This window comes from Varanus komodoensis, unplaced genomic scaffold, assembly GCF_004798865.1.
Source record: "Varanus komodoensis strain SLA01 unplaced genomic scaffold, ASM479886v1 scaffold83, whole genome shotgun sequence".
NCBI classification, from domain to species: Eukaryota; Metazoa; Chordata; class Lepidosauria; order Squamata; family Varanidae; genus Varanus; species Varanus komodoensis.
The window spans coordinates 2,199,577-2,251,338 of record NW_025336520.1 but is presented as its reverse complement, the minus strand read 5'-3'; the positions used below and the strand labels follow the sequence as shown (position 1 = coordinate 2,251,338).

At 51.2% G+C, this 51,762-nt stretch overlaps 2 protein-coding genes across 3 annotated transcripts in view; both read left to right on the top strand.

The window, feature by feature from the left end:
- Positions 1-15,965: 15,965 nt before the first annotated feature.
- DIXDC1 (DIX domain containing 1) lies at positions 15,966-46,987 on the top strand. 2 transcript variants are annotated; one of them, XM_044456330.1, is made up of 20 exons: positions 15,966-16,076; positions 20,764-20,893; positions 21,724-21,849; positions 24,025-24,283; positions 24,916-25,023; positions 33,085-33,197; positions 36,218-36,342; positions 38,888-38,977; positions 39,060-39,113; positions 40,557-40,607; positions 41,094-41,198; positions 41,782-41,835; positions 42,149-42,241; positions 42,330-42,401; positions 43,049-43,135; positions 43,287-43,448; positions 44,578-44,644; positions 45,873-45,981; positions 46,154-46,262; positions 46,625-46,987. In XM_044456330.1, the coding sequence occupies exons 1-20, from the start codon at positions 16,026-16,028 to the stop codon at positions 46,703-46,705; spliced, it is 2,046 nt and encodes a 681-aa protein (XP_044312265.1). In that variant the 5' UTR covers positions 15,966-16,025; the 3' UTR covers positions 46,706-46,987. The 2 variants fall into 2 exon arrangements, with proteins under 2 accessions (XP_044312265.1, XP_044312266.1); XM_044456331.1 differs by lacking the exons at positions 15,966-16,076; positions 20,764-20,893; positions 21,724-21,849; positions 24,025-24,283; positions 24,916-25,023 and adding exons at positions 30,533-30,581; positions 32,088-32,126.
- A 4,526-nt stretch (positions 46,988-51,513) lies between these two features.
- Positions 51,514-51,762, top strand: part of DLAT (dihydrolipoamide S-acetyltransferase) — a 6,783-nt gene continuing 6,534 nt past the window's right edge. The window contains exon 1 of the mRNA XM_044456324.1: positions 51,514-51,559. Within this exon, the coding sequence (XP_044312259.1) occupies positions 51,514-51,559 (46 nt within the window). The remainder of the gene's footprint in view (positions 51,560-51,762) is intronic.

Below are 51,762 nucleotides of genomic sequence, written 5' to 3'. Positions count from 1 at the left end.
GGGGTGGGGTGGGGGGGGGAGTGGGGAGGTCTGCTGGCTGGCTGGCTGGCTGGCTGATTTGCTTGCCCTGTTCTGCACCACTGCCTATGAAGACAACTCCGCAAGGCCTCTGGAGTGCTTAAGAGTTGGAGCAGGTGCAAGTGGGAGGAGGCGCGGAGGAGGCTCTCCGGGTCTGGGTAAGTGTGGCCAGGTTGTCTCTGGCCAGAGGCCTTCACCGCTGGGCTGCGAGTCGAGCTGCTAAAAGTAGCTTCTGGTGTCAGCGTCTGTGGTTTGAAATCTGGCAGGATTTTGCCTTGGCCATGGAAGAACCAGCACCGGTATGCTCTGCTGTTTGTTTACCTGCCTTCTGCTCATCTTCCTGTGCTTACTGCAGGCTGGGGAGATCTCGTAAAATGGATGGCTGCTTCTTACTGCGGCGCTGTTACCGCTTCCCGATAGTAGAGTTTCAGTCCTCCTGATCAAGTTTCTTAAAGCCTGGCATGGGGACCCCTGTTAAAACAGAGCCATGCAATCTGTCACAGCCGACTGAAAATTCGGTAAGGATGCAGGGCGTGGGGGTCTTGACCAGTCCCTGTTACCCATCACTGGAATCGTTCTTGTCTCGTTTGGATCAGCCTCCTCTCTTGGTGAGAGAGCACAAAAAAGAGGAGTGAAAAATGGTTTTGGTTTTTCAGTAAATCCCATTTGTTCTTTATATAAAGCGCCTTCCATTTTCACATTGCCAAACTATATCGTAATGCAAGGTGGTGTTGGAGTATAACTTATCTGTCTCCTAGCAAACCAGAGAAAAAACACACAGCTTGTTGTATGGTTGTTCTCCTGGACAGTTAGTGGAAAGACAAGCCAGGATTCCTGGTTTGCTTGTGCTACTAAACACTCAGCTTACATAACTCCATTTTATCCTCACAACAGCATATGATTCTTAAAATACGTAATTAGCACACCATAGATTGAGGCCCTGTTTCTGTGTGCTTGCATCCGCAGTACCAGCTATACTTAAAGCTGAAGGTATTGAGGAATTTCATGAGGAATATTTAATCCACTGGTGGATAGTATTGTGGTATTGTTTATTTTATTTTTGATTGATTTTATTAGATTCCTAAACTGCCCCCTTAGCCACATGGCTCCCCGAGTGGGTTAAAGATAGAGAGTCAAAACTGCATATGAGTACAGTACAAAACTGTATTTGTATGACACTTTTCTACAGTTTGAAATATTAGTGTTTCAGCCGTGTGTCTTGGATTGGTAGAACTTTGTATGATTCATCCCAAGTGGTTAAACAGTACAAAAATGGTCACTTCCATCAAGCACATTCCAGTTCTGTTAACATCAGCAGGAGTTTTCCTGTTCACTCCTGTGGGACATTAGATCCCACACATTTAGACATAAAGATAAAAATTTGCATTTGAGGGAACTAATAGTAATGTTGTTTATTGGAAATTGAATATCAATTCTGAGGCAATTACTTTCTGGTTAATACATGATTTGGATAAGCTAAGAAGCTGATGTGTAGTTTAGTAAGGGGAAAAATACTGAAAGTCGAATAAAAGAGCATTGTGTTTTAATTAACTTGCAAAGATTTTGTCTGGGAAGCGAGATGACTGATGGGAAGTGCTCCGTTAGTGGGAAAGAACATGCGTTTTATTTGAAATTGGCCACGAGGGGGCACTGCTGGAATTTGTAATGTTGCCTTGACGGTCATAGGTGGCCAGTGCACACAAAATATCAACCCAAAATCCTTCTTTGATTTCCCAAGTGCATATTCCGTTGTGGGTATTTTAACTGGCGGTTCTTATGAGGATGATTTTCCAAGAATAGTTTTAGTTCACTGTTTGGAATCTTGTACGTGTCTGGACCTTGACTAGTCCCTGAGAACAGAGTTCTTTTCGTGGGTGGGTGTTGCACAGGTCCTCATGTTGAATTTTAAAAGACTGAAATTCACACACAAAGAAAAAAGCGGGAACAGCAGCGGCTGCTTGCATGTTTAAAGACTGCATTTGCGGTTGCCAGAGCCTCGGCCTTCTGCAACTTGACCAAAGATACAAGATTATATCTGGGAACATTCTGAGCATTAGCGAGGCCAGCTGGATTTAGCAACCTTAGGCTCAGAGGGAATCCTCAATGTGCCTCTTGAAACGGTTTCATTTTCTTTTTGAGTAGTCAGGAGTTGTGGTGTGTGCCACAGGCTGGCCTTCAGAAAGTTTTCCTTCCTCGTTGTGGTTCTGATCACTTGGTCTGTGGTTGCTTTTAGCCCAGGAAGGGAGTTCCCATTGGCTTCCATTCTAGGGCAAATAACCTTTGTACCATGGGAGTCTTTTTCTTGGGACAGTGGAAGAAGAACGTGCGCACTGCAGACCTGAGGAAAATCTAATCCCCATCAGTGACAATGAAAAACAAAAACAGAGCTTCAGATGATGTGTTTAATAGCATGCCTGGTTTGGCCCTTAGTGAGACTGGCGAAATTTATTTTGCTTATCTTGATTCCTACTCTGTGGCTGACGAACTGTGTGTGATTCTAGCTGGCTTGTTTCTCAAAGTGCTGCACCGTTTGTTTATTTGAAGAATTTCTGTTTGGCCCTTGAATAAACAGAGTTGCAGGATGTTTTGCAAACACAACAAATAAATAAGTAGAACCATAGCATTCGTAATAGAGCAATGCAACAAGGAAAACCTAAAGTAGCAGATAAATGCAGCAAGTGGTGGCTTTCAGGGGCTGGGAAAGCAAACGTTCTCCAGACAAGAAGCAATAGATGGAGACGCTACCGAGAGAGAGCCTTCCTGGGGACTAGTCGCCGGCCTTTCCTGGCATCTGAGGCCCAACATTGCCGCCTCGGTCCTTTTTTGCACGGTGAAGCGGCAAGAGCGCGGCACTGAGCCATGGCTTCCTCCAGTCCTGTCTAGGTCTTGATTGGTAAGGCTTTTCCAGGCAGCAGTGCCATACGGGGCCTCTTGCTAGGCTTGGGGATTAGTACTTTGGATGATTTTATTATCCCCTCCCGGCTCTACTTCTGTTGACAGCAAATTTTCATCCCAGACAGGCCAGAGTAGTCTCTCTCTCTCTCTCTCTCTCCCCCCCCCTCGCCCCCCACCCTGTGAGCTCATTTATTATGACTTCTGTAGCTGAATAAAAGGTTTCATTGTCTGCCGCAACTTAGGGGCAGAATATGCTGTCCAGAGCCGCTGGCAGGATCCACTGCTTTGCTCTGGAAAAATGTTTTCTTGCTTTGGTTCCGTGGGTTGGAAGCAATGTTGGGACCAGGAGTAACTTTCGGAAGCAACCTGTTGTTTGAATGCATTTGATCCTGATGGCTCTTAAGGACAAGGTTTGTTGGCCCAGGTACTGATACCTGATTGCTACAGATTCATTACATACGTGCTTCCCAGAGACAGACTCCACGTCCCGCATCGTGCATATGTCTGCGTTCGATGGAACACTCGTTAAAATTAGTGTGTTTGAAGCCATGGGATTTTCAGCCCACAGAATGGGGTTCTGTGCCTTGTCTCCTTCCATCCTTGGCAAAGTGGCCTTGCTCAGGGAAATGGAATAAACAGACCCCTTCCTAAAGTAGCTATAGGGTTACTCCATGGCTGGAGCCGTGTCTTACGGATGCCAGCAGGCATGATTTCAATCAAATATGTCTGAGCTATGGCAAATGTGTTGATTTGCTTTAAAGCTTCTCTGTATCAAACTCAAGCTTATTCCAATCCCTATGAAGACACTTCTCTGCTTCATAAGAAAGGACGTAGCTTTCCCATATTTGTTTAAAAGGACCAAGTTTCCTATGGGCCAAACCTCATTAATGTTCAATGAAAACTCACCAGTTCTAGTGCAAGAGAAGATGCAGAGCCTGTGGCAATATCTGGACAGCTGTTTTGATCCGACAAATAAATCTTTCAAGAGTGCTTTGGAACCTGCACACACACAGCAGAACATGTGGGTTTTTTTCACCAAGGGTCCCCAGAGCAGGTGCGAGTAGGTGACTCTTAGGAGCAGTTGCAAGACAAGGGCACAAACCACAAGGAAGTTATCCAGCTCAAGCCCCACCTGAATGAACAGGTGTGTCCTATCCATTTCAGTAACTGTGTGTCCAGAATAAGTCCCGGTTGATCATGATGGGCCCAAATGGTGCAGGGCAATAAGCCTTCAGACTGCCTCGTCTCTCTCTGTTTCTGTTTTCTGCTTACCCAGTGCACATGTGTGTTTCAGAGAGTTTTTGAGTGATAGATTTTATTTATTTTTTAAAAAATGGAAGATCAACCATTCTTTGTTCCTCCTTCCCAAGAACCTTCCAGAGGGTGGCCCGTGGTACAACCTGGAAGTCTCTCTGTACCTGTTGGAGCCTAATTTGTACCTCTATAGCTTCTTCCCAGTTTCCAGCGTAAGACTGTGACCAAATGCAGACTCCATGGCTTAAACTTCAGCACCTCTCCACTTCTGTTCTTGTTGCTTTGTTTACCGTACAGCATGTGATTGGTTGCCTGATGAAGAGTTTGGGAAAACTTGAAAACTTGCACTGGTCAAGTGAATGTATTATGGTGCTAAGAAATTTGGAAATTATCTTTTGGAATTTTTCTTTTGGCTGGTATGGCTACCTTTGCTTTCAGTGACATATTTCCTCACCTTAGTTTTTCCTTTTTTAAACCAGAAATAGGGCTGTGCATGAAGGAACAAAGCTCATCCACCAACAGATGTTGGATTGATAAGCAGCCTGCTTTTCTGCTTCTATTTCATAATTTAAACTGAGCATCGAAGGGATTAAATCTTGCGTGTGCCTCCCACTTCACATTGCTGTCAATATTGTTCCGTAGAATTCTCATAGTCTTCGTAGCTTGGAAAATTGTTTATACCTTTCCCTCACCCCGCAACATTTCTGATGTGGGGCACAGGCCCCTGTCTCAGCAAACCCTCTGCTTTGAAAGCATCAGGTTTTGTTTTGGACCATTTATCGGAAAATGGGACATTTCAAAATGGCAAACACCAAATTTGTAGAGAAGTGGAGAGCACTTAGGAAACATCTGTCACGTCTTTATACATGGAATGAAAACATTTGATTTGGCCTTGTTACTGTCCCCACCTCTTTTGGATGCTGCATTGTTGATGTACAGATATTGGTTTATCGGGCATTTCTGTTATGCAGCAGTAAACAAGTCCTTTGTCATACCATCTGGGTGGTTGTTTTTCAGAAGTGGGGGAGCTGCATCCTGGCATCCTAACTGCGCAGACTGGGAACGTTCTTTCCTGTCTCCTCAGTCTATGGGATACATGCTTCTTGCATGTGGAAAGGGTTGTTTGAATTCTCAGTCATGGGTGCACTGAAACAAATTTTCTTTCTGTCCTAATTGCTTTAAGAATAATGAAATTAGAACTTGATGGCTTTTTGTGAAGACCACACGGAATTGCTTGGTTTCAAAGCTGGATAGAATTCATCATTCTCTCTCATACCAAGTTTCTAGTCCCTCTGGTGTTGGAAAAATGCAGAGAAGTTGGTTGTCTGGGGCATGGAATTTTGCTACCTCAGCTTGTGCTCTCTAACTTGTTATAGCCTCACTTCCTATTACTCTCTGACCCGTGTATTCTTGTTTTTGAAATCCAAATTCATTGGGGAAAAAACTAGAATGTGATCATGAGAAGTTAAACCAGCTTTTAATCTGGATGTGTGTATGTCCGTGGGGTCACGAAGAGTTGGGCACAACTTTGCGACTGAACAACAACAGCAGCAACTGTGTGTGGGTGCCCAGCACAGATCTTTTTGCAAAATGACAGCGGTGTCTAATCCATCCATTGCTTTTGGTTCCAGTTCCTTGTGGTTCATAATACTTGTGCTGCAGTCCTGTGTGCGTTTATTTAAAAGTGACCCCCCCTGAACTCCATTTCCCCTGAGTAACTCCATTTTCAGTGTGTGATTCTGCTCGGGAATACTCAGCCACGTCCACATGCTGAAATTATTAATGAATGGGCGGGATCGTTCCAGCACTACTCTTGCGTAATGCAAACCTCAGCAGTGTTAAGTGTCTCCATCACGTTTGGTTCAGTGAAAGAGAAAGGGGATGGAGTCACTGGTGAGCAGAGCAGATGTTTGTCTGCACCATCACGTTTCCATGCAATTGGCCCCTCGAAGCACTGCAAGGATTTTGTCTGGCTTCAGCTCGTCTGCTGTTTCAGATCAGCTTTCCGCCAACTTTCCCAGTGTTACATCCCAGCTAGTTCGCAAGCGCTTCCAGATGGAGCGCCCCTCACCCCACCCTCTCCTATTTTCCCCCAAATTGATTTTCCATTAAGGAAAACTAAATGGTAGGAAAAGTTGGGAGGGCTAGGAGTAGAAAATGACATGGTCTGGGCCTCTGTGAAATTCTGTGCTTGAGGTAGCACAGAACCTTTGCTCGGAAGTACCCGTTCCTCCTGAAGGAAGCGAACCTCTGTGAACATCATGTGCCGTTGCGCTTATAGGATGCACAGCTATAATTTTGCAGAACCAGATCCAGTCAGCGGCAGAAGGCGCTTGTATGGGGAAGGTACGAAAAGGTGGTACAGTGTAGATGCTGTGTGTGTTTACTCAGGAGTAAATCCCACTCGGTTTGGCTGGGCTTACTTGCAGGGAAGCACGCAGAGCGATCTTTTCCGTAACATGAAAGGAAACTCGGTGAGGACCCGGGTGCAGGCGGCCTTTCTCCTCTCTCCCACACCTGCCCTATATGGAAACAACTGCTTGCAATGGCCAGGAAGGTTTTAATCTCTATTTTATGCTTCAATCTCTGTTTTTAGCTTCCTTTAGTTCTGCACAATGTAGCCTAAAACCAAAGAGACACCTGTCAATCAGGGAGCCTTGCTCTGCTGCATCTTACCCTGACGTTGGCTTCCGGCTTCTGCAAGGCTTTTAGTCCCACGGTTTCAAAGTTGGGAGTCTTTTATCCTGACTTCTTTCTCGACTGCATGCCAGGTTTGACTCCCCACCCGACCTGCTCTTTCCTCTGGCTCGCCGCTCTCAGCCTTCTCTGCATGGTACGGAAGGGCCAGCCCTTGGAAATAGGTTTCAGATGTTTTCCCTGTCCAGCGGGTAAGTGAGCATGTTTCTATAGGGACGGTGCGACATCTCCGTTGCAGCGCTCCCAGTGGCTCCTCCCGAGCATGCTCAGTGCAGCGCTCGACTTTGGCTCAAGTATCCTGCCTGCGGTAACGGGCTGCGCATATGGGACCCTGAGCAAGGTCTCCCATGTGCCGCAAGTCTTTGTCTTTCGGGGGTGGAGGAGGAGGGGGGCAGGAGGGGGTCGTGCCCCCGGCTGGAGGGTTTCTTTTGCATGCTCCGAGAACTCGGCCCTTCCGGCGGGCTTCTGAAAAATGCTTGCCTGTTTGGCCAGGCGAAATCTGTTGGATATCCTGCAAGAGGGCTTCACAGAGGTAAATAAAGCCGCTCCCCCACCCCCATCTGTTGCATCTTTCACAAAGGCCCAGTCCTGGGACTGAAACGGGAAACTTCGGCTTGGGCCGAAGAGAGCCTGGGGGGCGGGCTGGGCTGCAAGCTCTGGGCAGCCGTGCAGAGACCCTGCTGAGCATCGCGGGTCGGGAGAGGTTGCGCTAGCTGGCTTGGTGTGCGCCGAGGTGCAGAAGTGGACTTGCTGTCGGGTGAACGTGCAGCGTGCAAATCGCAGTCTGGAGGGGATGCCGGGGTCTCACCCCTTGGTGTTGATTAGTTTTTGAACTGCTGCTGCGGCTAATACTGGAAAGTTATCCAAACAGCCATCCTTGAGCAGCAGCTCCCGTGATAGTCGATTTTCTTCTTCCATCTCGCTCCAGCCCACTGAGGACGTTGAAATCAGCACACCTAGGAAAACACGTTCGAACCTTTCCACCTCTGCAGGCAGTATGTCAAGTGAGGTCCTTTAGTAGGGGAGGGGGATCCATGCCTGGCTGTGGGTTGACCGTGGAGGGGGCCAACTTCTCGCCCATCCTTGAAGCCATGAAACGAAATGCTTTCTTCTCCTTGCTTTGCAATGATGTCTTTGGTGTTGGAGCAGCCGAGTCAGTGCTGCCAGGGAAAGGGCTCTTGTCTGTGCGAGGCAAGGAGGAAAGAAACCATTGAGACTTCGTGGAAGTTACTTGCTTTTCCACGGCCTCACTCCATTCCTCCCAGAGCCTGGATCCTCGCTGGGTGCCACTTCTGCAAATTGCAGGCCGATATTCTCACTGAATGTTTATGGCATTTCTCTCAGTGAGAAACACCAGCCTCTTTTGAGCAGAGCCGGAAAAGGGGACTGGGGATTGCACAGGGTCAGCCACAGACTTAGAGGACTGGGGTGGGGACTTTTTCTCTGCTCAGTTTTCTCTCGGTGCCCCTTTCCCCCGCCAGGCTTTGTGGCCTGTTACTGTGTAAGGCTGCCCACCAGGTTTTCTTTCTCCCCACTTCTTGTGCGGGGGTGGGGGGCGGCTTGTGACCAGGATCGGTTTGTAGGGGCAAAGGTGGGCCTTGCAAGAAAACCTGCAGATGAGGAGGCCTTATGAGGGAAAATGACTTGCCTGAGGCTAGCCAGAGTTTCAAGCTGTCCGGTAGACCAGGCATCTGCAATGACATTAAATGTGCATTGGGCATTTTGCAAATAAATCCATCAGAGTGATTAGGCCTCGGAACTTCTAGTCTGCTTCCCTTACAGATGTCTGCTCTTTTCAGTGCCAGGTCAAAACCTTTTATTCTCCTGTCATTTTAATTGTCGAACAGATGGTTTGATTTTATATTGGTTTTTATTCGGATTATGATTGAATGGTTGCATTGGATCTGTGTTATGTATTATTATATTATTTTCCTTGCCAGTTGTGGTTATTATATTTGAAATTGCTATAAGTACCGTGGAGGTTATTGTTTCTACTGTGTTTTACGCTGTAAATGGTTGTGAGGCCATTTTTATAGAATGTAAAGTCTGTAAAAACTTTAAATCAAGCAAGCCTGTGTAGCCCAAGAGTGAGTGTGTGTTTGTGTGTGTGTGTTTTGCAGGGGAACCCAGCTATTACATAGTTTTCCTGCCTGGTATCAGAAGGCAGTTTTTGTTTTTCTTTGTGTGTGTATTTTTTTAATACACAACGCTGAAGCTTTCTAGGCACTGCACAACAATAAACACAACCCTGATACAAGACAGGATACAAAAACATTTTAATGGTACAAGTAAAGTGCAGAACATTTTTCCAACACCCAACATTTCAAAACAACACCAGAGCTAAAACTATGTAACAGCATTTAAAGTGGCATCAAATGCCTGGGGGAAGACGGCAGCCTTTATCTGGTGCAGCAGAGTTGTTGGCAGGAGGGTCTCAGTGAGGAAATCCTCCCACAGCTGTGGGGTCGCCACAAAGAAGCCCCCCCCCCCCGGCCTCCCTGCAGGAGCCTCAAATGTTGATTGTAGAACCAGCTTGGTCAATGCCGCTGGGCTGCTGACACTCCCCACATTTGACTAAGCACCTTTGACTTTGCCTGTTTTTCCAGTGACAAAGTATTGCTGCTGAATTGTCTGGAGCACTTCCCTTGCTTTCGGGAAAGGTATTTAGATCGCCTGAAGCGCATGAGGAGCAACTGTGGTTGGTTGTCCGGACTTGGCCCTGCAGGTCACTGTTAGATCCAGGCGCTCAGTCTCTGGGATCTCAGGTCTGTTGCACCGGTGTGTCCTTTCTGTCGCCGTTGCAGCCACTGGAAGGCGCTGGAGCACATGGTGACTTTTTATTAATCTGTTCCATTGCCACTTTGGGAGGGTGCGAGGATAACCTTCTTATTTTTACATCTGAAATGGGCCACGTTCCCAATTCCCCCTTATTAGCAGGAATCTCTCTAGCCTTCTGAACATATTTCACAATGCTGATTTTGATCTGTAGGCCCTAAATATCATCGTGATCGTCAGAAGCCTTCCTGCATTATATATTCCCACCTTGTCAAAAATCAGCCCCACGTTGTAGGCAGACCATTGTTTGCGTTCAGACAATTAGGACACCCAGCTTTTCCTTGTGGCTGTTCATCAGATGTGGAATTTCTTCCTTTGGTTAGCCCTGGCTAGACCGTGGGCATATTCTGGACTTCATGTAACACTCTCCTGCTGGATTTGGAACGACTGGGGCTAAATATTTTGCAACCTATTTTCCACTTGTGCAATATATTTTAAGATAAACTTTTAACTGGTATATTAAACTTACTGACTCTCTATATAATTATAAGTGTTGTAAGACAGTTTTGGAAGTGTGTGCTATACTACAAGGACAACTGGCAAGTTCTTTGACTGAATAGAGCTGGTCGGGCCTTGCGTTAGGACCAGACCAGACAAGACGATGGAGGTCCATGTGCGTTGTTTCCCGAGGTGGAAAACTGTGTGGAGAGAAGTTAATACGTTCTGAGGTGGCTTCCGTTTGGCAGGTTAAAGTTCAAAGGAACTTAGTGGGCATGATTGCACATTATGCTAATCCACTCTGGAATTAAGCCACGGTGGGTTGGTTGTTGGCCAAACAACCCATGGGGTGCCTGACAGACAGCTGGGCTACTTGTGGGTTGTTCGCCTGCTCCCTACCCTTCCTTCCCCCTTGATCTTCCTGTGGGCGTCCAGGGGACCCCATGGCAGGACCGACCACTTCTCTCTCCCCACCACGAGTGTCATCTGCAGACTGTTATGCTTTCACTCTCTTCGGGGGCTGGAGGAGAACACAAAGTCTGACTTAAAAGTGGACTTTCACGATCTCTGTTTTGACAGCCACCACGCACCCCCTCAGAGTGCCGGCCAGCCTTTGGAATGGCAGAGGGGTTTTAAAATTATATTTGCACACAAAATGCACACAACCCGTTTCTTCTCTTTCTTATTTAAATATAGCTGAACTCGCACTATTGCAAAGATTGCATTGGTGCACTTGTGGAAATTGGGCCACGTGGCTGGGAGATATCAGGGAGTTACCTGCAGTCAGAGTGCTGCAGGTACAAACCCGGACATGGACCAAAGATGGTGGTCCAGCTAGGCTTTTCCTGGCCTTTTCTTTCTCCTGATAGCCATCAAAAGACAAGCTGACACGAGAAAGCAGACACACGTGATTGACACCTTCTTTGCAGCAAGATTTTTTTTTCTTCTCTTTTTAATCATCCTCAGGGTGATGCGGTTTTCCCCAGACGCTGGTTGCCCAGGAATGGCTGACACAACAAGATGCATTACGCCCTCTTTTTCCGAGGAAAGGGCCCATGAACGGTTTTTGGCTGGGAGATACGGTTCTTCATGTCCTTGTCCAAACAAAAACCAAAACCTCATTGGGGCATTATAGGAGCAGTAAAGTGCCTGAAAACCAGGACCATATAACAATTCATCAGGAGCAGAAGGGGCTTAGTACTAATGGCATATTTTAGTCATGTGTCATTAACAGATTTCGCATGCTGCTTCCGCAAGCCTGTCAAGGGCCTAACAGCCGTTGATGGACCGGTTGCACGGAGCCTGTAACAGTTGGCGGTCTGGGCTGTCAAATGTAAAGATCTGAGGTTCTGTCTTGACGGATCGTGGCAGTGAGACTTCGGCACGAGGCAAATGCCGTGCATTTGGCCTTCTCTTTAGCACCGACTGTCTTTCGCAGCGTTTGCCACTGTCCAGTGCAGCATCCTGAAGGTCAGAACCATCCTGTCTCCTAAGAAGACGCATCAGCATTCATGGGAGAAAACGCTCAAAGGTGCCGCTGCGGCCACGGGAGAGCATGCGGCTCCCAAGCCATCCCCGTCGTGTGTCTGCATTCATCCGAGCCCAAATGCGCTTGCGGAATCTGGCAGGGAGGTTTGGCGGGGGCTCTGCGGTGCCGCCGTGGCGTGTCTCCCGTCAGCGCTTGGGAATCTGGAGTTCAGATCAGGTGGGACCAGGGGGCCCAGCCGCTCTGCAAGGGAGGGAGGCCCTTGCTGCGGGAAGGTCTGCTTTGCACTGGACAAGCGCCTTCCGTGCGCGTAGGGTTCAACAAGAAAGGGAGCGGGGGCAGCAGCTCGCTCTTTGCACTCTCCCTTGCCCGGATGGGTCAGAGCTTGGAGGAGGCGGCGGCGGCGGCACCACCACTGGGAGAAGTATTATGGGATTCCTAGGTGGAGACTCCCCTCCCCTCTTCTGAGGCAGCCCTCGCAGCATCAGGACTTGGAAGGCATGGAGCGATGTATGTTTATTCCTTTACTTTCCTCATTGTCAGCAGCCACCGTTTGGGTTCCCCCTCCACCCCACAAGTGGTGCTGCTCAGGATTAATTTAAGATGCAGTTTGAGTCGCAGTCGCTAAATAATCCCAGAATTGTGAGGAGCCCCGTAAAGCAGGGTCCAGGTAGCATATGTCCCTTTGATTTTAAGCCTCCTTAGGCTAAATGAGGCTGCAGCGCATTTAAATTGGAGCGTGTGCAGTGTAAGGACTGGATGGTCCTTGTGGGAATCTCGGCTTCCCAGCCCTTCCTTCATTAGTGGATTATGTTCTGCACTTAAGGGTGCTTCCCTGCTGTTTCCAAAGGAAGCCCTCCTAACTTTGTGGCCGTTGAATAATTCAGTCTCCTCGTGGAATTGCGGCCTGAGAATGCTCAGCAGCCGCAAGCGGGCATGGTAAAAATGAATCCTAGAAAGCAACATCTTGGCCGTCGTTCTGCACTTGACAGGGAAATTAGAGCTCCTGAAAGCAAGTGGACCACAAGCGCCGTGAGGAAACTTAATTGGATGGACCACGGTTGATAATAAAAGACCTGGCAATCCATGAGGGCTTGGGGATTGCTGAGGCTCTGCATAACCTCGGTTTCTGATCTCTTCCCAGTTTTACTATGTTGGAGCAGTGTTATGTAGTTCTTTTGCAGTGATGTGAAGTGTGCGTCTTGCTTGCTCATCTAACACAAAGTACCTTCACCCGTTAGAAAAATACAGGTGTTTTTCAGGTATGCAGGTGCAGTTAGGTAGGGTTGGTTTCCCACCATGCCTCCCATTTGGATTGAGATGCTCAGCTGTATGTGAGCTCTGGTTCAAATCTCTTCTCAGACATGACGCTCACTGCGTAACCACGAGCCGGTCACTGTCTTACCTGCCTCGCCAGGTTCTTAGGTTTACCACCTCGAGCTGCTTGGAGCGAGGGAAGAATGCTGACGGCAGTGAGCGAGGGAGAAGACTAAGTCGCTGAGCGGTTGATTCCATCGCTCATGAGACCGTGGCTTGTCTACACGTGGAAAGAGGGGCAGGGGGGTTGCTTCCTTCCCCAAAGCACCCCTGTGACAGAAAGGTGCTTTAGCAGACCTTCAAATGGCTCTTTGATTTCTTGGATCCGACGCAACCAGCTGGGCTTCAAGGCACTGGGAGTAGCCAGTCTGCGGAGCCTGGTTGTTCCGGCTCGTTAGGAATCCGGAAGCAGGAGCAGGGAAACATTTTTCTGTGGTTTTCAAAATAACCCCAACCTTCAAAAAGCATCATGGGGAGAAATTCCTACGGCGTACTATGTTTGAGGGGGAGGGTAAGATTGTCGTGTAGGACGGGCGATGGCTGATATAGAAGAATAAAATTAAACTGCTTTGCTCTGGGGGTTTTCACCATATTCAGCTGCTGAATTTACCTCGTGGAGGCGGTGGAGATTGCTAGTTGCAGATGAGCGCATGCAGTCTGGTTCAGCTCAGACACGGACAGCATCTCGAGAAGGGCTTTTGCGGGGACAGGGAATGGAATTAAGCTACATTGCTTCGGGAAAAACCCAGTTTTAAGGACCAGTCAGCACAACTGTTTTTCCTCGGAATGCATCTGTTTTTCCAGAGTGAATGGGCTAAAGTAATGCAATAAACACCGCTAACTTATTCCATACAGATGCAATGTGATTAAGCTCTAAATCTGACACCTCCGCCTTTCTTACACCATGCAGGCTTGTTCTTGGAAACAGCCTAAAAATCAGGGGAAAATGTTCCAGCTATTTTTAAACCAGGAGAACCTGTTGCTAGGCACTGCTGTGCTTCAAGCGGCCAGGCAAGAGAAGTGCAGCAAACGGGAGCCATCGCAGGCTGGGGGGAAAGTGTGAGATGGATTCCTCTGCCAGACCTCTTGGTCTTGCTGCAGCCAATGTTAGGCCTGGTCCGCTCAACACGGCTGGCTCAGGCTGGGTCACTTGATCCACTGGAAGCCCTTCTGTATATTGGGTGTGGCCTTTGGCCATTGTGACCGTGCAGTCATCCAAACCCAGCCATCATGGGTGAGCTGAAGGTTAAACAACCCTTGAGCTGTAAGTTGCAGTGGGAATTAGGTGAGGGTTGTTTAACCCTTGAGTATCTGCAATGATCAGCTCCAGCCTGATTGGCCAGTTGGGTGTTGGCCCATCAAAATGGTGGCCACGTTTGCAGCGTGTGTGATTAATGACGGGTCAGGCGTGGCATCTGCATTGGCCCTGACTGAGTCTTCCATCTTAGAGCTGCAGGCAGGAGATACCAAGTGAAGTGAAATTAGATAGATAGAGCAAGAATGCTGATCTGGGTGGAACCTAAAAAAAGCTCCCCCTCTTGAATGCACACCTGAAACATGGCGAGGGGGTCTAAGAGCGTCGGAGGAGCTTTGGGGAATGCTGCCGGAAGAGGCGGCTCTTGCATTCATCTGTTCTCCTAGCAGAGTCTCCCAAGGTGGAATGGCATCCCTCAAAGCCATCCTCCGGGGACCTCAGCATGGCACCTGAGACCTCCTTCGGCAGCTCAGGCGGGGGCTTGACAGAGTCCCCGATCCCTTCGTAAGATGCGAACGCTCCAGACCGATGGTCAGATGGTCAGAGAGTCTGCTGAGATAAACCGCATCCTTGTGGACCACTTGGGCCCTCCCTGGCCCTTCAGCATACCCTGATGCTGAATCAGGTATCCCTGTAGGCAGAATCTCTCTCCCCTGTTCACCCTCCCAGGTTTTGGTATCACGTACCTGAATGAGGGCCTGATCAGGTTGTAATAACAGGGTATTTTTTTAGCTGTCCAACAGGTGCAGAGAATTCATCTCCCCGCCCATTTGTTAATTTCCATGAAGCCAGTAAATAATTTAAAAGATTACATTAAAGTCTGCTCCAGTAGAGAATTTACCTGTCTAGTAACCTCTGCCCCAAATGGACCAGCTACTGGGCCTTGCCAAAAGACACGTTGAACAGAAGCATTAGCGGGTGCTGGACCGAGGAACTTGGGCACCAGGTAAATAAAGCTTCATCGCGTTTCTTCCCTTTAACTGCTGGGCTCTTTTGGGCTCTTTTTTTTCCTCCCCTCCCCTTCCACCCGGCTCCAGTAAAGAGTAACAGATCACTGTGTGAAGCAAACAGCATGCTTTCCCTGTCAGCAATATGTCATACAAAAAATTATGGTCCAGACACATCTTATTTCTGAGTTCTTGTTTCAACTGGGGATTTACAACAGTAGTGATACAAATGCCGGTATATAGCGCAGTTGGAATAAATGCAGCCTCAAAGCTCTTTTGCTGTCCAACGTTCTGGGAAATAATCCATTCCGATTCAACAGCTGAAGGAGCAGCACAAAATTCCTGATTAATTTCCTTTTGAAACCTTTCTGTTGACCTTAAAGGAGCAAGGTGCTAAAGAGGAGAATGGAATAGCGCTTGAGAGCTCTGAAAGAAGCAGCTACTTTCTCATCTGTAGAGCTAAGGCAAAGTAGACCCTTTTTTGGAACACAAAGCCGTGTTAATATAAATAGGATTATGCCTAACCTCGTGACAATAACAGGAGTCAGCGCTCTGTGTAGTGACTCTGGAGTTGAGAGCGATGCCAGGAAGAATTTGGATTTTGGTTTGGGACTCTCATTCCCCCCCCCCCCCGCTTGGTCTTCTGCCAAAGCTTGGCATGATCGGTACCATTAGCAGCAGCAGATAACCAAGTAAATCTTCAAAGACGGAGATCGCACGTCAAGGAAAGTGGGGGATCCAATCCCGTACCCTTCCCGGGAACAGCTGTGAGCCGAACACCATCAGGATGCGATGAAGAGGCATCTCTGGGAAATGGTTAACTGCCGTGTTGTTTAGATATGTCCACAAAGAGCAGCTCAATCGAACGGCAAGGATCAGTGTAATGGCTTCCAAGGGACGCTGGTGCGCCATCAGAAGGACACCGGCGGATGCAGTGAGTGGCTGGTAGGATAAATTTTGAATGAGCCGCAGGAGGAGGCTGGCTCCCCCAGCCAAATGCCGTCCTTCGGCTTTCTCCGTGGCTAATGTTATGGTTTGGTGTCTGTTCAGGGCCAGGCTTGTGCATGGCATGTGGGGCAGGGGAGGGGCTGGTGCTTGTCTGGAGGAGCTTTCGGCTAGGCGGAGTGGTACGAGTGAAGGGGCATCCTGGGGTTGAAAACGAGGGAGGGGCTGACCTGTGGATTTCAGTTCTTGGCACTGTATGACCGGGAGGGCAAGGCCTCTGGTTCCACAGACAGGCAGAAAAGTCCAGAGCCAGCAGAGCGGTTTGCAGGGTGCACCTAAAGGGTGCGATGGAACAAGGAGGAGTGGAAAGACACCAGCGCTCGGGGGTGAAGATCGCCGCCTGTGCGCCGAATCCTTTCCTACCTGTGCACGTGTTCCAGTCAAAGTTAGTGCCATGTTGCACTGCGCCTGCTGTGCTCCTTAGGCTTTTGGTACAGACAACACAAACTATAGGGAACATACGGCTTGTGTACTGGATGCCTTCGATTGACCCTGACCTGTAGGGAATACCTGGACAGGTGTGGACTGAGGAGGTGGAGTGGGAGCTGGAAGCTTTTTCGTAAGTGAAAGCGCAGCATGCAAAGCGATTCCTTGGGGAAGGTTTGCTTAAAATAGCTGGCGGGGGCGGTGCTCAGCCAGACTTTTGGGTTGAGAAGTTTTCTGCGTCCAGATAACTAGCTGTGGAAATAAGGTCTTCTGTGGAATTCATATTCATCTAAGTAAGAAGAACAGTAGGCAATTTTTTAGGCTTTAAAGATGAAAGCAACTAATTAGTGCTGTGTAGAAATCTTCTCTAGGGAGAGAAAAAATGATGGGAGCGGAAGCGAGCGCACTGATTCTGGCTTCTTTCTTCATTGCCTGCAGTTGTCTTGTAACTTATTTTGGTTAATAATTCCCAAATGAACATTCTAAGTGTCCTTTTTTTTTGCTTTTTATCCTGTCATTTTTTTCTCAGTTTGCTGGGCTGAAATGAAGTGGAACGTGTAGTGACAATTTAATATGCAAAGGATAATTGCAAAAAATCCAAGAATGTAAGCTAGTTCCAAATAATTCATAAATAGAAATAATGTGTGAAAAGGGGTTTACATTCATACGCAAACGCTAAACATTAAGGATACGCAGTCACCACAAGCCTCAGTTCAGATCTGATTTGGCCTGGACAGATTTTGAGTCCAAATGTTGTTGTTGCTCAGTCGCAAAGTTGTGCTTGACTCTTCGCAACCCCGTGGACAACATTCCTCCAGGCTCTCCTGTCCTCCACCATCCCCCGGAGTCCACCCAACCCACACCCACCTTCCCAGTGACCCCATCCAGCCCCCTCATCCTCTGCCATCCCCTTCTCCTTTTGCCCTCAATCGTTCCCAGCATCAGGGGCTTCTCCGGTGAGTTGTTTCTTCTCATTAGGTGGCCAAAGTATTTGAATTTCATTTTCAGTACCTGACCTGCTGAAGAGCAGTCAGCGTTGATCTCCTCTAGGACTGACTGATACAGGAATCTAAATGTTTGCAGCTGCCATTTATTATGATTGAAAATCGGCCAGCATCTATGTTGTTCATTTGGTTTGTCAGTCCTGGATGGCATTTGCAAGTATGGCGGTCCTGTATGAGGGGATCAGACCTGCCCGATTTCAGGCGGATAGGTCTTGTTTCACAGGCTTTCAGATGCCGATTGTTTAAAAAAGCAATCTGCCAATAGCCGTATACTTCTTGGCAGAACTGGATTGTGCTGCAGGGAAGTTCCACCCTCTGAAGTGTTGCGTTTGCCAAGTTTCCGGTGAAGAGGTTCATAAAACATTATGCAGGAGCCATCCTTTAGTTTGGGGGTTTCCAAAAAGAGCGTGGTCACCTCTGCATGCTTTTTATGGGCAATTGTAATGAAAATTAGAGACAGCATAAAGGTAGCTGAGAAACATGCAAATATGGGAGGGCAGGTCAGTGTTTCGCTTTCCCTTACCTCACCTACACAGTGTGTTTATTTGGTAATGTGTAATTGTCGCTATGAGCTTGAGAATCCCTAAATCAGGATTTCAGTTTGTTCTGTGTTAGAAGATCCTGATTTGATTTGGACATCAATTGGAATAGTCAGGATCAGACCCGTTTCACATCTGGACTTGGTTTCATGCCCCTTCCTGACATAAAAGGATACAGCTTGGATTTGGCTAGAGATTTGAAGGCCCTGTGAAAAAAATGCAAAAATTAAGAAAAAGCATGTTAGCTATGTTGGATTCCTTGCAAGAGGAACAAAGAGAGAATATAAATATAATAATATTTAATCAATACAGTTTATTCTAATAAAAGCGAGTATCTTTTCTTACACAAAGGGTACATCCAGTTGTAGGAAAGTCCCATGGAAAGTAATGGCTGAAGCACTGTTCTACTTAGTTACTTGATTTTAGAAATAAGTCACACTGGGTTGCGTCTAGCCTTAGTCTTGCTTAGAGTAGATCCATTGAGCTTAGTAGCTGCAGCAAGTCTGTTCCAAATACGTCTGTCTGGGACAGGCTGAGAGCAACATGGTTGCTTTTCTGGAAATTATTTTAAAATATACAACCTGCCATTCACCCCGAGAACTCTTAGGGCAAGGAACAAAAGAATACAATTTCAGTAAATAATGCTGCAGTTTGAGAAAACAACCACAATGAAACAGACGGGACACAATTAACAACAAGCAAGGATTCCAAACGCAGAGCTAGTGTGTATCAATCCAGCCCAGAAATAACAGCGCATTAGCAAAAGCCTGGTGGAAAGGGGGTATTTTAGCAATTCTCCAACAGCACATGTGGGGCAATGGGCGCTGTCTGGGGAGACGTCCTGTGGGGAAAGCATCAGCACCCAGAAGGCCCAGCTAGAAGTTGCAAGCAGGGAGGCAACACCAGAGAAGCAAACTTTGGGACGGGGCCACTCAGAGGGCTTTAAAGAGGAATTTCAGTGCCTTGCATTGAGCCAAGAAGAAAGCTGCTAATCCGTGAAGCTTCTTCAACACTTGGATCAGGGATTCCTGTGGATCTCCGGGCACGCGGTCACACGGGTTCTGGTCCTTTGATTTCCGCATTTCTGGAATCGCAGTGGATTGCGTCGGCCCCTGCATCCTCCCCAAACCCCCCTATTTTATGCTATGCAGGCCGGGCCAGCAAGCACAGCCGAGCTGTACTGCAATCACCGAAGCTGGATTCCCCTTGTCAGGATAATGACAAGCGGGGCCGTGATCGGTTCGTGGGCTTTGAGGCGGGTGGGTGGCGAGGAGGCATGCGGCACGGCTGACGCTGCAGAGGGCATGCAGAAGCCAGGGTCACAGCCCACCCCGTCAGCAGAATAGTGGGAAGCGAGGCAGTGCTGTAAAAGGGATAAACTCGGTTACTGTGCCTGAACGGTGCGGGAGGGTGTCTGTCCCAAGGGCGTTCTGGCTGCAGTAGCCTTGCCGCTTGTTGCTCTACTGAGGGACGGGAATAATTTATTTCCACGGCAATGATAGTTGCTGGTAACGCCATGCATTTAAAAAAAAATGTAACCTGCCTTTTGGCTAAAACCCTCCAAAGACAATAGTTAAGAAATGTTTAGACTATATAAAAATGCAGATGTCCCCATTTGGAAAAAAAAATCCCTAAACCTAATTGGTCTGGGGAGATCGAATTAGAGGTTTGGATGATGAAAGCAAAAGTCTGCTGGAAGACATCCACCTTGTCGTAGCATCTGAAAGCGCAGGGAGGGGGCGTGAGATGCAGTTCCTCGGCGGGGGGTGGGTGCTCTCTTTCTTCCATGCTGTCAAAAAGGTGCTGTCAGCAAAATCTTGGGGTTCCTTGCCGCTCCGGTGTCCAGTCCTTGTGTTTCTGTGATGAGGTTCAGGCTGGGAAGTGTATTTTTCTGAAATGCATATTTAAGGGCTTGTCTGAAAATAGACGAGACAACGGTGCCTCGTCGTCGCTCAGGGCACTGTTGTCTTGATGGCGTGAGCACAGCTAAGCCTGAGAGTGGAGTTATGGAATGAACATTGTGTGTACATGAGTTTGTTTTGTACAGCGACACAGACGTGGCACGTGGGACTGGAGCCGTCGCTACTTTGGTACTCCAGGTCACGATGCAGTTGTGCAAAGCATGTTAGAAACAGAAGCATAGAAACAGAGCGAGTCATAAGGGGTCTCCCGGGCCATCTAGTCTGACCCCCGGCTCCAGCTGGCTCCGCTCTTGGCATGTCTACTACGTGTATGGAAACCTTCTAGTCCATATCAGCAACTGGCCCTGAAGAAAATTAACTGGCCTTCTGGGACAGACAGAGAGAGAGCTGAATGTGGTGGGCACATGGTGGGTGGGCATGTCGTGAGTGGAGCCGGGGGTCAGACTAGATGGCCCAGGAGGCCCCTTCTGACTCGCTCTGTTTCTATGCTTCTATGGATTTGCACGCCAGGTGCAAAAGAGAGAGCTTTTCCCCTCTGCTGTTCAGCTTGGTTTATTTGTTGGATGCAGAGGAGAGGTAAAGCGCTCCAGCCATTCACTCACCTTCCTGGGATTCCCCGTGCCCTCCGGCATGCAGCTCCTGGCCGCCTCTTCCTCCTTGGCCTGTCCTGGAACGCAAAGCAACGGGCCACTTGGCAACGGGACGCTCTGTTCTCCCTTTTCCAGCAACAGTTGCAGGCCTACGTGGCCTGGGTAAATTCGCAGCTGAAGAAGAAGCCGGAAGTTAAGCCCGTGCAGGACCTGAGGCGGGATCTCCGAGATGGCGTTGTCCTGGTGTCCCTCATCGAGATCGTAGGTCAGTAACGTCAGGGCTGGCTCCGGGGTTTTGAGGGCCGTAGGGTAAGGCCCCGGTGGGTCAGCTCAGGCAGGGTTCCTTTAGAGTAAGGTAAGCACAAGCCTACCCACCATTCAAAGGGGTGGATGGCTAAATCACAGAGGTGAATATCCTTCTGATTTCATATGTGCTCTTGGCAACTTTTGAGAGCTTTTTGTGTGCCATGAATGCTGAAATGCTCTTAATTTCCCAAGGAGATTATGAAAGGACAAACCTATTTTTATTAGCTGACATACTAGTGCTTCCATTTAGTAAAAGCCCATTCAAGTGCTAGACCGGTAGAAGCATAAAGACAACGCGATCCTTTTCCATATTATTTAAGCAGGCAGAAAGAGAATCGGACAGAACGATGAGAGAGAATGAGATGCTAGAGGTGAGCGGGTGTGCTGGGCAGGAGGGCAGCACAACTTGCCATACAAAAAGCTACGGGATTCAGAAAGACCGTATATCCTGAACCGCCTTTCCTCCCAGATTCTAGAGCCTGAATTGCTTCCCGGAGCCGTATGTATTTGTAAGGAGGAAAATGGTAGGGTTTGGCACACGGCTTGAGGTAATGGCTACTCTGTGGGCCGGCTCCAGCCGACACAGCGGATAATGAAAGGCTCTCTTTGCCAGGCAAGCCACAGGCCATGGGCTCTGCCTAGTTAGTCCTTTGGTGCCTGGAAGGATGGCATCATCGCAGCTGGAGCTCCCCCGGCTTCGCGGGGGACGTGACCGATGAAGCCGGCCCCGCTCCCGTCGCTTGCAGGCAGCCGCCGCCTCCTGCTAATGGGGCTGCTTCTCGTCCTCAGCTGGAGAGCAACTGAGCGGCGTGCAGGCCAGTCCCACCAGCCAGCAGGAGATGAAGGAGAACGTGGAGAAGGTCCTGCAGTTCGTGGCATCCAAAAAGATCCGTATGCACCAGACGTCGGCTAAAGGTGAGGCCTTGTCGGTCCTCTGTGTGCCGACGAATGACGCTGAAAGGAAACGTGGGTGTGTTCCACGCCACAGAAGCTCAGCAGAAGCGAGCCCTTCCGCTCTTGTCTGCCGTGACTAAGCGCAGTGAGACAGGAAGTGGAAAAGGGACACGAGGCGTTGCCTAGTGGCTTTCGGACTCGCTCGGGCACTGGCTTTCTTACAGACGCCTCCTGTGAACTGAGAGAGGTTCTCTGAGTCGTTCTGTTTCCAAACTCAGTGGAAATATCATTTACTTCAGGCACTGGGTGTCGGCACCAGGGAACACAATGGCTCCCATTGAAACGGAAGGCACATGATTCTCGTTTTTCCTCGGAAGGAGCACAGCCCCGCAGGTTATCAAGTTCGGTGGGGCATCCTATGTGCAGTGCGGGAAACAGAGTTCTTTCTGTGCCGACAGTCATGCCTTTTTCCTGCTCAGGGAGAGGTTACCAAACAGTTTTCATGCAAGCTGCGCTGGGACAATTTGAGCCTGACATGTTTGTGACCTCCTGGAAAACCTCCAAATTCTTCTGTCCTTTGCACATGATCAGGTGCCCTACAATTTGGGAAAGAGTACAGAGGTTGGGACTGCTAGAGATCCTTGGCCGAGCCTCTGGTATCAGCCCAGTTACTTTCTTATAAAATTGGGTCTTTCGTATTGCAATGAAGACGGGGATGCTCCGGGGGGGGGGGGGGGGGGGGGTTATCATGCAGTCACCCTGCCCCTGTTTTACAGGAGCTCTGGGTATCCGTCTATTCCACTCGTAACTTCCCATGTTCTCCTGCCACTCCTTCCATTTTTCCTGCCCCCTGCTCAGCCCATTAGCGATTAAAAGAGGGACTCGTTGCAAGAAGCCTCCTGGTTGCAGGGAAATGTCTGGAAGGGGATAGTGGGATACCAGTTCAGAGTATTTTCCTATTTCAGACGGGATAAAATAAGTTATTCAGCAGCCTGAATGGAAGTGGTACTTGCCTTCCCAGAATTTTGTCAGGGGTTTTTTACACGTCCTCGCAGCTCCCCATGTAAGTGGAAGGACTCAGACTACAGCATCCCAACTGCAGACTGATTCGTCGATGTTCAAACCATTCTCGGGAGCTTTAGCTCAGTGTGGGTTCTGGAAAGTGAGAGGCACTGTTCATCAGTCCAAGGCATCGATACAAGGTTGTCACCATTTCAGCCAGCACTGTTTTTGGGCTTGCCCAAATCCTCAGTGAATGCTCGCCCCGATCATGTGCTTTCCAGAGAGTTACAGCAAGGGGGAATTGGCCTCTGGAACTTTATACATAATTACGTAAATCAAACTAAAAAAATCACCCAGGAGCATAAGATGAAGGATGGCATTCTGTTCTCACAAATCGGTGCCTGCAACACTCACACATTAACAGAATAGCCCTAATTGCTGCGTGGCATTGGCGGTCAGCAGCATCTTCCCAAATACCAGAAAAAGGCCAGTTCAATTGCTTAAATTGCTTTGCAGTACTTGGAAATGACCATATACAGGACCTGTTGTTTTCTGAAAACAGTTAAATGCCAGTTGACCAAGCAAAGGTAATACCTGCACAGCTGTAGCAGTACCTTGGGGGAAGGCATCTGGATCATACGCAACGAACCTGTAATTGTGTTCGCTGCGTAGGCCCAGGAAGGTCCTCGTAGCTGGGTTATTTCCCGGCAGGCGTCCTCATAACAAATTGCATCTTGTGCAGTTAGAGTCCCGTCCGTTAGGTGGCAGTCACTGATTTTGTTTTGGTCCCTCTGGCATGTTCTCCCGAGCCTAAATGGGTGCAGCCCCACGTCGAGAAGGGCGCAGCATTGCCTCGGGAAGGGCAACTTGAAGTCATGTCCCCCGACTCCCTCATATGGTAAAATCCAGCTCGGTCTGCATCATGACGTTACGACAACCGCTGCCTTTTGGCCTCCGTGTCTCTTCCTTGACTGCCGTGCGTGCGGGCAGGAAGTCCTCGTGCAATGGAGCGAAGGCAGAGGGGCGGCAGAACTGCGTATAACGGAGAGGGAGGAAGGCACTCCAAAAGGGTCGTTGGTTTCGGTGGCGATCCCGTATTTCTGGCAGCATGTCGTTCCGCCTTTGGCGTGCCGCCACGACAACTGGCCATGGCCAGCCTTCAGCAGGTAACCTTGCCGTTGGGTCTTGTTGCAGATATCGTCGATGGGAACCTGAAGTGCATCATGAGGCTCATCCTCGCCTTAGCCGCGCATTTTAAGCCTGGCTCAAGCAAGATGGCTGCTCAGCTTCCGGCAAGCGCGCCGGGAAAGAGCTCCCCGGGAGCTGGCGTGCCCTTCGCCAGCCACAGGCCTCATTCGGCCACCGCAGTTGCTCAGGGCGCAGCGGCCGCCCTGGCCGATGTGCGCCAGGACGTCTTGCGCTTGGGGCGAGACGCTTTCCGGCACAGGCAAAGGTATGTGACACGTCCGGGCTGTGACACAAGCCCAAGCCTCGCCTGGTGGGTTTCGCTGCTGTTTGGGGTCAGGCACGAAGTTCCCCTCATGCGGGTTGGCTTGTCCTGTTGGGGAGGGGGGTGTTCCTCCCTTCTTCTGCCGCATATATGCTGGCTTGCCCGGTGGAAATCTGCAGGGGTACCTGTCCTTCTGGTGCCTCTGCTTTGCAGCTGCCTTTGGCTTGTAACATTCTGGAGTGAGTAACGTGGGTGGACCGGCGACCTGCCTTACCTTCCGTTTCTCAAACAAGTGGGGTTGGTGACTCGCCCATCCTGGCCGTCCACCCCTCACTTTGGATCAACAGTTACCCTGTTCCATTTTCTGGCGCCTTTCGTTTAATTCGCTGCCTCCTTGTAGCAGCTGCTGCTTAAAGCCCAGATGGTATAGCTGGAGAGATGGCGAGCAGTTGCTAAAATGGCAGCCTTTTAATTAATTACAATATGCCAAAGCATGGTGACCTTTAAAAGAAATGGATGCGGAGGCAAGTCGATCCGCGTACTGCAAAGACACCTGACGAGAGGCAGCCGGGAATGAAACCGAGGGGAATTTTGCCTTTGCTTTCTCTCGCTCTTGATGCCGTCTCTCTCTGCAGAGACAGCAGCCTCGACGAGGAGATCGAGCACCCGTACTGGAGTGTCCGGGCGCTGGTGCAGCAGTATGAAGGGCAGCAAAGTGCGCCTTCAGAGCTCCACTCCTCCAGGTAACACACTTGCTACTTACGGAGGCCAGTGTCCTTCCGCTGGCTGATTATCCGCATCTGTCTTTGGTGGAGACCCATGCAAGGCTGCCGGGAGTCTCCCACCTGGCGCAGGCACTTGCTTCTTCACGCCCTTGCTTTCATTTTTCTGGTCCTCCCGACAGAGAAACGTTTGAGGAAGATCCCTGCTTGTGGAAGGCTCAGAAACTTTAAAAAAGATTCCTGACACAGTTGCCATGATGGGGGTCTTGGCCAGCCCCCCTCCCCCAGTTTTAGTCCCTTTGTTTCTGCAGATTCTCCAAGCCCGTGCCTCGTTGCCCGCTCCCTCAAGCTTTGCTTGAAATGGTTCATAAACCAGAAAAGGACTGGAGGATCCTTACGTTTTGACTCGAGAAGTCCTGGAAAAGCAAGATGAGCCTAATTTAGCTTTGAAAAGAGGTGGCTAGAGAGGTGGACTTTTGTTTTGTTTTGTTTTGCTTATTTATTTAAATTTTTTGTACCCTGCCCTTTACAGTGTCTCAGGGTGGATTTTATAACAGGCATAAAGGCCAGGGATTTATGTGTGAAAGGACATGGTGCATTTCAGCCCTGGCAAAAGTTGGGGAGCTGCCCACTGCGCACTTTTTCGCCAAAAATGCTCTTCAGAGAAGAACGTAGTAGAATTCCTGCTCATGAGAGCTCATTAAAAACTGCATGGCACATTTCACAAGCGTTCGGGTGATTGGCGCACGGGGCCCTGGCCGTATTCCAGGGTAATTACAATTTGCCTCCCGCAATTCCCTGAGCTGCTCTAATTGGCAACAATTTCGCCTGCTCCTTTTGGACCTAAACTCTGCCATTGCGCTGGTAAACAGAGGCTGAAAATTGCAATATGGAGATTCCACATTTGGGGAATACTGCAAAGTAGCTTGGGATTATTTTCAGAGCTGTGTGGGTAGATAATAGGTTTGTGCTTTTCTCAGAAGATGGTGTTCCCACATGTCTAAATATATCAGGCCTTCCGTTGTCAAATATTATCTCATGCCGCCTGTTCTCCTGAATTTTCTCTGGAGCATCCATGCACTTTTTGAGGATACAAGAAGATATGCAGAAGACAAGACCCTGATGGCTCTCCCTAGTTGTTCTTCTGTCTCCAACTTTCAGTGCTCAGAGGTAGAGTGCTCCTGTAGTTGGAGGTTCTACATTGTTGCTGTACTTAATTGCAGTTGGCCAGGTCCGAGAAAGACAACTTTTGGCCCTCCAGGTGTTTTACCATGCAGTTCCCACAGTTCTTCATTGGTGGTTTTGCCAGGGCTGATGGAAATCGTAGGCCTAAACTTCAGGAGTGTCACAGGTTGCTCATCCCTAGACGATGTTGTCCGTTATTCTGGGTGCTTCAGAGTCCAGGAACATCTTTCCTGTTGACATTCTTCAAGTTTCCTGCTTGAGCATCTGCCAGGAGCCAAGGGGCAGCCATGGATAAAAAGGAACCGTGAGGTTTTGACCATGTCATGTTACACCTTGTCTTGGATTCCCAGGTAAACTGGGACCAAAATTCTGGATTTCCTATTGAGACATAACCCTTTCCTGGTGGCAGTAAACTTTCTTAAGACTTGTTTGAGCTTTGTTGACAACTCTTCTCTGCTGACATGGTGTTTTTGTACAACTGTGCTTGTAACATCAGAGACGGGAAAAGACTCCCAAAGATTTGAGAGGTTTGATCCAGGGTGCAGATTTCTTTTACCAGGCTGGGAAGCAGGCAGAAGGACTGAAAGCCTGCTAGGAAATTGACTGGAGATTATGTCAAACTGGAGTAAAATGCTTCTTAATTAAACCCAGGGCTGCACTATGATGTATAATTAGATTCCAGCATCATATCTTGAGAATGGGAGAGATTCTCCGTCCATGAAATGTGGGTCTGTGTGCTGTCTTTGTAACTCTGTACAGACAGGCAGAAATTAGTAGAACTTAGAAGCAAGGCCCAAGAGACATAGGAAAGCGGGAGAGAGGTGCTGGGATTGTGTCTGTGCAGGGAAAGGGGGTCGCTTGTGTGTGCGGCCAGGGCAAAAAGATGCAGCAAGCTCGGGGATGCTATTGATTTCTCCAGAGCAGAGTCAGGGACAGAGGCATCGAATCCGGGCTTGTCCACAGAATGGGTCTTTTTCCAGCGCCACCCCCTCGGTGTGTGTGGCTCCAGCAGTGCCGGGTACACAACTGACTTGTTCCATGTGGAAGGAAGCCGTGACAGAGCCTCGCACAGGCAAAAGCTTCTGAACCTGGTGTCCTGATCCAAAGCTGCGGAGAACGCCCGTTTAAGCTGCTGCAGGAATGGGCAAGCAGGGGAGCATCCATCCCTCACAAAAGCGCCATCTGAAAGGAGTGTGTGTGTGTGTGTTTGTGTGTGTGTGTGTGTGTGTGTGTGTGGTTAAGGGAGAGAATAGCTGCAGGATAGAAGCTGCCACTGGGGGGGTGGGGGGGGTTAGTCAGCATCAGGTCTGATTTGTGGCGCTTCTACAGATGATGAAGGGTTAAAAAAAATCTAGGTCATATACTCAAGAACATTGACTGCAGATTAGCTATACCTTCACCCGCTTGCGAACCAGCCTGCCCTATTCCCAGTGGGGTGGCAAAAGGGTGGCTTTTTCTCTCTCCCGCTGTTCCAGGCACACGCCTGCGGGTGAAGGGGGGTGTCTAATCTGGGTGATAATTGTAGTTCTTCAGGGTGGGGGCGAGGAACCCAGGAGGGCCCCACACACAACAGGGGAGGGGGAGCAGCTCTGAGTCATGCCCAGATTCGGGTTCCCTTCCTGGCATGCCCAGGTACAAAGGCAGGTGAGCCAGGTAAGGCTGCTCGCTTCCTAAAAGTGGGAGAGCTGCAGCCAGTCCAGTGCGCAAACCTGGAATGGTTGCTTTGGTGGCCCAGTGGTCCCCTTTGCGGCCCACTGGGTAAAGCGGGATCAGTGTCAAAGTCCACCGTGCTTAAAATACGAGGGCTCTTCCCAACATTTTCTATTTTATAATTATATTTTATATATTTTTTGCTAATGGCATTAAAAAGTTGGCACGACACTGGGGAAAATGCATCACAAAGGAAGGTGCCTACGCAGAATAGTGATGTCGTTTGCTTTTGAAATTTTTAATAAATAGAATTAAAAGCAGCGCGGCAACTTCTTGACGACTCTCGTATTATCTTCCAATGCAAAATGAGATTATTAACCAGAAGACACAGCAATATTAGTATCTAGGAATTTTTTTAAATGGTCAGAAATAAGGAATCAGCCCACAAAAGAGTGCAGATCATAATTTAAGAATGGCATAAGCGTGTTGGTAACAAAGCAAACAAAACGATCAAGGCGGGTTGACTCCGAAGTCCGGGCTGGCATCTCCATCCAAGATGGTGAGGGCAGGATCCTGCGCTGCCATCCCTCGAGGTATACCAGGCTCCTGGGCCGCCTCCCCTCCCCGCTGGGAGCGTGCCCGTCGGAGGCGGACTTCTTGCGCCAGCGTATTCAGAGCGGGGCTCCTTTGCTACGAAGGCTGCGGCTTACCAAAGGGATGGAAGAGCCGCATGGCTCCTGATGCCACGTTCCGGACTTCCAAACACCTGCAGGGGTCCCCTGGTCAGTGGCCGTGGCGGATGCTTGGGCCTTGATTCAAGAAGGATGCGGGCAAATCAGAAAGGGTCCAGCGGAGGGCAGCAAAGCTGATCCAGGGTTTGGAAACTCTGCCCTACGAGGAGCGACGGAGAGAACTGGGCATGTTCAGCCTTGAGAAGAGGAGACTGAGGGGGATGTGATATCTCTCTAGAAGTACCTCAAAGAAGGAGATCAAGATCTCTTCTCGCTGATACCAGAGTGTGGGACACAGAACAATCAGTTCAAGCTGCAGCAACCCAGATTCAGGCTGGACATCAGGAAAAGCTTCCTCACTGTCAGAGCAATACGACAGTGGAACCAGCTGCCTGGAGAGGTGGGGGCTCCCCCAGGCTAACTCCCCTGGGCATCAAACATTTCAGCAGGAATGGATTCAGCCCTTAAACACGAGCTTTGCCACGAAGCCCAACCTCTTTGGCACTTCTGCCTAAATTTAAAGGCCGGTCTGGCTGTACCTCTTTTCTGTGAGATCTCAGCTTATGCCAATGGTGGCTGCTGCCAGTACGAACTGGGGAATGGGGCTTGATTGCCAAGCTCAGGTTATTTTCCTTCTTTCTGGCTACATGCCTTCCTTTTCTCAATGGTGAAACGTGGGCAGTTGGTCGCGACTCCGAAGCTGCCGGGGGTTGCGAAATACTTGGATGTCACCCCGCAGCAGTGACTCGCAGCAGGTATTTCTGTCTACGATTCCTTTGCTGTTCCAATCTGAAATATCACCTTGTCTTGTGATGTATTTATCCTCGGTCCGGGTTGCTATTTTTACTGAAACAGACAGAAGCAGCCTTGTTCATCCCGCTTCTCGATGGAAATTACAGGCTTTTACTCCCCAGCAACCGAGTTGCTTAAAGCGAGCTGGGAAAGACATGCTTCCATTTCATTAGTGTCGGAAATCTATTTTGCATAGACGGACCCTCCCCGATCAACCTAGCGGTTCCGTAACAGTGGCTTGGGTGAAGACCAGATTCCTGGATCCCTACCGAGATGACATGAAGCATGCATTCTGCATGGAGCAAATGTGTGTTCTTGCTGTCGTGATTTCTGGGGGAAAAAGACGGTACTGCTACGGAAAGTCAGCAGGCATGATTCACTGAGGAATTGCCCAAGTAACGCTGCTGCTGCTGCTGCTGCTGCGTTTCCCAGGCGCAGGAAGAGATCCCCCCACCCGCCGCTTCCCCTCCAACCCCTCCCTCTGCTCCACCGTTCCTCTTCTCCACCCAGGACTCAGGCATCTTGCAGAAGAGGGCTCTGCCTCGCAGCCGTAGTGACAGCAGGGGGGAGACGGAGCCGAGCGGAGCAGAGCACTTGCGTGTGCGCGCACACACACACACACACACACACACACACACTCACACACGGAGGACTGGCTGATGGCTCCGCACTGAGCCTCGGAGGCTGGCGGAGCAGTTCCTGGGATGCGCTTTTGGGCTTCCCCAGTAGCCGTGGAGAAGGCGAATAGATCAGCATGGGATGAGAAAAGGGACTTGCCATCTAGAGCGATTTCCGTGCGCCGAAAAAATTCGAGCATACGTCAGACCAAGATGCAACAGTGCCAAGCAAGCAGCAACCCAGCAGACGACCGAAGAGCACTGAAAGCGGCGGCGGCTGAATTTGGGGCCTCTGCCTCCTCCCCGAGGCACCCTCAAGTGCTGCGGGTTTCTCACCGAACTGCTTCTGCCAAGGGACCAGAGCTGTTCGTCCTGCCCACCGCCTCCCCGCTGCGAATGGCTTGTCTCGCGTGAGGGGGTCCGCCTGGCAAACATTTTGCTCCTAGTTTGACAGGAGACTACGTCCTTGGCTGAGAAATTCTGAGCCGGGAAGGGACAAAGCATGCCTGCAGTGGGGACCCCTGGAGAACGGAGGCTCCCGGGGACGCTGGCCCGGTGAGGCCAGAGGTGGCAGGGGCATCATGGGAGGGAAGCAGGTGAAATGGTGAGCCCCCAACTGTTGCCGCTGCGATTTGAGGGGGGCTGGGGGGTCTTGGGCAGGAGGGCGGGCTTGGTCGCTATGATTCATGAGGGGGTCCCTCGTTAGCTGCTTCGGAGGGGGCTCTTCCAGCCAAGGAAGTTCGAAACCCTGCCGGAATTGGTTTGATTTTCTAGACCTAGTTTTTCTGCATGTTAATGTCGGCTGATGAATCGGGCTTTAAAAAAAAAACGATTCCCAAAGCCTCAGATGCTCAGCCTCTCTGTGGAGCGGATCCCCGGGCCAAGGGCTCCCCCCCGCCCCCCCGGCAGAGCTCTTACTGGGCAGGGCGTATGGGGCGTGGAGATGACCTTTGGCCGGCACTTTCGGCTTCAGGTACGCCCTCCGCCATGGTCACTCACTTCTTCAGGTGGCCTGGCGACTGTCACCGCTTTCCACCCGCCAGAGAGCCGTAAATGACACAGTTACCTTGTGCATCGTAAAGGCACCTTAATCTGAACTGTGTCTCTAAGGTTGCTATTAAAACCCTGGTGTAGCCAGATTGTGAAGCGTTGTTGAGCGTTTCTTGTCTGTGTTAACCCGCAAGGGACTTTTCGGTCCTCTCCTTTGGCCTTCTCCACGCCGTCCTCTTGGGTCGCTACCTTTGTAACTGATCCTGCTCCTCCGCTTTTAGTAAGGCCTGCGTGACATGCAGTGCTTACCGAGCGAGGGTCCTCTTGGTGGGGCAGGGCAGGGTCCCAGGCATCAAGTCGGTGCTTCTTTCCCGCAGGTCAGTTAAATGCAAAAGGCGAGCCCTGGTTAAGAAAGAGGTTTGTTAAGAAGTTGACAGTCCCTACAGGCCCGTGTGACGCCTTCCGTCTCTCCCCATTAGACCAGGATGTTATTTCCGCAAGAACGAGAGACGTAGAAGGTATTTGAAAGTTAACAAATCAGACCCAATCTGTTCTGTTTCCAGTAGCATCCGGCCAGCCTGATGGCTCTCAAGCAGCGCCATTGTCCGTTCCTGGCATCTAGTCCTCCCTGGTGTACCGATGCCATGCCTCCAAGGCCATTTAGCTTTCATGGACATTCTCCAGCGATGCCCTTTGGCCAGATCTGGCCCTCGTAAGCACTGGGCTGATCGTGGCACTGAGACGCCCTCGCCCACGCCACGTGGGCCCTTAGCTGAACCCGAGCCAGAGGGCTGCCAGGGACTGAGGTGCAAAACGCACGCAGCTTTGTGTCTTTCCCTTTGTGCTGTAACTTCCCGTGTTCTTGGCCGGGTCCTGGCACCACCAGCAGTACAGGCATCCGTGCTCAAGCTCTTGGATGCTCCCTTCCTGTAACACAGTAAGTGGCATGAGTTCAGTTTTTGAGTTAAGAGGAATAAGGTTGGTCAGTTTTGCTCCTAACCCTTGGATTAAAATGGGACATGCTAAGAACAGGTTATTTTCATTTCCAATTTCTGAGTTGCTTGGATATCATTAATCTAGTGTGTGTATGTGTTCCATGTCCTATTCTTTGCCATTCCAGCTCTGGAGCTTATCTCAGAAGTGCTGGGAAATCAGGAAAGTGAGTTGGGAAGCATCTTCTGTTTTTGTTTTTAAACTATTCTGTTGTCTTCATGCTTTTTTCTTTCTCTTTTCTTTGCTCTCTCCTCTCTCTGGGAAAATGATGCATTAACTTTTGCTCACACTTGCAAGGAGAAAGTCTTTGGGGACATGTTAAATGGGTCAGTGAGCCTTAGATGCCTTTTATTGTTGTCTGGGAGATGGATACTGGAAGAATTTCAGGGTGGGCGTGGAGAGAAAGTCTGAGTGGTTGAACCAGGATGAGCATCTGGAATGGCTGACATTTAAAAAAGAAAACGAAAAGGCCGAGTTCAGGAATGTAAAGTCAGGTCATGAGTTGGAGTCTTCATCCTCACGGGAATTTACAGTTTGCTAAAAATAATATATTTGACTTTTGGCTTCAGTCGTAGGAACAAGGGCCGAGTGAAAAACAAGATACATGAGTGGCTGTGATAAGCATCTTTCAGCAGCCAAGGGAAAAAGTTGTTGCAAGAATTGTTTGTGTAGCATAGAATAAGCGTGTTGACTTTTGGTGTTATGTGCTTCTGTATGAGTGTGTGGCTTGTGTGTGTAAAAGAAGTCATTAAAAGGGTTCCTCTAGTCGTGCTTTGATTGGCTGCCCACATTTGGGTGTATTTGGGTGGGGGCGTCAAGGTGAAGTGGCTGGATTGGGTGGCAAAACCGGAGATAACTTTCTGTGTCGCTGTTTTTCTTGTACATTTATGGGTTGTGCCCATTTTTTATTTGGAAATGGAAAGGATTTGCCATGGAAAGGCACTGCCGTTGTGGATTTTCCAACAGCCCTGGCTGGAAGGCTTAGTGTCCTCCCCGTCTGATTAGCCTTGATGAGTGTTTGGTGCAATTGAAGCTCTCGCTTAGTTTATATCCGGAGCTGCACGGCGAGTCTGTCCCTGCCCGCCTGCACTGCGAAGACGCTTGCCTTCTCTTCCCCCGCACAGCCTCACGTCGCCCAGCCCCATAAACAGTGCAAAGAGCGACTGCAGCGCTGCACCTTCGGAGGAGAAGGCAGGATCCGACATTTGTCATGAAGAAGACGCGGACGCTCGAACAGGTACGGCAGCGAGCGGCCGGCCGGCTCTGAACTTGGGAGTGTCGCGTCCGCCCCTTGGCCTGCGGCAGCCCCCCACCGTTTGAGAATTTGCTTTGTCCTGGGTCTTGGTAAGGGCTGGAGCAGTTGACTGATTTTTAGCAGTCTAAAAACGAACTAAAAAGCTGCCCCTAATTGGCAGTGTTTATGTTAATACAGGTCTCTATAGAAATTCAGTTAGGAAGGACCCATCTTATCTATCTGAGGAATTTCTGCCCCGTCCTAATCAAAAGCCTCAGGATGGCATCAATTTATATTTTCTTATAAGAGGCATCAGGTTCATCTTTTCCCTCCTCCTCCCTCCCTCGCACACCGACCCCTCATACAGCCAGGGAGCCCTTCATAAGGCTGGGACTACCGAAAAGTCCTCCTTCTTAAGAGTGGTTTTTACCCTAAATAGAAATCCAGGCTATTCAGATTTATTTAGCCAGGCGACACCCCCACACTTGGTACCTCCGTTCGGGGGGTGGGTGTCCCTGTGCAGCCGAGAACTGTACATGGCAAGCTGCAGGGAAGCAGCTGCATCAGGCCGGGGGTTGTGGAGTCAAACCTTTCGGGGGTGGGAGGGAGGGAGCAGGGAAGCGCCGGGTGCAGCTTCAGCTCCTCCACCCACTCTGGTTGTGCCCAGCCTTCCCTTCATCTGGGTAGGACCCTCCCCAAATAAGACTGAAAGATGGACTCTGACTGGAGCTCACAGGACTGTTTGGCATTTCCAAGGGCTGCTTCCCACGTGACATTTTGTAAAGTTGTTTTGTTTACGTTTTTTGTAAGCTGCCCAGAGACTTTAGTATTGGACAGCGTATAAAAACTTTAAATAAATGAATAAATAATAATAAATAAAGTGTAACACTAAAACCAGGGAGACATAACTGTATGCAGCTGGCCTTTGAGTGAATATATAAAATGTGCAGTAGGCTTTAGCATTCCTGGACCAAAATTGTTTGGGTGTTTTTTCACACCCGCTCTTCTTTCAACAAGCCAGTAGAGCACTCCTCCTCCTCCTCCTCATCCGATGGCAATTACTTGTTGTAAACCTCCTTGCTTCTTCGTTTTATCCTCACAACAACCCTGTGAGGTAGGTTAGGATGAGAGGCAACGCCTGGCCCAAAGTCACCCAGTTGGCTCCGTGGCTGAGCGGGGACTCGAACCCGGATCGCCTGAGTCCCAGTCCCATGCTCTTAACCACTGCACCACGGTGCTCCCCCCACTGTGTTATCAGAACAGCTGCCCTGCAGGGAAGGTTGGACTGAGAAAAGAGCAACCGGACGAAGCTCGCCCTGTGGGTTTCACCGCTGAGTGACGATTTGGACCTGGTTTTCCATGGACCTAGTCTGACACTAACCGCTACACGGCACTGCCTCTCAAAGCTTTCCACATTTGAAAGTGGGGTGGACTGCTGGAATATATAGCTTATTTTGCAAAACACCTCTTGTGTGCTGTGCAAAAGATTCAGCATAGATGCAGCCCATATTTCGGAGCGACCAAGCGCCATCCCTTGAGGAACCTCTCAGCTTTCACTCAGCCCACGTAACCAGGACTGCCAAAACGGGAAGGAATAGAAAACTGCAGCAGGGACTCCCTGCAGATGATGAGAGTTTCCGGGCAAAAGCTCATTTGATTTTAAATCCTAAACCCACAGCGATTAGACCCCGTTTGTAGTAGTTTCTGGGAAGGTTGCTTGGTGGATGCTGTGAAAAGAAAAAGGGTCCCAGAGAAGGTCTCTTTTTATTATTCACTGCTCAGGGAAGAATGCTTTGTGCTTAGATCAAGTGGAGAGGGAGGGAAACGCTCAAAACAAAAGTCTGAAATCTCCTGTCTGAGAGAGTCTGAATTCATAATGCACAGACGCTTGGACGGAGCCTGGGAACGGGGGTGTGGGGGTCTTCTGCGGCTTCCTCCCAGCCCTTTGGAGTGGCTCTTTTAAAAGGGCGTTTCTGCAAAGTTTTAGTGAGTGTCGCAACTTTATTATCTCAGTAACTCTTGCAGCTGCCCTGTAAGGTGAGCATTTTTCAGGTGGGCTGATGCTTGAGAGAGCTCTTTGTTCGAAACTCTCTGCCAGTTTAGGGTTGCATTGGAACTAGGACCCCTGGGCTGACAGCACACACACTGACAATGATGTCTACTTAGAAGTAAGTCCCACCAAGTTCACACGACTTATTCCCAAGGAATAATACCCAGGATTACAGTCCCCACTGGAGCAGTTCCCCAGTTGCCCCTGCTTTGTCTCGGGCCGTCTCTTGGCTACTGTGGTTTGGCCTCAGTGCTTGATTCTTCTGCTCTTGCCTTCTGTTCAGGCAGCACTGCTTAATTTACTCTTGTGGTTGTGTTTGGCCTCTGGCGACCTTGGAGAATAGGCCACCAAAATTCCCATTTCACAGGCCAGGAGGGACTTGCCCGAGAGAAGCAGAAGTTCACCCAGGTTGAACTGTCTGAGCACTGGGCTGTGTTCATGGGCATCAGACGCGGGGCACACCTGCAGTCTGCATAACACGGAAGCAGCACCTTTGCTGCTTGCCGTCTGCAGCGGAGAAGCCAGACGAGGGCAGGAGGAGAGACATGGCGGAGATGGGCTGAGAGGCTGTGCGACGCAGGGACCAGAAACGGAAGCAGGAGTGACTCACAGGTGTGCTGCTGAAGGACACCGGTGTGGTTGCTGGGCCTCAGGCTGAGCCAGGATGTTTGGCAGTGGGGCGGAGAGCGTGTTAGTCTGAATGCGGCCCAGTGTTCCCACCTGCTGTAACTCAGGTGAGGTGGTCTTTCAGGTGAGCACAGCCTGGCCTCCAGGGATGGAACCCTTTGAGTTCCTCCAAGGGATGAGCAAGAGGACGCAGCTAACAATAAAACCACAATAGTGAGGGGTGGCCTGGCAGTATGCAGCTGGCTGTCCTCTCTCCCACCTGCCTCCACCATGTTTCTTTGGAGGGCTGAGGAAAGGGAAGTCGTATCAGTCCAGAATTCTTCGACAAACTTTGTTTTGCTTGCAGAAGAGTGGCAGGCAAGGTGCCCCACCATTAGCTTGGAAACTTCCTGGGAGGAGCAGCTTCTGGAACAGCAAGATCACTTGGAGAAGGAAATGGAAGAAGCAAAGAAAATGATTTCAGGATTGCAGGTACCATTTCTTGACCCTCCTCCATCCGCATTTGCTTTGGTCACTTTTAATAGCCATGTACAAGTTGGTCTTTCCACACAAGCCACTGGTAGGGAATGCAGAAACTTCCAGTTCAGTTGCTGCTTTGAACACAAGCCTTGGGTGCTTTTGCAAAAGTGGCTTTCAGCCAGGCGTGTGCTAGGGAGTTGTAGAAATACTAATGTAGACGGATTGTAGCCTTGCCGCTCTTTGCTCTTTAATGCTAATTTATAAAATGTGCTGAACGAATGCCCAAGCGTTGGGGTAGAACGCACGCGCGCACACACGCAACGGGTGCAGTGCAGACATGCACAAAATGGGGCTGGTTTGGGGATGAAGGGAGGGGGAGCCGTATAAATGAGTACCAGCGAAGTTCCCGAGGATCGGCTGCGTTACCTGCAAGAAGAGCTGCTCCTCCCCATTACAAAGGGCAGGGAAGTGGGAATACCCCAGTGCCAGAAATGCGCCCTCGGGAGAAAAGGTCTGGATGGTGCATATCAAAAAGGAACCAATACGTATCATTCTCCTTTTTAAAAAAAGAGGGGAAAGGGGGCATTCAAAAAGCAGCAGAGCGAAAGAGGCGGATTGTCCAAGCGACAGAGGACAAGGACTGGAACTCGGAGTCGCTGGGGGCAGAGAGACTCAGGTTTCTAAGAAGTCAGAGGTAAACTTTGGGTTGCAATCCTGTGCGTTCCTGTCCGGGGCTAAGCGCCGCTGGATGCAGCGGGGCTGATTTCTGAGCGAACCCGCGCCGGGCTGGGTTGCCCTCCTTGCATTTCCCCGGAGCGTTTCTGGCATGGACGCTGGTGCTGGCCCACCGCTGGCCATCTGCTCCTGGTGCAACTGGCACTTCGTTCCGGAGGGCTGCGCTGGTTTTGAACGGTAAACGCCTGCACACGGGTAAACAAAGGCAGCTTTGTGCTGGTGCATCAGGTGGTGTAGGTGGGGAGGGTGGGTTTGCCGCCTGCTTGTGAATCAGACACAAAGGGAGGCTTGGTGCCTTCGCGGAGCGTGGCGGCCCGGGACTCTGCTTTTCAGGCTCCGGGCACCAAAGGAGGCAGCTGGTCCCGGGAATGGCAGCTGCCTGGCATCGCTGCCCGTTATCTCCCAGCGATGGGCGGGAGGGAGCAGCTGATCCCATTGCCCGGGAAATTGGATCTGAATGGCCACTTTCCCCCCTGAAGCCTCCGGAGCAAGAGGGATGGACTGCCGTTCCCAGGCTTAGTGTGCCCCTTTGGGACGCCTGAAAGGAGCAGCCCTGCCGGGTTTTCCCGCTGGGCAACGTTGGGAGCGCTGGGAAAGACGGGATACAGATGGGCAGGAGCTCGGCCTCCTGCCAGGACGGCCCCTCTCTGAGACGGAGCGTGGCCCTTGAGGGCTTCGGTGTGGCCGTCTTGGATCTCAGTCGTGCTGCCCCTGCCGGTGGGCAGTCGTTTTTCATTTGCAGCCCCCCCTTTGGGATCAGAGCCGGAATGAATCCCATCTGTTTGCTGCGGGGTCCCCACTCCTCCTTTTGGAGAATGAGAATGTGTACGGCCTAACCCATGGGGGCCGCCTTGAATATGTCCCATTTATTATACCCTCTGTTCCCAGTTTTCAAAGGGGAGCGTGGATCCTTATATAGCAAAGAAAGCAGCCTAATGAGGACTGGCTTTGCTCAGTGGTGAGGGCATGCTGACCGAGTGGGATAAACCGGAAAGGTACCCTCTGGCCACCCGAACACGAGCATTACATACTGCAGCATTTTGTTGCAGGTCGATCTTCTAAGAGCGTGATAGGGAACATACGATCCGTCTGCAACAGCGTCTTTGCATGACCTGCTGGATCCATGGGATGTTCACTAACATTCTGTGCAGGGAAGAGGTTCTGGTCACGGCCGCTTGTAAAAAGCACAGGGCAGTAAAAGATCCATTTGGCTAGGAAAGTTCTAGCCAAGTTCCAGGCCCCTGCAGGCACCCGATGTATCAGCCATCCCCAAACTCTGTGCGGTGCTAACGGAGAAAAGAGTGATTGCTTTTCCTGCGTTAGGAAAGTGGAAGCGTGGAAGCTGTCCGTGTGAATGCAGCTGTCTTTATAGCCTTACCTGCAAGTGTTTTGTGAGGTATGCATATGGCTTGAAAGATGCTGCTTGCTCAGTCAAGCAGGTGTGTCCAGCTTAGCCCCCCCCCCCACCCCCCAAATACCTGTTTGGACTTGTAGAAGTGGGGAAAGATGGAGATAGGTTTGTACCACTAGTATCATTGGGGTGCTAACTAGGAACTACTCCATGAATGATGATCATGCAGACTTGATAACAGCAAGTCTGGAAGGATGGATACACCATGCGGTGGCCTCCAGCAGTCCCCTTCCTTCCCTTTACATTTTTATTTTTAATATGATCTGGGGGCCGAACCCATTTTGTGCAACGGGGCTCCGGCTGCACACGCGGACGACTCACGCCCCAGTCGGATCCCTCCCCCACCGACGGGTGAATTGCTCCCTGCTGGCTTCGAGTAGCCATGTCCTTTTGCCGTCGTTGTTTTGCCAGGCCTTGCTGCTCAACGGGTCCCTCCCTGAGGACGAGCAAGGAAGAGCGCTTGTCCTGTGCGAACAGGAGACCTGCCCGGAGGAGCAGCTGGTGAGCTGGGATGCCTTTCTTTGGATGCTCCATTGGTGCTTGTGCATTATTCCCGGTGAGTAACTGCAGCGTTTCCCTCCAGATCATACTCCGAGGCCGACTGGACCAGAGCATGGAGGAGAACCAGGAGCTAAAGGTAACGTGCAAGCCGGGCAGAAGTGGGCATCTTTAGTTTCCGGCTGCCATGAGCTGGGAGCTGGTAGCTCTGTCAGGCGCAGATGCTGCACCAGAGTTTGTTTGTTTGTTTGTTTGTTTGTTTGTTTATTTATTTATTAAAACATTTTTATGCCGCCCCATTCGCCGAAGCCTCGGGGCGGCTCACATCAATAAATTAAAATAATTATAATATAAATTAAAATATAAATATAAAATTAAAATACAGCAATACAGTATAAAATAAGCCGCCCTGGCCAGATAAAACCAATAATGTTAACAGTTAACATTTCACAGTGTAAGGACCTTTACTGCCAGGACACAAGGCCCCTGAGCAGACGCCAGGTGACATGCTGAGCCCCACCTGCTGGTCATTACCCAACGCTTCCCCGACAAGCCCTTTGGTTGATCTTTCTTCTGCGCCGACCCCGGCGCCCGACCCCCCGCTCGAAGCCCGCAGGGAATGAGCCACCTCTGGGAACTGGGCGCTCTGTGCGGCTCACCTGAGCTCTGGCAGGACCCGTGCACTGGGACATTAGAATCGCAGCGTTCTGGGGCCAGCACCCTGAGGTGGCCAGCTGTGGGGCAGTGTTTGGGCAGTCTTGGGAGCCGCGAACACAATGCCAGTTCTATTTCTCAGCCAGTTACTGCTGTGAGGGAGGGGCAGAGAGGGCCAGATCTGCCCTGCTCGGCTCCGGGTGAAACGTGTGCACTGGATTCCACTGGAGTCAGACATCCGGCATCCCTTCTCATATTGTGCCATAAGAATACTGCCCCGCCGGTTTCTGCCGCCTCTTTCCTCCCCATGTTCACTGACATCCCCTTTCGAACAGAAGGGAAGTGAACCCAGCTCTACCAAAGCCGTTTGAGGCATTTGCAAACGTTTGCCCTGTGCCTGGATAACCAGCTGGGGCAATCGTTAAGATTTCTAGCCGTGCCGGAATGTAAACCAACTTTCATTGTGAGATAAAGCAGCACAGAAAAAAGCCGGCCCTGCCATGCCTGTCTCTTCTGGGGCCTGCACTGAAGTTGGCTGTGAGCCCACGACTGCTTTAAAGGTTGAGTTCTCAGCCCTGAGCTGAGAGGGAGATTTTGAGGCATTGATGGTTTTCCCATTTGCCATTTAATATGGAGTGCGCCGGGAAGCCATGGTGCCCCGATGGACATCATCATGGCATCAACAACTTCTTCATCTTCTTGCTTCCTCTGGGCTCAGTTAAAGCAGCTGCTGCTTCTTGGTTTTGTTTGATTCTTCGGGCATGAGAGAGAGAGAGAGAGAGAGAGAGAGAGAGAGAGAGAGAGAGAGAGAGAGAGAGAGAGAGAGTTTCTCTCAGTCTCAGGAAGGGAAGGAGATGGAAGAGGAGGGATTGATTTTGAGGTGGTGCCGTGTAACTGTCTTTGTAACCCAACTCGGTTGGTCTTGCAGAAGGAGCTGCAGAAGCAAAAACAAGAAGCTCGAAACCTGCAGGGAGTCAAGGTGAGAAAGGAAGATTTAATACTGAACGGGGCCTGTTCGGGTGGGTTTTGTACTGGTGCAGGGGCATTCAAGCTGTGGAAAGCATCTTCCAAAGAGGTTTGTCAGATACTGACCTCCTGATCACATCAGCCCCAGGAAATTCCCTTTTGTTTCCTGAGGCCTTTAAAGACCTCTTAAGAACTCCGACATCTTTAGAAACCTATCTTTTAAATTCTGCTTTATATCGCGGGTGTATCATTTTACGGTGGACGATCGTGGCACATAGGTTCAGTGAGCAAATAAATAAGAAGCCCTCCGGTAGCAGGACGCACTCACCTGCGTGCCCCTTGAGGTGCGGTCGCCTGGCCCAGGTGGTGCTTGGCACCCTTTGTGGCTGTGGCAGCCTGCAGGGCAGTCCGAGCAGCCCAGGTGGCTCGTTCCTGGTTGCTATGGACCACCCAGGTCCGCTGGCCTTTGGCGGCCTAGAGCGCTGCGCTGCTTTTCCAGGATGCTCTGCAGCAGCGGCTCACCCAGCAAGACACGCTGATGCTTCAGATCAAGCAGGAGTTGCTGAGGGCAAGCATGGACAAGGAGGACCTGCACAGCCAGAACGTGAGTGCCGCACTCTCCTGGGCTGCAGGGACCCGGGAGTCCTGGAGTGTGGGGCAGAGGGCGCACGGTGCATGCAGGGAGCCAGCGCCTCTGTGGCTGCAGCGTGAAGGAGCTGGAGCAGGTGCTGTGAAGAACAGCTGCTTGGAAAGGCAAGAATCGGGCCTCTCTCTGCCTTTTACCTTTCCCGCTGCCTGGCTCTGCTGGGAAGGAGGAGATGCTTCCCCGGAGATGCTGGCTGTGTGGGCCATCGTGCGCCTCTGGGTCCATCATTCCAGCTGTGCTGCCCATCCAGGTGGCACCGCGCCAGGGGAACCTCGAAAGGGAGGCCCCAAGCTCTGCTCTGCATTGCCCGAGTGACCAGGCTGAGCTGCACCCCTTCCGCCCAGCCGCTGCAGCATGTTCTGCATCAAGGAAGCAGCGGCGGCTGAGCAAGGGCCCAGAGGGCGGAGGAACTGGTGCGCGTTGCTCTTGCCCCCTCTGCCCTGCAGGGGAGCAGGATGGCTCCTGTCAGGTGCTGTGCCTGGAACCAGGGCGGGAGGGTGTCAGAAGCACGCCCAGCTCAGCTGTCACGTCCCTTCTGCAGGCTGATCTACAGAGGAAAGTTGAAGAGAGGAATCGGCTCCTGGCAGAATACAAAGTAAGCGAGTCTTCCTCCCTCTCCAGAATTGCAGGGGCAATTGCCCAGGGGGCTCCTCGACTGGGGCAGTTGCCCAGGGCACTAATCCCTGCAGTGCGGAGTTGTGCTGGCTGGGGCTGCCTCCGCCAGCCTCCTCCTTGCCCTCGCACTCCCCGGGCCAGTCTGGCCGGGCTCCCGCAGCGCCCGGGGGCCTCGGCATGCACGCGTCCCGCACAGAGCGCCACGTGGCCACCCGCCCGCGGACTGCGCCAGCCCTCGCCGCAGCTCTGCCCCTTCCGCCGCCGGTGACCCGCTCCTCCCCCTTGTGTTGCAGAAGGAGCTGGGCCAGAAGGATCGGCACCTGCACCAGCACCAGGCCAAGATGGAGGAGATGCTGCGGCAGCTCTCGGAGGCCAGCTACCAGCAGGTGCCCGCCGGCCCCCTCCCGCCCCACCCGGTTCCCCTCCTGCCTGCCGGGCCCTCTGCACGATGTGACCCGTCCGCTCTCTTCGCAGGCAGAGCTGGAGCGGGAGCTGGAGCGCAAAGAAGCCATCCTGGCACAGTGCGTGAAGAAGGATGCGGAGGAGGTATGCCGAGCCGTGGCTGGGGAAAGTGGCAGCCGAGTCCCGTGTGGGCGGCCCGAGGGGGCGGCGTGGCGCGGCCGGTTCCCCTTTCTCAGCGGCCGCTTTTCCGGTTCTGGCACAAGCCTCTGATGGTGCCACGTCGGAGACGGCGGTAGAATCACGAGATCGCGTGGGGCAGCAAGATGGTTGTGGGTGTGGCGCGCTTCCTCTCGGCCCCGGCAGATGACGTGCCGCAGCACACGGCAGCAGATTATGGGCTGGATCTGCAGGCAGGCCGCCCCCTCCTGCGGAAACAAACAAGATGCATTCAAGCAGCCCTGTTAACAGCCACCCCCCACGCACCTTTCCTCAGCCCGTTTCCCGCTTCTCCGTTTAGAAAGGGAAGAGATCCTAAGTGCCAGGTGGGTCTGGGATTTGAGAAATAGGCTCCAGGGGCGCAGCTGCAGCTCGTCTGCTCGGCGCACAGCTGGGTTTTGCCGCAAGGTCCCTCCAAATGGACCCACCGCTGTTGAAATGCCGTGCCTTCCATCCCAGATCGGCGGCGGCCAGTTGGTCCGCAACCGTAGTTTCAGCCTTGCCCGGTCTGTGTGGGAGCTGCAGGAAGACCCAGCCCATGCCGCAAAAGGTTTTCTGTCCATCTTGCAAAGCAGGTCATTGTCTGCAGCAGCCTCGGCTCCCAGACCAACGGCTTCCTCCAGACGTCGGGGAAAGGACCCCTGCCTGCAGCACACAGAGGGGTGAGCGCGCAACTCCTGGTTCCCTGCTGGGAGCCCCTCTCCTGTGCTCCTCGGGCAGGCGGGGGGCGTTGAGCCCTCGGGATGGGACACCGCCAGCACGAGGACAGCCGCCTCCCCCGCCATCCCCTGACCTCTCCCGCTCTCTGCCCAGTCGGGCGACCTGCAGCTGGTGCGCGAAGCCCTGCGCAGCTTGCGGAATAGCTTCAGCGGCCACGACCCGCAGCACCACACCATCGACAGTCTGGAGCAGGGCATCTCCAGCCTGATGGAGCGGCTGCACCGCATGGAAGCGCAGAAGAGGCAGGAGAGACGGGTAACGCCAGCCGCGGAAGCTGGGCCACTTGTGCGCTCGCTGGCACGTCCCTGGCCTGCGGGTGCTCCGGGGCGGGCTGCTGGGAAGACTCGGGGCTCTGTCTGCCCTGCGTGGAAGCGTGCCGCCACGGGGCCCCTTCCGTGCCGCAGGCAGCTGAAGCCTCGCTGGTGAGCTGAAAGAGTGCGGCTCGGCTCGGCTCGGCTCGGCTCGTGGGAGACTGCAGGGGAGGCTGCGGGAGGGCAAAGGGCTGGCTCTGGAGACGCTTGCTGAGCCACGGTCATGTGAAGGCCAGGAGGTGCCAGGGAGAGGGGCAGGAAGGAGGCAGGGGAGTTTGGCAGTCCTGACTTTCGTCCCGGTTTGGTGGTTAGCGGAGGAAACCAAGCTTTCCCGGCATCGTGGCATTTGGCCTGCCCGAGGCCAGGCACGCGCTCAAGTTCGCTCTCAGCTCCCATGCCTTTTCCTCTTGCCATGTGGCTTCCGGCAGACGCCTTGGCCCTTTCCCATTGCCGCGTGCCCTCTGGGATGCTCTGAGGGCCACCGCCGGCTCCCCAGGCACAGCTCCGGAGCTGCCATATGCTGCCATCGCTGGAGGGCTTTTTCATCCCCGGCCTCACCAGTCACCGTCCTCGGGGGAAGCGGGGCGTTGTTCTGAGACGGCTCTTGCCGGCATGCTGGCGGCCTGTGGCCTCGTTCTCCCCTTGCGGGGCGCGCTCGCACCAGCCCTTTAATCAGCGGCCCCATCTGTTTCTTTTCTGTCTGGTGACCTTTCGGTGGGAGCTCCCTGCACCTGCCGCCGCTGCTCGGGGTGGCGGGGGGGCAAACCTGAGCAAGCCCGGCCTCCTCGCACGAGGCTTGCTCAGCTCAGTGATGCAGAGGGCATCACCCTCTGGATGCTCGCCCTCACAGTCAGGATGAAACTCCCATGATCCCTGGCTGGGAGTTAGGAGGGTCGTCGCCTCGGCTTCTGAGCCTCCCTGAAATGCAGCCCACCGTCCATGTGCCAGCCGCATGGTTTCTCCTGCATCCAGGGCCAGCTTCCAGGTTTCGGGCTCAGCATCGGGCTCCTCAAACCAACAGCCAGGGGTCTGTGCTGCGCATCTTTTCCTCATTCCCTGGTTTCCCTTTCCAGGTCCGAGGGAAGTCGCCTGCCGGCCACACGACAAATGAGTACCGAGACTCCTGGCCCCCCAACTCCAGTGAGTGCAATCCGGAAGGTCTCCTCTTCTCGCTGGGAGCGGGGCTTGCTGCAGAGAGCTTCCCACTGGGAGCCTGCATCACGCACCCCCCGCCCTGTTTGCACGGCCCTTTAGGCGATGCCCAGGCCCCGGCTTTGTATCTGTTCTGCAGCAGCACCTTTGGCAAGTCCTCTCCAGGCAGGGGACACGTGAGCTGAACCAGGTGCTTCTTCTGCGGGTGTCTTTGCACTGTTTCGCTTGCCATCTAGAGGCAGCAGGGAAGCCGGGAAGGAAATGTTCCTCAGGCTCCGATGCATATTGGCTCGTAAAATCAAGCAGAAAGCGCCCTGTTCCTTTTGGGAACCCTGAGCAGGTGCTGCCCTCTAGTGGCCACGGTCTCTTTTTGCCTTACTTTTCCATTACTGCTTTGATTCAGATGTTCACGTAGGTATTCTATTTACTGAGGTTTTTCACTCCTAATGGTGCATCCTATGCATCTACGAGACCTGTTATTTTGCAGAGTATGTGGAAATACAGTAAAGTGGATACTATAAGGTAACAGAGAGGGAAAGGTTTTATTCCCATTAGAGAGGGTCCTATGTATGATTAAACAGAAAATGTCCTTTTGAGGACTAGCAAAAGCGGTGCTTTCAGTTTGCTAAAAAAAAGAGCCTGGGTTCTGCTGTTAAGCCCAGAGGTTGCAGCCAAGGTGACTGTGGTGCGTGGGGGGACAGCCCCCCCACCCCCCCTGGCCTGGACACTTCATGGGCCAGCCTTACAGGTACATCACAAGCTTTAAGGGGGAAATGCTACCTGCAGTATGATGGGGCCTCCAAAAGGCGAAATACGCCTAATTCCCAAGTGGGATATTTTCTCTGGGGCACTTTGCAGTGCCATGGACACCACTTCCCCCTAATTTTGTGGTGCCGCTGATACTTTGCAAGTTGCGTGCTGCTCACTCCTGGTGTCGTGGGAAAGGTACCGCGTGGGCTGGATTCCGCGTAATCCTGGGGTGCTAAGAGCACCGTAGGATCCTGGTTTGGTAACAGACTAATGTCTCTGTCGGTGTGTATGCCCAGTTTTGTGTCGGGATGGGTTCTCGTGCGGCTGAGCCGGGGAGGCGTCTCATGGTTCCTTCCCAGGCCTCTCCACTCACTTGAGCTGGGCAGGAAAGAAGGTTGCCATCGAATGCATTGGAGCTGAATTTGTTGTGTGTCCATCTGTCCGTCCGTCCTCCCGTCCTTCGCAGAATTGCCTCATTCTCACAGCACCCCTGCAATGAGCAGCAGTGCCTGCACCAAAGTGCTCTACTTCACGGATCGTTCCCTCACGCCTTTCATGGTCAACATACCGAAGAGGTGAGTCTGGCTGCTGGGCATGGGGTCTCTCCGAAGGGGGGCTGGCAGGAAGTCTGGGCGCTCCCGTGGGATTCTCTCTCCCAGCCTCTGCTGGAGCTGCTGCAGCTTACACGTCAGGCCTCATTCCACCCCCAAGCAGACGTGCCTCTTTTCTGCCGTTGGCCACTTGCAGGTTAGGTGAGGTTACTCTGAAGGACTTTAAAGCAGCTATTGACCGGGAGGGAACACACCGGTACCACTTCAAAGCCCTGGATCCCGAATTCGGCACAGTCAAGGAAGAGGTACGGTGCAGGCTCTGGCTTCCGTTTGCTTTCAGCTTTCACTGGTTCGGATCTGGTTGCTTTTTAGGCCAGGAGCTGTAAAGGCAGTGATGGCCGGGTGGTTTGGGGTGGAAGAATCTCATGCTAACGCGTGATAACAGAATGTGCGTAGAACAGCTTCCTCTGTGGTTCCCGGAAGAAATTACCTGGGGAGACCAGGATTGTGGGCAAGACTGAACTGGGCTTCTTGGCCACTGAGAATGCATCCCGGGAGGTGCTCGGGGGAAAACGGCCCTGCCGGCCATCTGCCTCCCTGCCAGATCGCCTGGCCTGGGGTCATTTGCCACAATGAGAACCTCACTCTCTGTTCGTTTTCCCTGTAGGTTTTCCATGACGACGACATCATTCCCGGGTGGGAGGGGAAGATTGTGGCATGGGTGGAAGAGGACCATGGGGAGAACTAACTGGCCACCTGGACTCTCTTTACCCTGAAGAGCTCCCACTGTTCCCAGCACTTAACCAGGCACTGACCAAAAAAAAAGCATATGAACTGAAATGCATCGACTCCACTGCCAAAATCAAGGAACGGACTTCTCTGCACAACGACCGGGGCGATGCTTTGCCAGAGGCAAGGATGCCTGGCATTTGAGTTCCATAGCCAAATCTTGTGATGTTTGAAAGTCCCATATTGTGAAGAGTGAGCCCCTTCCTTTATTCAGTCCGTGCTGGCCTTAACGATGCGTTTTGCCCTGCCTCCTATTCCCACTGCTCTTGGTGATCCGGAGAACTTTCTTCGGCGGCACACGGTATTACAAGAAACCTTGCACCTCTGCCTGCAGCTAGAAACTGGCCTGCTGCGGCCCTTTCTCCGCATCGCGTGCGCTTGCCCATCAGTCATTCCAGACGACTCCGTGCAGCAGAGTCCTCTCCATTTTATCAGCAACTGAAAACAACCAGCAGGTTGGCGTTGAGGATTCTCACCTTTGCAGCGAAACGGTGGAGCCAGGGCATTTACTGCCGCTTGTGCTTCACTGGCCTGTCCTTGAAAACCTGGAGACTTGGGGGGAAATCGTCTTTGTATCAGCAAAGGAGGCCACAGAAATTGCCATGCCTGCTTCTGCTCCGTTTCTCTGGGGATCGAGTAGTGGAGCGGAGCCCCATCCGGATGTGCGTCTCTCTGGAGGCACCTGGAGGAACTGTCTCCTGCGCTCCAAACAGTAGGGAGGTTTGGAGCCGCCATCCTCAGAAGGTGGCTGCTTTATTTCTCCTCGGCTCGGGACTGATCCACGCCCTGCTTTCCTCCCATCGCGAGCCGAGCGCTTCTCTCGTCGGCCTCCGCTGGTGCCCGCCCGGGCCTGGGATCTCTCGTTGCCATTTGGATTCGATTTATTTGCATGGGTGGCTAGGAAGGGGGGTGGGCACTGACCTTCGCCAGCTCATTTGTGTGGGTCTCATCACGGGATTTCTGAGGTGTGTGGACCCACTTTTGAGAAAGCCCAGAGGGGACGGGGCGGCAGGTCTCCGCTGGCAGGCTCTGGATTCAAAGCTGTTGCATGGCGCCGCCCGGCTTGGTGTGGCAGGTGCCGTTTTGACCCCCCCCCCCGCCCCACGGTGGCAGCTTTCCTTCTCATCCGTCGCAGGCACCACGAGGGGGAAGCTTGCAGGAGCTGGACCTCAAGCGCACGCACGCACGCGCGCACACACACCTCCGTGCGAGCACAGCGTCCTCGAATTCGCACAGAGGTGGTCGCCGTAAGACACAGTGGAACCTACCGCCCGTGTGGGTTGCAGGAAGAATCCTCGGGGCACGGCGACGGAGTTGGGGGAGATGCCTGCTTACATCTACTCCATGCAAGCTCGGATTTAGTCCCTTGCTGCTCTGCTCAGTGGACTGAAGCTATCGCCCAGCTAGTCGGTCCCAAAGGACAGCCACACACAAGCGAAGAGGCTACTTTTGCTGGGATATGGACTTTCTGCTCCTTCAGACTTGAACCCGCAGGGAGCATCTTCTGCCAGCAAGCCCTCGGCGTGGGTTAACCGAAAAGTGGACAGTGTTCAGCAGAGTCCGTGTTTTGTTTTAGCCGTTCCAGCCTCCAGCAGCCCAGTTTGGCCAGTCCATTCCTCCGGGCGTGGCAGTGCCGTCTTCGCTGCACGTTCCAGCGCTCCGGATCGGTCGCCCGTCTGCCAACCTGCCTCCGTCTGTTTCAGGGGAGGAGACAAGTTTGAAGGAAAAATTGGCTTTTATCATTTTATAGATTTAAATGTGTCCTTTTTGTAAATTTGTTCCTGTTTTTTGGAATTATTTTATATCCATTAATGTTGTTGTTGCTGTTGTTGTTGTTGAAGGACAGTGTATATTTTTATACCAGTGCAAGTGTGCTTTTCCTGTATATTTCTGTGTGCACACAGTACTGTATTTTACCCATTTTTCTAGAGGATGCGATGGCGCTTTATGCTGTGTCCTGTCAGTACCAGCCCATGACTCCCACGACTAGCTTTATTTTGCTATAAAAGTATGACAGGTTCTCACTGGTTTTACATTTTGCCTGCTATTTCTTGTGTAGACGGCACTTTGGGGGGTTTTGTCTTGCCGCACACGGAGTGTACAGAAAGGGCAGTGACGCCTTTCTCAGCCCCTGCTCTTGTTAGAATCCGTGACTGCTGTTAGTATTCAGAGCACAGTCTTTGTTGTTACTTTGAACAGCAACTACAAGGCTGGCTTGTGGCAGTGGGGGAGGGGGAGAGTTTATTAATAAGAGTTTATTAACACCCCTTTGCTCCAAGATAATGAAAAATGCTTTCCCTCTTTTGTGAGAATATTGCTTTCTCTGTTGCATGAGTTTTAGCTGGCTGCAAAAAGACAGCATGGAATTGCTTTTACTAAAAAAAGAAAACTGTCCTGTTTATTCAGCAAGAAATATGCTTTTAGGTCAAGCCACTTTGCACAAACACACTCCATTTAAATTGAATTAATTCTCCTGTGTCATGCAGGCTTGTGCCCAAATATGTGTTGGTAGTAGGGAGAGGGGACAAAGTTTATCTCAGGAAAGAAGAAAATGACTATGGCTCTTTGCCTTTTGGCATACTCTCAGCTTGTTTAAATCCCATAAACTTTTATGGGATTTAGTTATTCTAAGAGTGTGCAGGATTTCATTCCAGGTCTGTTAGTGTTTAAAGCTGAAGTTGCAGCTTGTTTTTTCCTAAGAGTAAACGCATTCCTCCTTGTTGGTGTCACCTTTCTTCACTATTACTTTACTTCTATTTTAATTTTGCTCCTGTAGTAATACTGAGGATGTATCGATATTGATCTCTTAAAATTGAGAATTACAGGAAAGATGTTTTTAACAATGGTGTATTTTTTAACAATGACTCCTATGCACACGCGCACACACAAACTTTTTCAGGATTCTCTGGGGAAAACCTTTAAATTTCATCTAAGTTTGTAGGCGTGTTCCAGGTTTATTTACTCCCTCCTGATGATATGGGTAAAGTGGTGGGGAGTTGAAGTATAAAATAGGCCTTGAATAGTATGAAACAATCATAGAATGAGAGGCCAACCATGTGAAAGATGTAAAGCTTGGGGAAAGGGAATTCTCTTTTTATTAATTTTATCCTAAAATTCTTCCCTTTCAAATTCCTTTTCTGGGTTCAAATTTTTATCACCACCCATGCATCCTGTGTACAAAATATTCTATTTTGCTTAGAAAAGCTGATGTTTACAATCATTCCTGTTCAGGTGAGGACTTGATCTCCTTACGCACTGGCTGAGAGACCTGAAGCTTGTTTATGTGCTTTAACAGTTGGACGTACTTTGGATTTGTGGACCAAGACTGTAAAGAATGGAGCGTCAATAAAAAGAGTTTGCAAATCGAGTCCAGTCGTCTCTTTGGGGCTGGAAGGAGAGAATCATACCAGCTGCACTGGGGATTGCAGAAGCATTCCTGGTATAAAGAGAGGTGTGCAATGCCCAGGAAAAAGCTTCTGGGATGTAACAGAGAGCAGCGTGCAGTCTTTTCTCAGGTGTGCCATGCAATCGGGATTTTCCCCATTATTTTAAGACCTAATTCTTCTTTTAATTGGGCTTTTATTATAGATCTGATGCTGTGTTTTTGTGGTTGGGCTGTCCTGAGACTTTTATGTATAGGACAGGATACAAAGGTTCCCAGCATGGATTGGGACATGCTTAGAGCTATGGCTTATTTGTTGTCTAAACATGCATAGAATTGTTCCTGTTTTTTTTTTTTTTTTTGTGGGGGGGGGGTTAAGTGCTTACCGTGGGTTCCACCCAAACCTCCTAATATTTCCACTTTTGGGGGTGAATGTTGCCACTTTGCAGACACAAGGACCGGTCCCCGGAAAACAGTTCAGTCTTTCAGTAGGTCTGTTTTGTGTGTGATGTTGCTTTAAAAGGCCGTCAGCTTTGCAGGATGCCAAGCAGTCAATAAAAGTTTAATTATTTCACAGGGCTCCCAGATGATGTTCCAGTGTGCACAAAAAGCAGCTGTATGGCTTATGGGTGCTTGTTTAATGGCCCCACTATAGGCACACAGTGGGCATTGAATGCCATTAAACTAGAGCACTATTTAATGCATGCTTAACCCTACAATACTCACCATCCCCTAAAAGCCAAACCCCACAGGATTATGACCATTATTAATAGCAACAATTGCTTCTTTTCTATACTGCCCAGCAGCTGAAACTCACTAGGCAGTTCACAAAAAATATGCATCACTATACAAGAGAATGAAAACATAAGACCTCTAACATGCCACATTTAAGATAGGAAAAAATCAAACTTTTTTTTCTCTAAATATGCATAGCATTGTGCCTTGAAGCAGTTACCATAAGATATTGAGCGCGGGGTGGGGGGCAAGTGACATAAGCGACCTGTCCTATAAGAACGTTTTTTAAAATCGGCGCCAAGTATATGATGGTATTAGCAATCATGACAATAAGGGAACGTCAGAACGTAAGCCGTGCCGGATCAGACCAATGGTTCGTCCGATCCAGCCCTCCGTGCGCCCGGTGGCAAAGCAGCTGCCCGCAGATCCCTGCAGCGGGATGGGTGCAAGGCCCAAGCTCCGCAGCAACGTGTGTGCAGGCATGCGCCTCCGGTGAAGGCGGGAGCGCACGGCGAGCAAGCTAGTAGCCACTGGAAGCTTTGTCCTCCATCACTCCCTCCAGTTCCCCTTTAAAACCATCCAGAGCGCCGGGACCCAAGCGACCACACTGCCGCCCAGTTCCATGCCTCCGCGGCGGACGGCTCCGCCCCATGCGGTGCGCGCGCAGCCGGCTGGCGGCGGGCGAGGTCGCCTTAGGTCGGCGAGGGAGCCCCGCCCCCGCGCTTGGCGGCTCGCTTTGCGGCAGTGTCGCGCGCCCAGCCGTACGGCGCCGCCCGCTCCAGCGAGGAGGGAGGTCACCGCTCGCGTCGCCCCGCTCGGCGCTGACGGGCCGGAGAAGCGGCGGCGGCGGCGGCGACAGGCGCGCGGGGCGCGGGGCCTCCGCGGCTGAGGCGGTGCGG

Excerpts from the sequence above, each read along its gene's own strand:
- DIXDC1 (XM_044456330.1), top strand. The coding sequence starts at position 16,026 with ATGGCTTCCAAGGGACGCTGGTGCGCCATCAGAAGGACACCGGCGGAT. Across the intron at positions 33,198-36,217 it reads AGACGCGGACGCTCGAACAG|AAGAGTGGCAGGCAAGGTGC; the intron begins GTACGGCAGCGA and ends TTTTGCTTGCAG. Across the intron at positions 43,449-44,577 it reads AGAAGAGGCAGGAGAGACGG|GTCCGAGGGAAGTCGCCTGC; the intron begins GTAACGCCAGCC and ends TTCCCTTTCCAG.